Source organism: Zea mays, chromosome 10 (assembly GCF_902167145.1).
Source record: "Zea mays cultivar B73 chromosome 10, Zm-B73-REFERENCE-NAM-5.0, whole genome shotgun sequence".
Lineage (NCBI taxonomy): Eukaryota > Viridiplantae > Streptophyta > Magnoliopsida > Poales > Poaceae > Zea > Zea mays.
Window position 1 is genome coordinate 125,104,633 of NC_050105.1, and position 71,419 is coordinate 125,176,051.

General features: G+C 46.9%; 2 protein-coding genes and 2 pseudogenes across 21 annotated transcripts; 2 read left to right on the forward strand and 2 right to left on the reverse strand.

The window, feature by feature from the left end:
• Positions 1–22,530: 22,530 nt before the first annotated feature.
• On the forward strand, positions 22,531–26,094 carry LOC100274490 (uncharacterized). Of its 20 annotated transcripts, none has more exons than XR_560470.3 (5): positions 22,543–22,930; positions 24,251–24,337; positions 25,141–25,185; positions 25,283–25,466; positions 25,738–25,994. XR_560470.3 is itself a non-coding variant. In XM_008665037.4 (4 exons), the coding sequence occupies exons 1-4, from the start codon at positions 22,694–22,696 to the stop codon at positions 25,760–25,762; spliced, it is 528 nt and encodes a 175-aa protein (XP_008663259.1). In that variant the 5' UTR covers positions 22,531–22,693; the 3' UTR covers positions 25,763–26,094. The 20 variants fall into 20 exon arrangements, 12 of the variants coding, with proteins under 12 accessions (XP_008663259.1, XP_023156976.1, XP_020401335.1 ...); XR_004853277.1 differs by having other exon boundaries at positions 25,155–25,185; XM_008665037.4 differs by having other exon boundaries at positions 22,531–22,790; positions 25,141–25,459; positions 25,738–26,094.
• Positions 26,095–26,258: 164 nt separating this feature from the next.
• On the reverse strand, positions 26,259–28,472 carry LOC103641726 (ATP-dependent RNA helicase SUV3L, mitochondrial-like; annotated as a pseudogene).
• A 2,917-nt stretch (positions 28,473–31,389) lies between these two features.
• LOC109943118 (glyceraldehyde-3-phosphate dehydrogenase A, chloroplastic) lies at positions 31,390–32,997 on the forward strand. The gene is made up of 3 exons (XM_020545947.1): positions 31,390–31,679; positions 31,853–32,408; positions 32,495–32,997. Exons 1-3 carry the CDS (start codon positions 31,545–31,547, stop codon positions 32,995–32,997), a joined length of 1,194 nt encoding a protein of 397 aa, XP_020401536.1. The 5' UTR covers positions 31,390–31,544.
• An 897-nt stretch (positions 32,998–33,894) lies between these two features.
• Positions 33,895–51,873, reverse strand: LOC103642789 (ATP-dependent RNA helicase SUV3L, mitochondrial-like; annotated as a pseudogene).
• Between the last annotated feature and the right edge of the window lie 19,546 nt (positions 51,874–71,419).

Consider the following 71,419-nt stretch of genomic DNA (forward strand, 5'->3'; position numbering starts at 1 on the left):
GGCCTGTTTTTCCAAAAAAGCTTCTCCTGTCCGGAATAATCTACGATATTCCGGACAGTCGATTTAGTATAGTTGTAGATGAACCTTGGGCACCTGTAGAACATATAGTCTAGAGCAAACTAGTTAGTCCAATTATTTGTGTTGGGCAATTCAACCACCAAAATCAATTAGGAAATAGGTGTAAGCCTAATTCCCTTTCAATCTCCCCCTTTTTGGTGATTGATGCCAACACAAACCAAAGCAAGTATAGAAGTGCATAATTTGAACTAGTTTGCATAATGTCAGTGCAAAGGTTGCTTGGAATTGACCCAATATAAATACCCATAGAGTATGCATGGATTGTTTCTTTATTTTTAATATTTTGGACCACGTTTGCACCATATGTTTTGTTTTTGCAAATTCTTTTGTAAATCCTTTTCAAAGTCCTTTTGCAAATAGTCAAGGGTAAATGAATAAGATTTCAAGAAGCATTTTTAAGATTTGAAATTCTCCCCCTGTTTCAAATGCTTTTCCTTTGACTTAAACAAAACTCCCCTTAAATGAGATCCTCCTCTTAGTGTTCAAGAGGGTTTTGATATATCATTTTTGAAATACTACTTACACCCTCTTTTGAACACAATAAGATACCAATTTGAAATTTACCAATTGAAAATCTCCAATTTTAAAATTAGTGGTGGTGCGGTCCTTTTGCTTTGGGCTCATACTTTCTCCCCCTTTGGCATGAATCGCCAAAAACGGAATCATTAGAGCCCTCGAAGTACTTTCTTCCCCTTTGGTCATAAATAAATGAGTGAAGATTGTACCAAAGACGAAGTCCTTTTGCTTTGAATTCTCCCAAAAAGATGGAGAGATGTGCTTTGCGATGGCGAAGGATGAGTTACGGAGTGGAAGCCTTTGTCTTCGCCGAAGACTCCAATTCCCTTTCAATACATCTATGACTTGGTTTGAAATAGACTTAAAAAATGCATTAGTCATAGCATATGAAAGAGACATGATCAAAGGTATACAAACGAGCTATGTGTGCAATCTAGCAAAAGAAATTGCGCGAATCAAGAATATTGAGCTCATGCCTAAGTTTGTTAAAAGATTGTTCATCAAGAGGCTTGGTAAAGATATCTGCTAATTGATCTTTAGTGTTAATGTAAGAAATCTCGATATCTCCCTTTTGTTGGTGATCCCTAAGAAAATGATACCGAATGGCTATGTGTTTAGTGCGGCTATGCTCGACGGGATTATCCGTCATCTTGATTGCACTCTCATTATCACATAGCAAAGGGACTTTGGTTAATTTGTAACCGTAGTCCCGCAGGGTTTGCCTCATCCAAAGCAATTGCGCGCAACAATGGCCTGCGGCAATGTACTCGGCTTCGGCGGTGGAAAGAGCGACTGAATTTTGCTTCTTTGAAGCCCAAGACACCAGGGATCTTCCCAAGAACTGGCAAGTCCCCGATGTGCTCTTCCTATTGATTTTACACCCCGCCCAATCGGCATCCGAATAACCAATCAAATCAAAAGTGGATCCCCTAGGATACCAAAGCCCAAACTTAGGAGTATAGGCCAAATATCTCAAGATTCGTTTTACGGCCGTAAGGTGAGCTTCCTTAGGGTCGGCTTGGAATCTTGCACACATGCATACGGAAAGCATAATATCCGGTCGAGATGCACATAAATAGAGTAAAGAACCTATCATCGACCGGTATACCTTTTGATCCACGGACTTACCTCCCGTGTCGAGGTCGAGATGCCCATTAGTTCCCATGGGTGTCTTGATGGGCTTGGCATCCTTCATCCCAAACTTGTTTAGAATGTCTTGAGTATACTTCGTTTGGCTAATGAAGGTGCCCTCTTGGAGTTGCTTTACTTGAAATCCTAGAAAATACTTCAACTCCCCCATCATAGACATCTCGAATTTTTGTGTCATGATCCTACTAAATTCTTCACATGTAGACTCGTTAGTAGACCCAAATATAATATCATCAACATAAATTTGGCATACAAACAAGTCATTTTCAAGAGTTTTAGTAAATAAAGTAGGATCGGCCTTTCCGACTTTGAAGCCATTAGCGATAAGAAAATCTCTAAGGCATTCATACCATGCTCTTGGGGCTTGCTTGAGCCCATAAAGCGCCTTAGAGAGTTTATACACATGGTTAGGGTACTCACTATCTTCAAAGCCGGGAGGTTGCTCAACATAGACCTCTTCCTTGATCGGTCCATTGAGGAAGGCACTTTTCACGTCCATTTGATAAGGCTTGAAGCCATGGTAAGTAGCATAGGCCAATGATATACGAATTGACTCAAGCCTAGCTACGGGTGCATAGGTTTCACCGAAATCCAAACCTTCGACTTGGGAGTATCCCTTGGCCACAAGTCGAGCTTTGTTCCTTGTCACCACACCATGCTCATCTTGCTTGTTGCGGAAGACCCATTTGGTTCCTACAACATTTTGGTTAGGACGTGGAACTAAATGCCATACCTCATTTCTAGTGAAGTTGTTGAGCTCCTCTTGCATTGCCACCACCCAATCTGAATCTTGTAGTGCTTCCTCTACCCTGTGTGGCTCAATAGAGGAAACAAAAGAGTAATGTTCACAAAAATGTGCAACACGAGATCTAGTAGTTACCCCCTTATGAATGTCGCCAAGGATGGTGTCGACGGGGTGATCTCGTTGGATTGCTTGGTGGACTCTTGGGTGTGGCGGCCTTTGCTCTTCATCCTCCTTGTCTTGATCATTTGTATCTCCCCCTTGATCATTGCCGTTATCTTGAGGTGGCTCATTTGCTTGATCTTCTACTTCATCAACTTGAGCCTCATCTTCATCTTGAGTTGGAGGAGATGCTTGCGTGGAGGAGGACGGTTGATCTTGTGCATTTGGAGGCTCTTCGGATTCCTTAGGACACACATCCCCAATGGACATGTTCCTTAGCGCAATGCACGGAGCCTCTTCATCACCTATCTCATCAAGATCAACTTGCTCTACTTGAGAGCCGTTAGTCTCATCAAACACAACGTCACAAGAAACTTCAACTTGTCCAGAGGACTTGTTAAAGACTCTATATGCCCTTGTGTTTGAATCATATCCTAGTAAAAAGCCTTCTACAGTCTTAGGAGCAAATTTAGATTTTCTACCTCTTTTAACAAGAATAAAGCATTTGCTACCAAAGACTCTAAAATATGAAATATTGGGCTTTTTACCGGTTAGGAGTTCATATGATGTCTTCTTGAGGATTCGGTGAAGATATAACCGGTTGATGGCGTAGCAAGCGGTGTTGACCGCCTCGGCCCAAAACCGATCCGAAGTCTTGTATTCATCAAGCATGGTTCTTGCCATGTCCAATAGAGTTCTATTCTTCCTCTCCACTACACCATTTTGTTGTGGGGTGTAGGGAGAAGAGAACTCATGCTTGATGCCCTCCTCCTCAAGGAAGCCTTCAATTTGAGAGTTCTTGAACTCCGTCCCGTTGTCACTTCTAATTTTCTTGATCCTTAAGCCGAACTCGTTTTGAGCCCGTCTCAAGAATCCCTTTAAGGTTTCTTGGGTTCGAGATTTTTCCTGTAAAAAGAACACCCAAGTGAAGCGAGAATAATCATCCACTATTACAAGACAATACTTACTCCCGTCGATGCTTATGTAAGCAATCGGGCCGAATAGATCCATGTGGAGTAGCTCAAGCGGCCTGTCGGTCATCATGATGTTCTTGTGTGGATGATGGGCACCAACTTGCTTTCCTGCTTGGCATGCGCTACAAACCCAGTCTTTCTCAAAATGAACATTTGTTAGTCCTAAAATGTGTTCTCCCTTTAGAAGCTTGTGAAGATTCTTCATCCCAACATGTGCTAGTCGGCGATGCCAGAGCCAGCCCATGTTAGTCTTAGCAATTAAGCAAGTGTCGAGTTCAGCTCTATCAAAATCTACTAAGTATAGCTGACCCTCTAACACTCCCTTAAATGCTATTGAATCATCACTTCTTCTAAAGACAGTGACACCTACATCAGTGAAAAGACAGTTGTAGCCCATTTTGCATAATTGAGATACATAAAGCAAATTGTAATCTAATGAATCTACAAGAAAAACATTGGAAATAGAATGGTCAGGAGATATAGCTATTTTACCAAGACCTTTGACCAAACCTTGATTTCCATCCCCGAATGTGATAGCTCGTTGGGGATCTTGGTTTTTCTCATATGAGGAGAACATCTTCTTCTCCCCTGTCATGTGGTTTGTGCACCCGCTGTCGATTATCCAACTTGAGCCCCCGGATGCATAAACCTACAAAACAATTTTAGTTCTTGACTTTAGGTACCCAAACGGTTTTGGGTCCTTTGGCATTAGAAACAAGAACTTTGGGTACCCAAACACAAGTCTTTGACCCCTTGTGTTTGCCCCCAACAAACTTGGCAACTACTTTGCCGGATTTGTTAGTCAAAACATAAGATGCATCAAAAGTTTTGAATGAAATGTCATGATCATTTGATGCATTAGGAGTTCTTTTCTTAGGCAACTTAGCACGGGTTGGTTGCCTAGAGCTAGATGTCTCACCCTTATACATAAAAGCATGGTTAGGGCCAGAGTGAGACTTTCTAGAGTGAATTCTCCTAATCTTGCTCTCGGGATAACCGGCAGGGTATAAAATGTAACCCTCGTTATCCTGAGGCATGGGAGCCTTGCCCTTTACAAAATTTGACAATCTTTTAGGAGGGGCATTAAGTTTGACATTGTCTCCTTTTTGGAAGCCAATGCCATCCTTGATGCCAGGGCGTCTCCCATTATAGAGCATACTTCTAGCAAATTTAAATTTTTCATTTTCTAAGTTATGCTCGGCAATTTTTGCATCTAGTTTTGCTATATGATCATTTTGTTGTTTAATTAAGGCCATGTGATCATGAATAGCATTAATATCAACATCTCTACATCTAGTACAAATAGATACATGCTCAACAATAGATGTAGAGGGTTTGCAAGATTTTAATTCTACAACCTTAGCATGTAACATGTCATTCTTAGTTCTAAGGTCGGAAATAGTAGCATTGCAAACATCAAAATCTTTAGCCTTAGCAAGCAATTTTTCATTTTCATTTCTAAGGCTAGCAAGAGAAATGTTCAACTTTTCAATCCTAGCAAGCAAATCATCATTAACATCTCTAGAATTGGAAGTTGAAGCATTACAAACATGAGAATCAACCTTAGCTAGTAATTTAGAATTCTCATTTCTAAGGTTGTCTATAGTCTCATGGCAAGTGCTTAGCTCACTAGACAATTTTTCACATTTTTCTACTTCTAGAGCATAAACATTTTTAACCTTAACATGCTTTTTATTTTCCTTGATTAGGAAGTCCTCTTGGGAGTCCAAGAGATCATCCTTCTCATGGATGGCACTAATTAATTCATTTAATTTTTCTTTTTGTTCCATGTTAAGGTTGGCAAAAAGAGTACGCAAATTATCTTCCTCATCACTAGCATTATCATCACTAGAAGATTCATATTTAGTGGAGGATTTTGATTTAACCTTCTTCTTTTTGCCGTCCTTTGCCATGAGGCACTTGTGGCCGACGTTTGGGAAGAGGAGTCCCTTGGTGACGGCGATGTTGGCGGCGTCCTCGTCGTCGGAGGATTCGCTAGAGCTTTCGTCGGAGTCCCACTCCCGACAAACATGGGCATCGCCGCCCTTCTTCTTGTAGTACCTCTTCTTCTCCTTTCTTCTCCCCTTCTTGTCGTCGCCCCTGTCACTATCACTTGATAATGGACATTTAGCTATAAAGTGACCGGGCTTACCACACTTGTAGCAAACCTTCTTGGAGCGGGATTTGTAGTCTTTCCCCCTCCTTTGCTTGAGGATTTGGCGGAAGCTCTTGATGACGAGCGCCATTTCCTCATTGTCGAGCTTGGAGGCGTCGATTGGTTGTCTACTTGGTGTAGACTCCTCCTTCTTTTCCTCTGTCGCCTTGAATGCGACGGGTTGAGCTTCGGATGTGGAGGGATCATCAAGCTCGTTGATCTTCCTCGAGCCTTCGATCATGCACTCAAAACTCACAAAATTCCCGATTACTTCCTCGGGGGTCATTAGTGTATATCTTGGGTTGCCACGAATTAATTGTACTTGAGTAGGGTTAAGGAAAATAAGAGATCTTAGAATAACCTTAACCACCTCGTGGTCATCCCACTTTTTGCTCCCGAGGTTGCGCACTTGATTCACCAAGGTCTTGAGCCGGTTGTACATGTTTTGTGGCTCCTCCCCTTTGCGAAGCCGGAACCGACCGAGCTCCCCCTCGATCGTCTCCCGCTTGGTGATCTTTGTGAGCTCATATCCTTCGTGTGCGGTTTTGAGCACATCCCAAACCTCCTTGGCGCTCTTCAACCCTTGCACTTTGTTATACTCCTCTCTACTTAGAGAGGCGAGGAGTATAGTTGTTGCTTGAGAGTTGAAGTGCTCGATTTGGGCCACCTCATCCTCATCATAGTCTTTATCCCCTACGGATGGTACCTGTGCACCAAACTCAACAACATCCCATATACTTTTGTGGAGTGAGGTTAGATGAAATCGCATTAAATCACTCCACCTAGCGTAATCTTCACCATCAAATGTTGGGGGTTTGCCTAATGGGACGGAAAGTAAAGGTGTATGTCTAGAAATGCGAGGATAGTGTAGGGGGATCTTACTATACTTCTTGCGCTCTTGGCGCTTAGAAGTGAAGGATGCCGCGTCGGAGCCGGAGGTGGATGCCGATGAAGAATCAGTCTCGTAGTAGACCACTTTTCTTATCCTCTTTTTCTTGTCCCCACTCCGTTGCGGCTTGTGCGAGGAAGACTTCTCCTTCTTTTTGGAGGAGTCCTTCTTCTTCTCCTTCCCTTTGGAGGAGTCTTTCTTCTCCTTCCTCTTGGTGAGGGACTCTTCCGATGAAGTGCTCCCGTGGCTTGTAGTGGGCTTTTCGCCGGTCTCCATCTCCTTCTTGGCGTGATCTCCCGACATCACTTCGAGCGGTTAGGCTCTAATGAAGCACCGGGCTCTGATACCAATTGATAGTCGCCTAGAGGGGGGGGTGAATAGGGCGAAACTGAAATTTACAAATATACACACAACTACAAGCCGGGTTAGTGTTAGAAATAGAAACGAGTCTGCGAGAGAGGGTGCAAAACAAATCGCAGGCAAATGAAGAGTGTGACACGCGGATTTGTTTTACCGAGGTTCGGTTCTCGCAAACCTACTCCCCGTTGAGGAGGCCACAAAGGTCGGGTCTCTTTCAACCCTTCCCTCTCTCAAACGGTCATTCGGACCGAGTGAGCTTTCTCTTCTCAATCACTTGGAACACAAAGTTCCTACAAGGATCACCACAAGATTGGTGTCTCTTACCTCAATTACAAGTGAGTTTGATCGCAATGAAAGAATCAAGAAAGCACGATTGAAAAAGACCAAGCGACAAGAGCGACAAATAACACACGGATCACTTTCTCTCTCAAGTCACTAATCACTAATGATCTCTTTTCTCAATTGTGAAACTTGGAGAGATGGAGGCTTTGAATGTGTCTTGGAATGGATTGCTAGCTCTTGTATTGAATGTTGAAGGTTGGAATGCTTGGGTGAAGTGAATGGAGGTGGTTGGGGTTGTATTTATAGCCACCAACCACTTCCTAGCTGTTGCTCCATTCTGCTGAGCGCGGACGGTCCGCCCGCCTGGTCCGGACGGTCCGCCCCTGTAGATCAACGGCTGAAAACGCAATGGTCAGCAGTAACGGCTATATCAACGGCTATATTGCATTTAATGCGTCGTCAGATGTCAGATAAAGCCAGTCGCGGACGGTCCGGTCGTGCACCCCGGACGGTCCGCGAGGCCGCTATAATTCATTTTTCCAAACCCGTCACCTTCGGGTTTTTCGGTTTCTCACCTACCGGACGGTCCGCGCCTGAGGCTGGACGGTCCGCGCGAGGGCTCGGACGGTCCTTGCTTTTCCTCCGGACAGTCCGTAGTGTAGACTTGTATTTTTGCATTAATTCTGTCCGAGGGTCATCCTGGTGTTGCGGACGGTCCGCCGCAAGGGCCCGGACGGTCCGCGCTTGGCCTGTTTTTCCAAAAAAGCTTCTCCTGTCCGGAATAATCTACGGTATTCCGGATAGTCGATTTAGTATAGTTGTAGATGAACCTTGGGCACCTGTAGAACATATAGTCTAGAGCAAACTAGTTAGTCCAATTATTTGTGTTGGGCAATTCAACCACCAAAATCAATTAGGAAATAGGTGTAAGCCTAATTCCCTTTCACTTACTGATGCAAAATGTATTCTTGTACCAATCTGGTCACAAAAAACCTTGAATGTTTCAGCATCAAATTGAGTTCCTTTGTCGACTGTAATAGCCTTCGGCACACCGAAGCGACAAACAATATTTTGCTACAAGAACTTCTGGACTGTGGCCCAAGTTATGGTAGCTAGAGGCTTAGCTTCGATCCACTTTGAGAAATATTCCACCTCTACTACAACATATTTTAAGTTTTCTTGTGCTGGTGGAAGCGGTCCTAACAAATCTAGGCCCCATCTCTGCAATGGCCAAGTAGGTTGAATCAATTGTGTTAAAGACGAAGGTTGTTCCTGGTCTCTAGCACATTTCTGACAGTTTTCGCATTTCTGTACCAAGTCCGCTGCATCCGAAGTTTCCTTCGGCCAATAAAAACCTTGTCTAAAAACCTTTCCCCGTAAAGGCCTCGATCCAATGTGGGCTCCACACAGTCCTGCATGTATTTCCTTCATTAATTCATGTCCTTCATTTCTGGAAAGGCATTTGAGCAATGAGGAACAAACTCCGTGCTTGTATAACTCCCCTTCAATTATTACATAAGGTCTTGTTCTTGCTTCCATTCTCTTGTTATAAGCTTCGTCGTTTGAGAGACAGTTGCCTTGGAGGAAGGATATTATTTTGGTCCTCCAGTCTTCACTATGTACAGGTGAGATTGTGAGCACTGCTATTTCTATGAGCTCGATTGTGGGTGCTTTTATTGTTTCAAAGAATACTTCCGAAGGTAAAGGGAGCCCCTATGCCGCTGACTTAACTAATAAATCTGCATGCTCATTTTCTCCCCTTGGGATATTTTTTACAGAAAATCCCTCGAAAGAAGCTTCCAATTTTCGGACTGCATCCAAATACTTCTCAAGCTTCAGATCTCTTGCCTTGCTACTCTTATCCACATGGCCAGAAATAACTTGCGAATCAGTTTTGAGGATTGCCCTTCTTATTCCCATTGCCTTTAGTTTCCGAAGCCCCAAAAGAAGAGCTTCGTACTCGGTAATGTTATTTGTACAACTGAAGTCTAACTTTATTGCATAACATGTTCTAACTTTAGAGGGTGCAACTAGGACAGTAGCTGCTCCTGCACCGAAGTTCCCCTAAGATCCATCACAAAATATCGTCCAAGCTTCGGCATATTTTGTCGCTTCTTCACCCTGAGCTCCTGGTGTCCAATCAGCAATGAAGTCTGCTAACGCCTGAGATTGAATTGAGGATCTGTGCACATAATCAATGGTGAATTCATTAAGTTCTGCGACCCATTTTCTGATCCTTCTTGTAGCTTCCATGTTCCTCATTATGTCTTTCAGGGGTTGCAATGAAGGCACTATTATATGATATGCTTGAAAGTAGTGCCGAAGCTTCCTGGAGGCCATCAATAAAGCATACAGTACCTTCTCCAATTCGGTGTAATTTTTCTTTGATAGGCTGAGTACTTTGGAGACGAAGTATACCGGTGCTTGCTTTTTTATTTGGCCATCTTGCTTGTCCTGTACAAGTGCCGCACTAACCGCAGCATGGGAAGCAGCCACATATAGAAGTAGCGGAGTTCCTGATGAAGGTGGGGTTAGAGTTGTAAAATCTATCAAATATTGCTTTAACTCTTCAAAGGCTTTCTGTTGAGCCGGACCCCAATGGAAGAGTTCGGCTGACTTTAGTATTTCAAAGAATGGTAAATTCCTCTCTACTAATCTTGATATAAATCTATTCAACGATGACAGCCTTCCTACCAACCGTTGAGCCCCCTTCTTTGAATTTGGTGGCTCCATCCGAAGGATAGCTTCGATGCCTTTTGTTGATACCAGGCAACCAAGAAACTTGCCCTTCTTCACTCCGAAAACACATTTTTCTGGGTTCAACTTGAGACCAGCTTGTCTGAAATTGGCAAACGTCTCTTGCAAATCAGCAACATGATTTTCTTGTTTTGTGCTTTTCACTATGATGTCATCGACATAAGTCAGCACATTCGTGCCTATTTGAGAGTCAAGAACCTTGGCAGTCATTCTGCTGAAGCTTCCTCCAGCATTTTTGAGCCCCTCAGGCATCCGAAGGTAGCAATAGGTACCACTAGGAGTTATGAAGCTTGTCTGTGGCTCATCCTCTTTCTTCATCCAAATTTGGTGATAACCCGAGTAGCAGTCCAATAGGCTCATGAGTTCTGAAGAAGCTGCTGCACATACAAGGGAATCTATTCTCGGTAAAGGGAACTCATCCTTGGGACATGCCTTGTTGAGATCTGTGAAATCAATGCACATTCTTCATTTCCCATTAGCTTTTTTCACCATAACGGTGTTAGCCAGCCACTCTAGATATGTTACTTCTCTGATAACGTCGGCACTGAGAAGTCTCTTTACTTCATTTCGTGCACCTTCGGCTTTATCATCGGACATTTTCTGAAGCCTCTGCTTTCTTGGTCTGAAGGATGAGTCCACATTAAGTGAATGCTCAATAACATCTCTATTGACGCCACAAAGGTCATTGGCTGTCCAAGAAAAAACATCTTTGTTATTAAACAGGAATCTTAACAAAGTTTTTTCCTGTTCATCAGATAGCTAAGATCCCAACAATACATTTTGCTCTGCTATGTCTTCACAGAGAAGCATAGGCTTTGGTTGATCTGCTGAAGCAGCCTTCTCTCTTTTATGCTTATACTGCTGATAAGCTTCGGCTTCATCTATATTATGAATAGCCTTTGAATCTATCCAACTCCCTTCAGCCCTCCTGGCAGCTTCTTAACTCCCATGTACAGCGATGGGCCCTTGTTCCGAAGGTATCTTCATGCATAGATATGCTAGATGAAGTATTGCTTCGAAGGCATTGAGCGTTACTCGACCAATAATTGCATTGTATGGATACTCCATATCAACAATGTCAAAGACAACCTGTTCTGTTCTTGTGTTATGGACATAGCCGAAGGTAACTGACATTGTTATCTTGCCAAGTGCCACAATCTGTCTTCCTCCGAAACCACAAAGAGGGTGTGTTGCATCATGTATCTTATCCTCTGGCTCTTGCATTTGCCTGAAAGCATTTGCAAAGATGATGTCCGCTGCACTGCCTGTGTCAACCAAGACATTGTGGACCAGAAATCCCTTAATGACACAAGATATAACCATTGCATCGTTGTGAGGATAATACTTGAGTTGAAGGTCTTCCTGAGAGAAGGTAATTGGAATGTGAGACCACTTGGATTTGATGAAGGGTCCTTGCACCCCAACATGTTGTACCCTTATTTGTGCTTCCTTCTTCTGCTTCTTGTTGGCTAGTTCAGAACTTGAACCGCTTGTGATTGGGAGCACCAGCTTCGTGCCGAAGGTGCTACAGCTTGGTTGTTGTGCGAAGCCATCGTCACAACTATGGAAGTGAGTTCACCGGAGGTGGGCACCAATGTTGGTCCTTGCTCTCGAATATAATGATGCTAGCAACACAGTTGTCAATGGATAAGGACCTTCGTCCTTCAAAACATTATCTCCCTTCAGATATAATGATTTTCAGATGAAGGTCATGAAGGGCGTACCTTCATGATCTTGGTAAATGAATATAAATAAAGAAATATAAGACATATAAGAATGTAAATAATGACAACATAGAGATAGATTATTTAGATTCTCATTTCATTTCACAAACATGAATAAATGCTCATAATATTTGTATTTCGTTGATACCTTCGGCTCGACAGAAGGTGGTAATGTGAGAGACGCGGGAGTGATGACAATGCAGCGTGAATAGTACAGGGGTATTGTTCATCTATTTATAGGCACGGGACACAGCCCAGACGAAATTACATCCATGTCCCTAATAAATAATTATGATCATAATACAGAATATCAAGAACTATACAGTCTTTTCCTCTTTAAGTCGGTATCGTCCTTTGTCTTCAACATGATACCAAGCCGAAGCTCTTTCAATCGTAGCTTCGGCTTTGCCCGCATCATCTTCGACTTATATCTTCATGTCGCACCTGCCTTTGTACTGTCTTGCCGAAGGTGTTTTTGCCTGGAGAACCTTCGGCGGAGAAGAAGACCCCCAACACACATTAAATTTTCTAGCTTTGTATTTAAATCATCATTCAAAGTTTTGAGACTAGAAATAGAATCATGGCAGGTAGACAGCTCAAAAGACAATATTTCATTTTTCTTAATTTTTAGAGCAAGAGATTTTTGAACATTAATAAATTTATCATGTTCGTCAAATAGAATATCTTCTTGCTTTTCTAGCAACCTATCCTTTTCATTAAGAGCATCAATCAATTCATTTATTTTATCTACTTTAGTTCTTTCTAATCCTTTAAATAAATCATTGTAATCTACTTCATCGTCAGAAGATTCCTCATCACTAGAAGAAGTGTACTTAGGTGTATCTCGTATATGTACCTTCTTCTCCTTAGCCATGAGGCATGTGTGTCATTCGTTGGGGAAGAGGGAGGATTTGTTGAAGTCCGAGGCAGCTAATCCTTCATCATTGGAGTTGGATGAAGAACAGTCAGAGTCCCATTCTTTCCCAATGTGCGTCTCGCCCTTCGCCTTCCTGTAGTTCTTCTTCCTTTCCTTCTTCCCTTTCTTTTCTTGCGCCTGGTCATTGTCATTACCGAGACATTGTGCTATGAAATGACCAGACTTACTGCACTTGAAGCAGGAGCGCTTTCCCCTCGATTTGTTCTTGTTGGGATACTCCTTGTGTCCCTTCAAGGCGGTCTTGAAGCGCTTGATTATAAGTGCCATTTTGTCCTCGTTGAGCCCGGCAGCCTCCACTTGTGCTACCTTGCTGGGTAGCGCCTCCTTGCTGCTGGTTGCTTTGAGAGCAACGGGCTACGGCTCGTAGAGAGGAAGCGATCCATTTAAAGCATCGTCCACATACCTCGCTTCCTTCACCATCATGTGCCCGCTCACGAATTTTCTGAGAATTTCCTCGGGCGTCATCTTGGTGTACGTGGGGTTCTCACGAATAAGATTTACAAGATGAGGATCAATAACGGTAAATGACCTTAGCATGAGTCGGACGACGTCATGATATGTCCATCTTGTACTCCCATAGCTTCGAATCTTGTTGACAAGGGTCTTGAGCCTGTTGTAAGTTTGAGTTGGCTCCTCTCCCCTCATCGTGGCAAACATCCCTAGTTCACCTTCCACTAGTTCCATCTTGGTAATCATGGTGGCATCATTCCCCTCGTGAGAGATCTTGAGGGTGTCCCATATTTGCTTGGCATTTTCCAAGCCGCTCACTTTGTTGTATTCATCCCTGCATAGAGATGCTAGCAAGACAGTTGTAGCTTGGGAATTTTTATGTATTTTCTCATTAATAAATATAGGATTGACAGTGCTATTGAAATGCATTCCATTTTCAACAATTTCCCAAATACTAGGATGGAGGGAAAATAAGTGACTATGCATTTTATGACTCCAAAATGAATAGTCATCTCCATCAAAGTGTGGGGTTTTTCCAAGTGGAATAGATAGTAAATGGACATTCAAATTTTAAGGGATGAGAATAATTAAAATAATAGTTTTGATTAACCGTTTTCTTTTTCGACGAAGAGTCTTCGTCGTCGTCATCCCTTGGTGAAGAGGAGGAGGTGTCACTGTCATAGTAGATGATCTTCTTTATGCGCCTCTTCTTCTTTCCATCCCTCTTCTTGTGACTTGAGCTTGAGTCAGTGAGCTTGTCGTCTTTTGGCTCGTTGACGTAGAGGGTCTCCTTCTCCTTGTCGTTGATTACCATCCTCTTACCTTTGATATCCATCTCTTCGGGCGGTTAGTCCCTTAATAAAGAGTACGACTCTGATACCAATTGAGAGCACCTAAAGGGGGGTGAATAGGTGATCCTATGAAAATCAACTTTAAATGGCACAAACTTGGGTTATGAAATGTTAGTGAAATCAAAACCAAGGTGTTATGACTAGAGAGAGAGAGAGGTGACTTATTCACTTAATTGCTCTTCACAAAGTGAGTATTAAACTTAGAGCAATTATCAAGTGAGTAGAACCAGAGAGAATCTCACAACAATAACAACATGTGACACGATGATTTTTATCTCGTGGTTCGGCCAAGTAGAATACTTGCCTTCTTCCACGTTGTGGCGTCCCAATGGATGAGTGTTGCACTCAACCCCTTTCAAGCGATCCAATTATCCACTTGAATACCACAATTTTCTTCCTTATAGTAGATGTTCCCTTTGTGAGGAATCTCCACAAGTTGGAGTCTCTCACCCTTACAATATTGATCTCAATGAAAACCACAAGAGTAAGGGAGGGAAGGAAACACACGCAAAAGCTAGAGTCGCAGCAACGACACGCACACAAGTCAAGAGAAGAGCACACAAACACAGTGCAACAAATTCACAACTCAACAAGTGCTCAAATCTCAATCACAATAATCCAGATGCGTGTTTGCGGAGTTTAGGCATCTTAGGATGTTCAATGGAGGCTTGGTGTGCTGCTCCATGCGCCTAGGGGACCCTTTTATAGCCCCAAGGTAGCTAGGAGCCGTTGGAGCTCCATTTGGTAGGCAATTCTTGCCTTCTGTCCATGGGCGCACCGGACTGTCCGGTGCGCACTAGACAGTGAATAGTACGAGCGTAGGACGCGGCAAAGAATCGTCTGATTGGTTGGTTTCCTTTTCTGTAGGGCACCGGAAGGTCCGGTGCGCCATATGACCGTTGGCTCTTGGTCGATATGGAAGGTAGTCGTTGCACGGCTGGTACACCGGATGGTCCGGTGCCTTGCACAGACTGTCCGGTGAATTATAGCCGACGTAGCCAGGAAAACCCGAGAGCAGAGAGTTTGGCGGACCGTGCACCAGACTGTCCGGTGCACACCGGACTGTTCAGTGCTGCGCAGTCCAGCACCTTCTCTTCGTTCCTTTCTTTGTCTTCCTTTGATTCTTTTGGACTTCACTTAGCTAAGTCCCTGGCACTTAGCCAAGTATGTTTAGCAAATAAAACAATTGACTAAGTGTCTAGAACTTACCTTCACACTTGATCCATCTAGATATTCCTTTGCTCAACATTATGTTAGTTCACACATAGTGTGTTGTGCATCTAATCACCAAAACAATATAGAAATAGCCCAAGGGCACATTTCCCTTTCATCTCCCCCCGCCCACACTCGGACCGAGCCACCCCATGCGCCCACTCAACCACCCCGGCCGAGCCACCCTCACCACGCAAGAGTTGAGCCGAGCCACTGTGGGTCAAGCACACCTCCCCTGAAATGAATTAATGTTTGTTGAATGACTTAATGTAACCTAAAATGACTTAGATGTTACCTAGACTTTGGAATGACTTAATATTACCTAGATTACTTAAATGTTGTCTTGACGCTAGAATGACTTAGTATTTTCTGGAATGACTGAACCAATAACATAAGAAATGTTTGAGAAACCCAGAAAAATGGCTAAACAATAATAATTTAATTTTCCTAAAAAATGAGTTAATATTTACTAGAATGACTTAATTTTGATTAGAATGACTTAACGTTGTTTGAATTTCTAAATGACTTTGCTTGGACTCTGAAATGACTTAATGTTGTCTGTAAGCTAAAATGAGTTAATATTGCTAAGAATGACTGAACCACGTGTCTAAGATGCATAAAAAGAATGAAATACTGACTTAATGTACGTTGGAATGTCTAAAATAGAAGGTGAATGACTTAATACACGCGCATATGGATTCAATGTGTGCGCGTAGGGAGCCGCACGTGGGGGGAGCAGACACGTGGCTTGTGCCCCTGGATGCATAAACCTGCAAGATGATTTAAGCTTAGGTTTTAGGTACCTAACTCTTATTGGGTCATGCAAGGTTAGTCAGATAAGACTTTGGAACCCAGATGCAAGTTTTGTCTCTCTTGCACTTAGGTCCCAAATTTCTAGCAACTACTTTATCATTTTTGCACATAATAACAAATGAAGCATCATAAGTATGATAAAGCAAGGTTGGACCACTTGATGCATTTCTAGGCGCATGAAAACAACATGGTGAACATGGTACCTAGATTTATTCCTACCAAGAACATACGAAAAGCTAGATGATGCAATCATGACATGTGAATCAAAAGCAGTATCATGACGGGTAGAAAAAACAGCATGATTATGATGAGCAACATTAGAAATATTCTTAACATGAGTATAAAGATAGGCATGCTTCTTTTGTAATGTGAAGAATTAGAGCTACTAGCCATAGGAGCCTTCCCTTTCTCCTTGATGAGATTGGAGGCCCTTTGGCTTGTTAAGTTCTTGGTTCCCTTTTGGAAACCAAGTCCATCCCTAATGGAGGGGTGTCTACCAATGGTGTAGGCATCCATGGCAAATTTTAGCTTTTCATAATCATTATTGTAAGTTTTAAGTTGAGCATTAAGGTTTGCAACATCATTATTCAACTTAAGATAGTGGAAGCATGAGCATTGCAAGCAACAATATCAAAATCTTTACACCTATTACAAATAGACACATGCTCCACAGATGAACTAGTGATATTCACTTTTTCTAGCTTAGTATTTAAATCAGCATTTAAACTCTTAAGACTAGAAATAGAATCATTACAAGAAGATACTTCAGAAGAAATAATTTCATTTCTCTTAACTTCTAAAGCAAGATATTTTTCAGCATTAACAAGTTTATCACATTCTTTGTAAAAAACATCTTCTTGTTTTTATAACAACCTAAATTTCTCATTAAGGGCATCAATTAAATTATTGATTTTATCTACTTTAGATCTACCTAAACCCTTAAAGATATTACTATAATCTATATCATCATTATATTCCTCATCACTAGAAGAAGTATGCTTAGGGGTATCTCATGTACGTACCTTCTTCTCCTTAGCCATGAGGCAAGTGTGATGTTTGTTGGGAAAGATGGAGGACTTGTCGAAGGCAGCTAATCCTTCATCGTCGGAGTCGGATGAAGAACAGTCGGAGTCCCATTCCTTGCCAATGTGTGCCTCGCCCTTCGCTTTCCTATAGTTCTTCTTCTTCTTCCATTTCTTTTCTTGTCCCTGGTCATTTTCATTATCGGGGCATTGTGCAATAAAATGACCGAACTTAACACATTTGAAGAAGGAGCGCTTTCCCTTTGATTTGTCCTTCTTGCGTCCCTTCAAAGCGGTCTTGAAATGCTTGATTACAAGCGTCATTTCCTCCTCGTTGAGCCCGACAGCCTCCACTTGTGCCACCTTGTTAGGTAGTGTCTCCTTGCTGCTTGTTGCCTTGAGAGCAACAGGCCGCGGCTCGTAGAGTGGGAGAGGTCCGTTGGCGACGTCATCAACGTACCTTGCTTCTTTTACCATCATGCGTCCGCTTACAAATTTTCCGAGAATTTCCTCGGGCGTCATCTTGGTGTACCTAGAATTCTCACGAATAAGGTTTACAAGATGAGGATCAATAACAGTAAATGACCTTAGCATGGGTCGAACGACCTCATGATCCGTTTATCTTGTGCTCTCATAGCTTCTGATTTTGTTCACCAGGGTCTTTAGCCTGTTGTAAGTTTCGGTTGGCTCCTCTCCCCTTTCATGGTGAATCTCCCAAGCTCACCTTCCACCAATTCCATTTTGGTAATCATAGTGACATCGTTTCCCTCATGAGAAATCTTGAGGGTGTCCCAAATTTGTTTGGCATTATCCAAACCGCTAACTTTGTTATACTCATCCCTGCATAGAGATGCTAGCAAAACAGTAGTAGCTTGGCCATTTTTATGAATTTGTTCATTAATCAATACATGATTGCCACTACTATCAAATTGCATTCCATTTTTCATAATTTCCCAAATACTAGGATGGAGAGAAAATAAATGACTACACATTTATGGCTCCAAAAAGAATAGTCTTCTCCATCAAAGTGAGGGGGTTTACCGAGTGGAATAGATAATAAATGAGCATTTGAATTATAAGGGATGCGAGAATAATCAAAAGAGTAGTTCTGATTAACTGTTTTCTTTTTCGACGAAGAGTCTTCGTCATCGTCTTCCCTTGGTGATGAAGAGGAGGTGTCGCTGTTGTAGTAAATGATCTTCTTGATGCGCCTCTTCTTCTTTCCATCCTTTCTCTTGTTGTTTGAGCCTGAGTAAGTGAGCTTGTCACCTTTTGGCTCATCAACATAGAGGGTCTCCTTCTCTTTGTCGTTGATCACCATCACATTGCCTTTAGGATCCATATCTTCGGGTGGTTAGTCCCTGAATGAAGAGTACGACTCTGATACCAATTGAGAGCACCTAGAGGGGGGTGAATAGGTGATCCTGTAAAATCAAGTCTAAACAACATAAACTTGGTTTATAATATATGTTAGCGAGATCAAAACCAAGGTGCTATGAATAGAGAGGAGAGAACTCTTCACTTGATTGTTCCTTTAGAATATGTATTAAACTTAGGAACAATAGCACAAATGAATATATGAGAACTCTATGGAAGAAAACAATCACAAAAAAGGATGTGCAAGTGACATGGTGATTTTATCTCATGGTTCGGCCAATACCTACTCCACGTTGTGGTGACCTCCTTCGGTCAAGGATTGCACTCAATCCCTCTCAAGTGATCCAATGATCAAGCTTGAGTCCCACGGTTTTTTCCTTTTATCAAGTGTTCCCTTTGTGAGGAATCTCAACAAGTTGGAGCATATCATCCTTACAAGATTGATCACAAGAACCACAAGAGTAAGGGAGGGAATAGAAACACACACAAGAACTAGAGTCGTAGCAACAACACGCACACAAGTTAAGATCTGAGCACACAAAACAAGGCACTAGAGTCACAACTCAAAGAAGTGCTCAAATCTTAATCGCAATGAACCGAATGCGTGCTTGCGGAGTCTAGGCGTCTTAGAATGTTCAATGGAGGCTTGGTGTGGTGCTCCATGCACCTAGGGGCCCCTTTTATAGCCCCAAGGCAGTTAGGAGCCGTTTGAGCTCCAATTGGAAGGCCTTGGTTGCCTTCTGTCCGTTGGCGCACCGGACAATGAACAGTGCACGATTTCCTTCCTTTTCTGGCTAAGCCGACCGTTGCCAGCTACGGGCCACGTGACACACCGGACAATCCGGTGCCGCCTCCTGACCGTTGGCTAAGCCACGTGTCGTCCGATGATCGCGTGGCCGACCGTTGGCTGGCAGCGCGGCTGGCACACTGGACAGTCTGGTGAATTATAGCAGCGGCAATCTCGGATTTTCTCGAGAGCGGCCTGTTCGCCGCGGCGCCAGTTTGGGCACCTGACACTGTCCGGTGCACCACAGGCTGGTGCAGGTTTGGCTGGACTTAGCCAACCTTCTCCAATCCGATTTCTTTTGATTTTTCAAGGTTCCTATCACTTAGTAGAATAATGTTAGTACCAAAAATTATTTACTAAGGATAGAATCATACCTTGATTTTTCATTTGTAGCTCTTTGACACTTAGCTTATATTAAACAAAACAATATGTGTTGTGCATCTAATCACCAAAACATTTATAGAAATGGTCGAAGGGCATATTTCCCTTTCATATATATATATATATATTAATTTATTTATATGTAAATATGTTTATATGTATAAATATTTATACACAACCTACGCACGACATCAGGGATGTGGCCGAGCGGTCAGTTCAGAGAAAAGGACATCGACGCCAATGACGTTGCCGACCTCCTGCCACGTAGACGCCAGTTTATCCCGTCAGAGTGAGATCTTAGCTCCATCTATATTAGTGTCGATATGTGTAACCCCAGTGCTAATGATGATGGTACCGAAGTAAGGGTCCATTTGCTGAATTTAAATCGAAAAGAGCGTATTACTTTTGTAAAAAGGGACAAAATATAAAAAGACGGAGGAGGTGAACCAGGTGTTCTGCGACAATGCGGCCAACGAGCTCCAGGGCATCCCAAGGTCTACGATGTGCCACTCGTGTCCATCGACTTCAGGTGCTCCAACATCTCCTACACCATCGACACCTCTGTCACTATGGTCATGGGAGATGAGTCAGATGGCAATGGGGTCCCAATCCCCGATTCCCCATGGGGAATTTCTCTAATAGGGCTAGTTTTGCAACCCCATTTTCCCTTGGAAAAATGGAGTTGCAAAACTAGCATTTAGGGGGTGGGGATGGAGAAGTTTCTTCTCCACGGGGATGTAAATGGGCAAAATTAATCCCCCGGCGGGTAAACAGAGTCGTGGACAGGGAAGCATTCCTCATCCCGTTCCCCATGGGGACCCGTTAAACTTTCATGTATGTACTAATTATAATTTAAGAAGAGATAAAGATCCTTGTCAGGGATTTTATCCCAGCGGGAACGGGAAAAAGGTCCCCCATAAACATTTGTGGGAATCCTCATGGGAGAATTTTTTGTCACGGGGACAGAGATGGAGAGTTATTCCCAATGCGGAATTCCCGTTGCCATCCCTAGAGACGACATGTTTAAGGTCAACTCCTAGTGCGACAACCAGTGGAAGTGAAGCATTACACTGTAATTAGGTTCCTTAAAATTTCAGTTGTTTTCCTTTCACCCCTCACTTCACGCGCTCCCAGAAGCTCCAGGGAACGACGCGTGCGCATCTCGGACCCGAGCGTCTAATTCAATTGAGCTTGTTGTCGACCCCACTCTAGCTCTCTCTCTCGCCCCTATGCCCTCCCGCACCCACACCACGCTGCTGCCACTCATCATCCTACCTCCGCTGTCCTCCATCCCTGCTTCGCTTCGGACCTCCCCCACCTGCACGGGACGTGACCAACACTGCACAACTACCGTCCGAATTGTTGGGTGTATGTTAGTACACCAAGGATGAAGACGACAATGGAACCTGCTTCAAAAGGCATCCCAGGAGCGGAGGGTGCGCTACATGAACCAAGAGCAAAGAGGAAACTGAGCCCAATAGCAGGGCGACCGGCCTAGACTGGGTGCACTCGTTCCGTGGCTTGCTCCAACGTTTGTTGGTTCCCCAAGCTGCTTGGCATACAATCTCAATGAACTTTATTGAAGGGCTACCACGGTCTTAAAGTTTTGACTGCATATTAGTGGTGGTAGACGTATTTACTAAGTATGCTCACTTTATTCCATTGTCCCATCCTTTTTCAATTGTTACCATTGCTCAGTCCTTCTTTCAGCACGTTTACAAGTTGCATGGGCTTTTAGTTGCTATTGTGTCTGAGCGTGATAAGATTTTCACGAGTATTTTTGGAAGGAACTCTTCAAGCTAACTGGGGTCAGTCTCCACATGACTAGCGCTTACCATCCTCAAACAGACGGGCAAACAAAGCGCATTAATCAATGTCTCGATACTTATCTTAGATGCTTTGTTCAAACTTTTCCTTCCAAGTGGGTCAGTTGGATTGCTTCAGCAGAGTTCTGGTATAACACCAGCCAACATTCCTCTATTGGCAAATCACCATTTGAAGCATTGTATGGATATGTTCCCAGGCACTTTGGTGTTCAGGTCCCGAACTCTTCTTCTACTGACGCAACATCTCCACCAGACCAAACAACATTTGTTATTGCAGTAGCATCTCCACCGGGCCAAATAACGTTTGAAGCATCAAGCGGGTAAGCACAGCTCTGAGCGTACATTCCAAATGGGGAATTTGGTATTCGTCAAGCTCCAACCGTATGTCCAGACGTCTCTAGTCTCCCGTGCTAACCAGAAGTTATGTTTTTGCTACTTTGGGTCCTACCGTGTGTTGTCCCAGATTGGTGCCACTACATACAAGCTGTACTTACCGGATTCCTCAGCAGTTCACCCCGTCTTTCACATGTCATAATTAAAACAGTTCATTTGGCCATCCTCACAGGTCTCTGCTGTCATATCGAACTTATCTGATCCCTTTCAAGTTCATGTGGCTATTCTACAGTGTCGAGTGGTGTCTCCCGGCGTTCGCGTGGTGCAGCAAGGACTGGTGCAATGGTCATCCCTTCGCCAGTCGCTGGCTACATGGGAGTGGAAGGATTTGGAAGCTCTCCGGCAACGCTTTCCACTAGTGCCTACTTAAGGGTGCGTTTGGTTGCAATAACAAGACGGGATGAGACGATCCCTCAAATAAGATTATTGATTTAGAGTCAAGGATTGATACAAGACTATTCTAGTGTTGTCCCCAATTATCCCTCAAAATTGGTGGAACGAGATAGAATACTAGAGACATCTCTGTCCTGGTTGTCTCGCAACCAAACGCACTCTTAGAGACAAGCTTGCGCTCAAGACCGGATATTATCAATACACTAAAGACGCCGCCGTCAACGGAACCTAGAACAAAGAGAAAACTAATAACTAATAGCAGGGTGGTGTACTCGTCTTTTAATACTGAGACTCATAGAAAATAACTTGTAGGTTGGCTGTATCGGAACTTTGCGATTTCATCCAAAAAGAGCAGAACACTACGAGACTACCTCCTTCTCTCCAAGTCGTTGTCTTCTTCGGTTCTTCCTAGCGTCTCCCCGTTCTTCTCTCCGTAGTAGCTAACAGTATAGTGTGGCCTCGCATGGAGACTTTCCCTCCTCGCTGGCCCCGCATCTGGCCCGGATTAACCGCCTTGGGCTCCCTCCCCAGATTGCCCCACCCACCGTCAGCCTCGTCAGGTATGTCTCGTGTTCCCTAACCTTGACGCTTCTCCCTTCTCGGCGCCTGCTTCGTTGGTTGCCTTCAGCGGACGCCGCCGATTCGGCTCTCCTGTTCGGCGCCCTCCCCAGATTGCCCCACCCACCGTCAGCCTCGTCAGGTATGTCTAGTGTTCCCTAACCTTGACGCTTCTCCCTTCTCGGCGCCTGCTTCGTTGGTTGCCTTCAGCGGACGCCGCCGATTCGGCTCTCCTGTTCGGCGCCGTGTCTTGCGACAGACAATGCTACATTCTGGAGTACATGGATTAGATGGGTGTTGTGCACTGCTTTTATATGGATCTAATGATTGTGGCCTTGAACGTTCTCGCCAGGCATATCTCATGTTTTTACATGGATTAGATAAGTACATGAATCTTTATTTAGGCCTGTTTGGTTACTTTAGTCTAGGGACTAAAGTTTAGTACTCCATATCCAGCTTGATTTGAGGGACTAAAAGTATCCATAACGCATTAAATGACTCGTAAGAAACCAAAATGCCTCTCATCATTCTCTGGCATTAGAGCATCTGAAATAAATGAGAGCCAAAAGTGGAATTAATATGGTTTAGTCCCTTTTATCACCCCTTTAAGGGACTAGAGACTAAAGCAGTTTAATCCTTGTTTTAGTCCTACTATTTGGCAATTTATAGACTAAATGAGACTAAAATGGAGGGACTAATCTTTAGTCCTTGGAACCAAACAGGCCCTTAACCCGAAGGTAATTGAGATTGCGAAGAAGATGAAAGAGGAGAGGGTCAAGTTGTTTACTTCAGAATATTTTGCTTACAGATGATACGACTAGATCAAATCAGTTGCATTGTGAGTTGTGACATGTTGGCAGGATGTCAGTTTCCCTTTTAACCTGGCTCTTGTTTGCTTCCTGTGTAATTTGTGTATATCCCTGTGATGAACATTTTAGTAATCTGGGTGCTCATTCAATTGGCGCGCCCTCCTCATCACTCTTAGATGGGGAGGTTGAAGGAACCCATATCGATGATGTATACACCGTTGAGATGTTTGCTTCTCGTGTAATTTGTGTATATCCCCGTGATGAACATTTTAGTAATTTGAGTGCTCATTCAGTTGGTGCTCCCTCCTCATCACGCAAATAGGTACTGAAGCCCATATGACTATGCAGATCTAGGACAGAATGTTTGCAATAAATACTGACATGGATATCTAGCTTTGGCTTTGAAAGATGTAGGGATCTTTTGTTAAATTGATTTACCTAGGGTCCTGCTACAAGAGCTTACCTGTTACCTCGTTATATCTTTGTGAGATTACAGCAAAAGTATCCAATTTCTACATATTTTACTGCTACACAGATTTGTCTGTCTGTTTGGTCATGGATATGGTTCGGTTTTACTGCTGTAAAAAGGGATTAAAAAATCTGCAACCTGATTTCAATTTTTATTTTTTATTTGCATCACGATGAAATGGTAGGGTCCTCCCAGGACAAACCATGCTCCGGAGACAGAGGCGGCAGAGCTGGGGCAGGAGCAGAGCCATCACAGAAATTCTTGTCTCCAGGTATGTTGAAGTTTCAACAACTTGGTTTATAAATTAACATGATTTTAAAAAATCACAGTGACTCCTCTTGCAGATTTTGTAAAATGTTTTTTTCTCTACTGCACTGCCTATCATTTGCTGCAATTTGAGGATTATAACATTCTAGACACACTAAAATCTATCATCTATCATAAACAGTAGCTATTTCCCCCTCTGTTCTTTGTGTCTCTGATTGTGTGGTACCAGCTACTTTGGCATACATTTGTTTTTTGCTTTAATCTTCTGTTCAGCTTCTAATTCAGAAATCTTTACTTCAGATAACCAGAATACTTCAGCTTCCATAGTTCCACTTACACAGTTGTAACAATCTAGCCTGTAATGGCTTGTAACAGTACAGTGAGTTGGGAGTTGGGACACCTCTGATGTTTAGAGCTCCAATGGTCCTGTGGGAGGGATATATTTTTGTTTTCATATTGTTTAGCCATGGGGTGCCAGGGTCTACGTTCTACCTTGGTTTGGTTCTCTCCTTTTCTCCTATCTGTCAACACATAGTCGTCTATTACTTATAAAAAACCACATTTTCCCATTTTGATCCCTTTATGAACAATGCTGGAAATCAAATTCTATTCATTTTGGAAAATAATTACATATTTATTCGTCGTAGCTATATTCCATTGTTTTATTAGGTGCTCAAAAATTGTGTTGACCGGACACATGCTATTTTGGCCTATGTGCTATCCATTGCTATGTTTTATCGGTAGGGTTTTCCATGCTTAGATAACTTCCTAATTTCTCATTTTTTGTAAATAAATAAATACTTGGAGATTCTTGGTCAAAGGAATGTTGGACACCTGCTAGCCAATGTGCAGGTAACAGGAACCTGAACAAAATGGCCTTGCAGTCTTTTTTTTTTGACTGTGTATATCTTTTTCATGTGGAGTCCATTAAAAATCCATGCATAAGCAGCCGCGAGAGGTCTCAGACAGATAAGATGGTCGACGGCATGGACTTCGAGGAGCTCTGCAGCGACTTCGAATGCATAAGCAGCCCCTACGTGGAGTCCATAATGAGGCAGGTCGCGCGGGACATCTTTGAGCTTCGCGAGGATAACCGCGCATTCAGCTGCTACGCCGTCCCCGTGAAGTATGAGGTGTTCCTCTGCTATGTGAAATCTTTTACATTTTGTACATTAATTGGCTCTTTCAGGCTTTTGGTTTGAGTCCTCTTAGATCGATATTTCACTTTGGATTTTGCACTTGAAAACTTGCAGGCGGTTACACTATGTTGCCACGGTTATCAGTTTCTATGCGTTTTTATCATTTATGTTATATGACATTTTCATGACACGTATGTAGAGCATTTGATAGGGCGTTTTTTTCTAGTATCTTGTAACTCACCCTCGTCTTTATTTTTTTCCCCAGGCTCCTTCCTGATGATAATTTATAATGATAAATCGAGGAAACTCCAATAAGTTTCCTTCCTTTTTTTCCTTTCGTTTTTCTCCCTTCTCTGATTTTTCAGTGTGGAGGGACTGGACTTCCGACAAAGGAAATCACAACATTGTATATGATTGACTTGTAATATGTTAGTAAATATGTCTGTACGTTATGACAAGAGATATAACTTGTTTTAGGGCTAGTTTGGTAACTTCATTTTTTTCAAGGAATTTTTTCATTTTTCCGAGGGAAATTAGTTCATTTTTTACAGGAAAAATGTAAATCCCTTGAGAAAAATGAGTTGCCAAACTAGCTCTTATCTAGATAATTTGTAGCTCAAAATTTTACATCCAACAAACAAGGTGTATATATATGTATATTTACATGTATATATGTATGTGTGTATATATATATATATATATATATATATATATATATATATATATATATATATATATATATATATATATATATATATATATATATATATGAGTTGTAAATTCTCATATGCCACAAATCTAATGTACTAATGGGAAAAAAATCTAATTTTGATACCTAACCATGTCTAGAAAGATTTTGCACTGTCATTTGATGTCTGTATTCATCCTTCTATTCTGGCGGTTGTCCTATAAATTGATATCTTAATTGAGGCTTCCAGCATCCTTTCGCAAGTGACTGGCCAAGTAAATCAGCAATATTTGTTGACATGGTTTGAGCCTCCTGCACATGAGGGAAGTTGTCTTCCCCAAAATGTTGTGCCAACCATAGGTACATTGATAGGACCTGGTGTTTCGTCTCTAGGTCTAGGAACTGAGTGTCATTTGTTGCATAACCACTTGGCATTTCTAATCCCATGGTAACATAATGACTTTCAGAATAGTTATTGGCAAATCTCAAGAGATGGTCCATGGCTTCTGAATTCCTTGTATTCACGGGAGCCAAGCAAAAACCGTAGCGACTCTTGAGTGAAAGACCATGCACTCCCTCGAGCATATCAGCAACCTTCTTCATATTGTCATGCTGGCATATGAAGTATGTGTCATCGATGCGACAAGTATCGCATAATTTATTTAACAGATTATTGAAGGTAAGCTCGGGGAATTGACTCGCAAACATCTCGAGTTGCTCAAAAGTGGGAAAGAGTCCGACTTTCTCCGCCTCTTCGAGTGGCTCTTCCAGACACCGAGTCAAATAGCACAGATCATATTTGAAGGTTGTTGCAAGTCCATGTGGATAAGCACTGCCCCTCCGACCAGCACGACCAGCAATCTGTTTTACCAGTGAAGCAGGTACCGACGCCGTCTTTTCTCCATCGTATTTAATCAAGGTATAGAACACAACCCTTCTAATGTTAAGGTTGAGCCCCATTCCGACTGCATCGGTAGCTACAAGGACATCATATTCATTATGCTCCTGGTTGAACAGCTCTGCTTGCTGTCGGCGTGTCTCTGGCGGAAGAGCTCCATAAATAACACAACACTTGTGGTGGGTATACGTCTCAATTGCCAGCTTGATCTCAAATATCTTCTTGCGAGAGAAAGCAACCACCCAGTCACCAGAACGTATATTCTGGAAGTACCCACGAAGTGTATTTTCCTCGACTACAAGAGGCTTGAACCGCTCGTACTGGTGCACCAATAAATCATCCCCAGTGTCTGCACAAATCTTCCGGATAACGCTGAGCACGCTATCGTCGCCGCAGAGGTGTATCTCCTCCGCCCTGAGCCCAAGCAGAGCGCGCGTCCATGCAGAGCCCCTGACAGGGTCGGCCATCATCTGTACCTCGTCAACCACGGCGACCTCGTAGATCTCTTCGGTCGATACCATCTCAATGGTGCAGGCGAGATGGCTGGCGAAGGCCACCTCCTTAACCTCCTGGCCAGTGCGCAAGCTACAGCTGACACCCGTGGCGTTGACCTTGTCGAATATTTCCATGGCGAGGAGGCGCAACGGGCTGCAATACACCCCGGACTTGGCCGCCGAGAAGCTGGCGAGCGCGTTGTGTGTCTTGCCGCTGTTTGTTGGCCCGCAGTGGTACACGACGCGGCGGCGCATGGCGCGCGCGGAAGGATACCAGGTTTGAGGTGCCGTGAGGTCGGCCGCGGCCATCATCAGATCGCGCGCCGTGAGGTCGTCTGCGGCCATCAACGATCTGGGCTTCCTCAGCTCGTCCGCCAAGTTGGAGGCGCAGAACTCTGCGAAGGCCGTAAGGAGGAGGTCGTGCGCGTCGTCCGCAGGGATCGGAGCGAGAGGAGATGCGCCGAGTAGTAAGCGGAGGCGAGCTTCTCTTCGCTAACGTTGTAGATTTTGTGGTTTGCGTGCGGTGAAGAGAGGCAACGGCGCCTATTTATATCCGCAAGTTGCAATACGGTTGGAACTTTGGGCGAAAGCCGCGGATGAGTCCTACCACGGACTCTTCGGTAGGCGGGGTCCGAAGGCCGAAGCGGATGGATAGCTCGCGCCGAGGGAGAAGGACCTCATCTGAACTTTGAGTTCCTTGCGTCATATATAGGAACGTCCGATGCCAATGCCACCCCTTGCATCCGACGGTAGCAAATATTCCCAAGCAATAACCAGATCAAGGGTTCTCGGCGGCTCACGGAGAGGCCCAATATTTGTCATAGGTATAACTGTAATTTCAACAATTCGTCTCAGATGGTGCATGGATGTCTCTCAGCCACGTTACCAGCTTCACACTGCAAAGTTATCTAAATAAGGCCTTGGAAGATATTTATGAATAACCACTACTGTTTAAGATGCTTTTATCCAGTCAGTTGTCCCTAGTTTATATGGTTAGCGTAACAGACTAACGATGCAGTTCTCGGCGGCTCACGGAGAGACCCAGTATTTGTCATAGGCCCATTACACAGTGATCTAATATAACTGTAATTTCAACCGTTCGTCTGAAATGGGACTGCTGTTACAGGAACATCTGCCCGTGTTGGCTTTGCTATATATATATCCCATCATCAACCGTACTTAAAATCTCCCCCTCAGTTAGGAAGAGAGTATGGTGCATGTATGTCTCTCAGCCACGTTACCAGCTTCACGCTGCAGAGTTATCTAAACAAGGCCTTGGGAGATATTTATGAATAATCACTACTGTTTAGGCCTTGTTCGGTTAATCCCGTTACCTATGGATTAGATGAAATTGGAAAAAATAAGAAAAAGTTTGAGTTGCTTGGGATTTAAACCCATCCAATCTCACTCAATCCACATATATTGAGAGCTAACCGAACAAGGCCTTAATATGCTTTTTATCCAATCAGTTGTCCCTAGTTTATATGGTTAGCGTAACAAACTAACCATGCAGTTATTTCTATAGCAAGGCGTTCTTCCAGCTGATACTTTGAATGGTATATTAAGTTTTTTCCTCCAGACCACTATATTAAGTAGGTCTTGCTCCAACAGGCAGGGGTTATGCTGGTAATATTGTTCTTGGTGATATCATCGTTCAAGTGGATGGCAAACCCGTGAGTTCCATTTTACCAATCTATTGCATGTTCAAGGAGATGGGAGGAGCAGTGCTGCAATGGGGGTGGTCTAGTTGTTTATTTATGGGCGTGTGCTACTATTTTATCTTGAGGTACGTGTATGTATGAATGAGCTTTAGTAATTCACTTATTTTGCAGCATAGTATTAGATTCATGGAATCGACTTGTTGGCACCGATCTGGACGCAAAACACTGGAATAAACCGCCTGGCGGTGCTCTCTGTGGAGGCGTGGACGGTCCGCGCGGCTCCTCCTCTACGTACGCCCGAACGGTCGTGATGGTGGGGGTCATCTTATTCACAGCAGACCTATATCTCACCTCCCAGGAGGGACCCTGTCAGGAAGAGAGATCCTAGGGTGAGTCTTAGCATCGACAGACCACCCAAGACGCCTCTAGTCGATGTAGAGCCGAAGAGAGGTGAAGATTTGAGGTAGAGGGAGGCTAAACTAGGGCTAATCTAGAGCTACTCCTAATGCATAAGGTAAAAACGATAAGTAGATTTGATTGGATCGATTGTGGGGGTTCAATCGGTCGTAGTCCTTCATCTATATAAAGGGGGAGATCTGGACCCATTACAAGTCGGTTCCCGAGTTAATCCCGCAGGTTTAAGTAACAAATCTCGCAAGAAATCTGGAACCCTAACTGATTATACGCATGCGCGGACAGTCCACGCCACTACGGCAGACAGTCTAGACCATGAACCATCCGCCCTCAGGGTCAGACCGTCCGCCAGGTAATTTTCTATGCTCAACATATGCCCTGCCTTTTGGTGGAGGTTGACGAACCAAAAGCATATGCACTAAGCCTGATGCAAGTCACCGGCTTTTCAATCAAATAGCGTGATCATTCAGTAGAGCTCTAATGCATAAATGCCGTTTTGGATTGAATGGTATATTAAGTTTTTTCCTCGGTTTTTTCTCCGGACCACTTCCACTATATAATTTGCTGCCTATGTTTATTGAAGGATTTTCTTCACAAAATTCATAGCACGAATATGCAAAGGGACGGACGGTCCGCGACCTGGCGCATGAGCGGCTCCTCCTCTACGTACGTCCAGACGGTCCGCAACTGGGGCACGGACGATTGTGATGGCGCAGAGGGTCGTCTTCTTCCCAGCAGACCTAGATCTCGCCTGACCCTGTAGGGAGGAGAGATCATAGGGTGTGTCTAGGCGTCGGCAGACCACCCAAGACGCCTTTAGTCGACGTAGAGCTAAAGAGAGGTGAAGATTTGAGGTAGAGGGAGGCTAAACTAGAGCTACTCCTAATGCATAAGGTAAAAACAATAAGTAGATTTAATTGGATCGATTGTGGGGGCTTCAATCGGCCGTAGCCCTTCATCTATATAAAGGGGAAGGTCTGGACCCATTACAAGTCGGTTCCCGAGTTAATCCCGCAGGTTTAGCTAACAAATCCCACAAGAAATTCGGAACCCTAACTAATTCTGCGCACGCGCGGACAGTCCACGCCACTACGACAGACAATCTGGACTATGATCCATCCGACCTCAGGGCAAAACCGTCCGTGATGTCATTTTCTATGCTCAACATATGCCCTTGCTTTTGGGTGGAGGTTGACGAACCAAAAACATATGCACTAAGCCTGATGCAAGTCACCGACTTTTCATCCAATATGGTGATCATTCAATAGAGCTCTAATGCATAAATGTCATTTTGGATTGCATCTTTCTCAGCCATGTTCATCTGACCAAAAGATCAAAAGGTATAGAATGGAGGTGTCCCCAGCTTGAATAGGCAAATGGACTATGCATGTACCATGGGTTCATCGTCGTACCATTCCACATTTGAATAGAACAATATACCGACGATGAGTAGGCGGGTGAAAAGTATCATATCATCATACAATGAATAGGCGATGCTTGTTGCATTGTCATTCGGGACATTTTATTCGGCCATCTTATTTTAGCGCGTGACTAGGGTTTTTTTGTTGGCATATTTGGAGGGCAATTGATCGAAAATAAGCAGGTGGAAAGTATCCCAGCTAAACATCGGCCGTGCTATCCAAAGTCTGATCCCTCCCCGAACCCCCACCTCACGATCTTCGTTCGCGGCCCCAATTCGCCGACTCGACTCGTATATACGCGCGCCCGCTTGTTGGCTACCATCGTCACCTTGTCTCGATCCTCTGCTCCGTGTCCACGGCGACGTCCATGCTCTCCGCCACCACGGTGCCACTCCAGCAGGTATGCCGGCCGCGTCTCTCACCCTCCATCCATGCTGATACGTCGTAGGATGCTTTGCTCGCACTCTAGCTGCTCTACCGGACAACCGATGCTTCTATGATGTGTGTCCAGGTCCAGGGGGGCGGTCTGTCCGAGTTCTCCGGTCTCCTTAGGAGCTCCGCGTCGCTGCCGATGCGCTGGAATGCCACCTCCGACGAATTCATGTCCGCCGTCTCCTTCAGGAACCACGCGGTACGTGCCTGCCTGCCCCCGGGCCGGCCGATCGATCCGTGCGCGGTCGTGCCGCATCGTAGCGTAGGAATGTGCTAGTAGCAACACGATCGAATGGCTTGGGGATTCACATGTCTGCGCCGCTGCTGCCCCTGGCTGCCTGACTCGCCTGCTTGTGCTTGTGCATCGATCAGATCGGCACCAGCGGCGGCAGGTTGAGGCGGGCGCCGACAGAGGCAAAGCTCAAGGTGGCCATCAACGGGTTCGGTCGCATCGGGCGTAACTTCCTGCGGTGCTGGCACGGGCGCGACAACGACTCGCCCCTCGACGTCATCGCCATCAACGACACCGGGGACATCAAGCAGGCGTCGCACCTGCTCAAGTACGACTCCATGCTCGGCATCTTCGATGCCGATGTCGAGCCCGTCGGCGACAACGCCATCTCCGTGGACGGCAAGGTCATCAAGGTTGTGTCCGACCGCAACCCCAGCAACCTGCCGTGGGGCGAGCTCAGCGTCGACCTCTTCATCGAGGGCACCGGCGTCTTCGTCGACCACGAGGGCGCAGGGAAGCACATCCAGGCGGGCGCTAAGAAGGTGCTCATCACGGCGCCCGACAAGGGCAACATCCCCACCTACGTCGTCGGCGTTAATGCCGACCAGTACAACCCGGACGAGCCCATCATCAACAACGCCTCCTGCACGACCAACTGCCGTGTGCCATTCGTCAAGGTCCTCGACCAAAAGTTCGGTGAGTGCCTTCTTCGCTCAAACTCAAACTCAAACCATACGTAACGGCGCATGCATACTCATCCGTCACCGTCACCGCCATCGCAGGCATCATCAAGGGCACCATGACCACCACCCACTTCTACACCTGCGACCAGAGGCTGCTGGACGCGAGCCACCGCGACCTGCGCCGCGCCCGCGCCGCCGCGCTCAACATCGTTCCCACGTCCACCAGCGCCGCCAAGGCTGTCGCGTTGGTGCTCCCCAACCTCAAGGGCAAGCTCAACGGGATCGCGTTGTGGGTGCCCACCCCAAACGTCTCCGTCCTCGACCTCGTCGTGCAGGTCTCAAGGAAGACGCTCGCCGAGGAGGTGAACCAGGCGTTCCGCGACGCCGCGGCTAACGAGCTGCAGGGCATCCTCGAGGTCTGTGATGTGCCGCTCGTGTCCGTCGACTTCAGGTGCTCCGACTTCTCCTCCACCATCGACGCCTCCCTCACTATGGTCATGGGAGATGACATGGTCAAGGTCATCTCCTGGTACGACAAAGAGTGGGGGTACTCGCAAAGGGTCGTCGACCTCGATGACATTTGCGCCAACCAGTGGAAGTGAAGCATGCATTGCATTGTAATATCCTATAAGTCACTCTCGACTTCAAAATTTTCCCCGGGCTATTCCCGGATGATAATTTATAAGGGCTACTTTGGGAACCTCAAATCCCCTTCGGGATTGAAAAGGAGATTGAGGTGGAAATAAACATAGCCTTTTTCTTCTTTTTTTTTCCTTACGTTTTTTCTCCCTTCTCTGATTTTCATTGTGGAGGGACCAGAGTGTAATATATCTATACTATACTTAAAACACTAGTTTCAACGGTAAACCCGCGTCAAAATTTTACACAAATCTCCCTCACTTTTTCTTCTATCAACCCACCATCCTCTCCTCTATTTGTCTCTTCCACTTTTATCTCAACCGCACCAAAAAAACATAGCCCGATTCTCGCTTGGTCCACCTACGTCGACTGGTACGCCCGCTCGCGCCGTCGCTGTCTTCGCGCCGATGAGAACCGCTCGTCACCGTGTGCCGCAAGACACGCCTCAGCCTCGTGGAGCATTGGGTCAACTACGACGCAACGTCAACGACATCTAGGCCCATGCCATCTGGTTTTGGGGGATGGATTACCCCATGCAGGCGCTAGGGAGAATCTGAGGGAGATGTTCAACATGGTGGGGAAGAAGTTCAACGAGGCCGTGCGGAAGAACGAGGGCATCGTTGGTGACGTTTGGCAGCATCGTGAGTGCTTCGATTTCCCCACGTCTCTCTCTCCCTCCTTACTTCAACCGCAGGCAAAACCTTAGCCGATTAGATCCCGTGTTGCTCCTCCGCCGCCTGCCGCCTCACTATGGAAAACCACTCTGAAACCGAGCTCCACCTCTGCGTTCCTCCACCGCAGAAGCTCCACTTCATTCGCACCGGTGGAGATCTTCTTCATGTTTGTTGGGGACGTAGCAGCTAGAGATGGGCAAGGGCGACGACTGATGCGGCGGCCGCCGTGTCCTCTTCATTGTTCACCGCGACGACCTCGTCAATGTCATCGTGGAAGAGGCTCACCGCCTAGAGCCCCATCAAAGTTGTGTTGATGTCCACTGCATGGATCCCACCAATTAACGCGCTCATTGAAGCACCACCCGCCACTGCCCCCCTTCCTCGTGTCCTTTTTCTGCTGATCTAAACTAAATTTTTACAGGCCTCTGATGTCTTGAACATATCTGAAGGCCTGGCATTATTGACAAGAATTGCTGGGGGCACTATCTGTTGTGATTCTAGACATCCATTGCCACACCACTCGATGTTGGAGAAAAGCCTGAGAGAGGTTTTGGATCTGTCATGCCAAAGTTCATGTGACACGTTGGATCAGGTTCGTGCCGAAACTTGAAGGTATCTTTTCTTGATTTTTACTGACCCCTTTCCATTTACTTGTTACTTTCAGTTTGTACTTTAACATTTTTATTTTATTTTATTCTCTTGTTGTAGAATTGTTTTTCTTACTCTATTTCTTTAATTTGGTCATGATGTGCATGTTCTTTTTGGATCTGTACACTCAGTGTTCCAGAAGGTTGGCCTTACCAGGAAGTTCAGACCTTGTGGCATTGGCGCTGCTCCGCCTTCTCTGCCTTCCTTGCATCCTTCTTCTGCTAATCTGAACTAAATTGCTACAGGCCTCAGATGTGTCGAACATACCTAAAGGCTTGTCATTATTAACAAGAATTGTTGAGGGCACTAACTGCTGTGATTCTATACCTCCCAGACCACTCGGTGTTGGAGAAAAGCCTAAGAGAGGTTTTGGATCTGCCATGCTAAAGTTCATGCGACACGTTGGATCGGGTTCATGCCGAAACTTGAAGGTATATTTTCTTGATTTTTACTGATCCCTTTTCATTTACTTGTTACTTTCAGTTTGTACTTTAACATTTCTTTAATTTGGTCGTGTTGTGCATGTTCTTTTTGGATTCATATATTCAGTGTTCTAGAAGACCTTCCATACCAGAAAATTCAGACCTTGTTTAAGGAACCTAATGTTTGTACATGAATTCCAGATTTCATGTGGACTTCACCAGACTCAGAGGTTTTCATTGATAGACCATAATATATAATGCATGGCTCCCACTGTTTCACAAGCTAAGCATGCTTTTGCTTTCTGTGTTCAAGGCCTTATGGATTTCTTGTCAACAGAAAATAGTTTCTGTCCCGATAGAGTAACAAAGGCATGTGTGATTTATTTTATTTCAGTCCCAAATTATTTTTAACTATCCTAACACCACATGGTTGATTTCATGGAGTAATCCATGCCTTCTTTCATTAGGCAGTAGAAAAGGTAAAGGTTGCAAGGGAAGTATTCCCCATGTGAGTTTGTAATCATCCATACACATCTAAAATGTTATCCTTTTTTGTTTGTGCCAGATTGAAGTGTTTAACAACAGTTGCTAGCTTACCAGGATCTCGCACAGAGAAGGTGCATATCTAAAAATCTATCGTTTGATACTGATGGTCACAAAAGGCAGCAACGTCTCGGATGTATTTATAAGAATGGTGGTCAGTGTATAAGCTAGAAAACATCTGATCTTTTTCTTTGGAACTATCTGAATTAGGTAGCAGTGATCTGTCAGATCATGGCATCAACTCCTAATGTTAGACCGCTGAAGCTCCATACAAGTGCCATCAAAATGCCCCAGTCACCCTAACTAAAAACCAGAAACTTAAAAGTTTGGACCCTTGGGATTAGGCAAAAACATGATTAGGCCAATATTTGGCTTTATTCATACATTCGCATAACATAGCTATGTGTGTTTTTATTTCTGACAATATCTGTAATCTAAATGAGTTAAAAGATCCAAATAAAGGTCTCCCAAGATCACAACAAAGGTAATATGAAAGTTTCTGTGCTGATATTTAGATGATCATGATCTCCATCACAATTTTTCAGTTGAAAATGTATGCAATTTATTTTTGGCTTATATATGGCGATATCAGAAATCTCAGTTTGGAGTTTACTTTTTGACCTGCTGTACCAGGATCTCCTGCTACTTTTCAATTGCAGATTGATTTACTTTAACCCAATTTATTTTTTTAGATAAAGACAAAATTCAAATTTGCGGGGCTATTTCTCTACTCCTTTAAGAAGCGAGCAAGGATAGCCTACGGGGACATGTTTGATTCAGCTTTTTCTGATCGATTTTTCTAAGAATCTGACTGTGGAGAGAATCTAGTTGTGGGAAGAATCTGAGTATCATGAGGATTACATACGAAGGGAGATGAATTGGTCTAAAGGGTTCAGGATCTAAAAAACGATGGATTCCTACTATTGCGACGACTTAGCTGATTCTCTGTTCTTGTTGATTTTGGATGGTTTTTAACATTCTTATAGAAGCGGACTAAAAAAACTAGGGCGTTTGGCGGTCCGCAACAACTTTTGATAGTCAGAAGCTGAAAAAGCCTAAACAAACAGGGTCGTAGTGCTCCGATCGCCGACGACGACTATCGTGCATGAGGCCAGCAGGAGCAGAAAGACTAGGGTAAGTTAATATGGACTCGATGGGCATGGGAATAGAAGCGAGCTAAGGTGTTTGCTTCACCTTTATTTTTTTCATTTTTTTATTTGTCTTCTTTCTTATGGGCGTGGACAAGAGATGGCAATATGTAACAGAAATGGTTTTTATGTGATACAAATCTCTATTTTCGATATCTCTATATCTATTTTGTTTCTCATGTCTCCATTTGTTATAATGGTTTAGGAAAATGCCGTTCATGATCTACTCTGTTTCTTTGGAAATTAGCTGTTGTAGAATATTATTGCAAGATATTATCTATTTTGTTTCTCATGTCTCCATTTTTCTTATAATGGTTTGGGAAAATGTCATTCATGATCGGTTGTTTCTTTGGAAATTAGATGTTGTAGAATATTATTGCCAGATATTGCTACAGTGTCGTACGCTTAGGTCACTACAAAATAGAGGTGGTTTATAATAAATGTTTTTTGTTTTACATAAGCCCTACTCCTTTATCTAGAAGCCCAGAGATTGAAGCAAAGCTGAAATATATCGATTTGCAACACGTTTAAATATTTATCTCATTCAAATAAAATCTAACTCTGTAATATATAGAAACCGTAGCGACGCACAGGCATATAACTAGTTAGCAAATATGTTTGTACGTTACAACGAGGAATATAACTTGTTGCATAATAGTTTATACAGATAATTTGCAGCTCAAAAAATTAAGTTTAGTGTTCCGACTCGTATATACGAGTATGGGATGCTTTGGTATTTATCCAGTGATCGTCTGTGTGTGTATTTATTTTGTTTTAATCTCAGAATGTGCTGAAGACTGCATCATACATACATAGGGGTGTTAATAAACTCTAAATTTTAGACTACAAACTTTAAAGATCGAATCAGATTAGGATCATACCATATTCCTAGTCTTTTTTTTATATTCCTAGTCTTTTTTTAACTAACATTATTTATAGTAAAAGCTCTAACTTTTTATGAAGTAACATTTAGACCGTGATCCATTACACTAGTACACAACTACACACAACGTTATTACTAACGGTTTCTGATCTCTAAAAAGATTTGAAGTGGTCGTAAACAAAGCACAAGAATGGACACATTGTCACAATGAAATCGTTGTGTGGACATCTCCAATTTGCGTGAGCAAATAATAGGGGCATGATTTGGCATTGGGATGTGCATAGTAACAGCCTAAATAGTAGATCAATCATGCACGTGGCAGAAAACAAAATAGTACGACTAACCTTTAAAATAAAGATAGGTGTAGCAAAACAGTCATGACATTAACACGAAAAGTTACTGCTATTAAAAAGTCAATATCATTATGATGGGAAAGAAGGCACTGCTCTTTTACCTATGGCAAAAAAAACTAAATACAATTGCACATCAAGGAAGTTGATTCACGCTTATACAATTGTACATCAAGGAACTTGTCGGCGTTTCGACCCCGGGGGTCCCTGGACCGACGAGTAAATTGTCGCTGCGTGCCCCAGCCCAGATGGGTTGGCGCGAGACGGAACACAAAGGGGAAAACCGCGGCTTCGTGTTATCCTGCGCCAGAGTGGGTGCGCTTGTAGTAGGGGTTACAATTGTTTGCGAGGGAGAGAGAGGGAGAGTCCCGCGTGACCACCCTCCGTATGAGGGCCCTGGCCCTTCCTTTTATAGATGCAAGGAGAGGGTCCAGGTGTACAATGGGGTGTAGCAATATGCTAATGTGTCCGGCAGAGAGGAGCCAGAGCCCTATGTACACGGTGTTGTGGCCGTCGGAGGAGCGTTTGAGCCCTATAGAAGCACAGCTGTCGGGGTTGTCGGGACCTTGCTGACGTCTCCTTGCTTCCGTAAGGGGCTGAGAGCCGCCGTCGTCATGGACGCACGCGGGGAGCCATCATTACTTGTTACCGGGGCGAGCCTGGATGGGACGCCGGTCTTGTTCCCCCATAGCCTGAGCTAGCTAGGGGTAGGATAATGATGTACCCCCTGCGGCGTGGTCGGTCCGAGCCCGAGGTCGGGCGAGGCGGAGACTCCTCCTGAGGCCGAGGCCGGGGTCGGGCGAGGACGCGATTCCTCCCGAGGTCGAGGTTGAGGCCGGGCCCTGGGGTCGGGCGAGGCGGAGACCACCTTTCGAGGTCGAGGTCGAGGCCGAGCCCTGGGGTCGGGCGAGGCGGAGACCACATTCCGAGGCCGAGGCGGGGGCCGAGCCCTGGGGTCTGGCGAGGCGGAGACTTCTCCTGAGGCCGAGGCCCAAGGTCGAGCGAGGCGGAGCTTCCTGTGGCGCCTGAGGCTGGACTGAGCTGCTGTCAGCCTCACCCTGGCGGGTGGCACAACAGTCGGAGAGGGGCGAGCGGCGCTGTTTTCCTGTCAGGTCAGTCAGTGGGAGGGCGAAGTGACTGTGGTCACTTCGACCTTGCCGACTGAGGCACGCGTGTCAGGATAAGGCGCCAGGCGATCCTTGCATTGAATGCGCCTGCGATACGGTCGGTTGGTGAGGTGATTTGGCCATGGTTGCTTCACAACGAAGCCTTGTCCGAGCTGGGCTTCGGGCGAGTCGAGGGTGCGCCCGTTGCTAAGGAGGCCCTCGGGCGAGGCGTGAATTCGCTTGGGACTACAGTCCCCGCCCGAGGCTGGGCTCGGACGAGGCGAGACCGTGTCCCTTGAGCAGACGAAGCCTTGACCTGAATTGTGCCCATTAGTCTCTGTAGTTTGCGCTGATGGTGATTACTACCTGAGTTTAGGACTGTTGGGGGTAACCCTAATTATGGTACCCGACAGTAGCCCCCGAGCCTCAAAGGGAGTGTTGGTACTCGCTTGGAGGCTTTGTCGCACTTTTTGCAAGGGGACCGGCCCTTCTCGGTTATATTTTGTTCCGGTGGGTGCGCGCGAGCGCACCCGCTGGGTGTAGCCCCCGAGGCCTTGGAGGAGTGGTTTGACTCCTCTGAGGTCTTAATGCCTTTCGTGATGCCTTGGCCGGTCTGGTTGCTCCCTCATGCGATCTGATCGTAGTCCGGGTGCATGGTCAGGTTCCGAGTTTTCAGGCTGGTTTGTTGACGCTGTCAACGGTTTGGCCGGAGCCGGGTTTGCGAGAGCAGCCCCCGAGCCTCTGCACAGAGCGAGAGGACGATCAAGGACTGACTCGGCTTTTATCATACGCCCCTTCGTCGCCTTTCCGCAAGGAGGAGGGGGGGAAAGCGCCATGTTGCCCTCGGAGGGCGCCGAACATGGTGTCTCCAGTGAGTTGCTAACGGGTGATCCGAGTGGACGCCCGTGTCCCGTTCGATAAGGGTCGGATAGTAGCCCAGAGGCACGCTCCAAAAGTACCTGCAGATGATTTGCCGGACCCGGTCCCGTTCGATAGGGTCCGAGGGCTCGATGCCTCCCTCTGGTGGGATTCCATTACAAAATCGCTCCTGCTGGTCTCGGAAATGTCCTAGGGTACCTCGGGAGCGTAGCCCGAGCCTCGGCCATGTATCGGACGTACCCAGAGTCATCCCTCGCTCTGCGTGCTCTAGGGCGGCTGTCGAACCCTTCGAGGGGTCAGCCTTCGAACCCCTGATCAGTAGTGGGCGCGGAGCCTGAGTGCTCTGAGGTGGCTGTCGAACCCTTCTGAGAGGCCAACCTTCGAACCTCTGATCAGTAATGAGCCTGAAGCCCGAGTGCTCTAGGGCGGCTGTCGAACCCTTCCGAGGGGCCAGCCTTCAAACCCCTGATCAGTAGGAGGGCTCGGGGCCCGCTTCCTTCACGGAGAAGGATCCCTTTCGGAGTATCCCCTTTCCCGGTCCCTGTAGCAAGAGAGAGAAAGGGGAAGAAGAAAAGGGATACGAATTTAAATGATGTGGCACACCTTTTTTTATGCGGTCATCATGGCGGAGGTGAAATGTCGCCCACTTCACCTGCCAAAGATGTCGCTTGCCCTGTCGCGAAGTTAATGCGACAGGATGGGTGGTTCGCGGGGCAACCGTTGTGCGAGCCGTTCGAGGGACGGAACACGGGCGCGTCGTCTTCACGCCGTGGGAGAGGGCTCCCCTGCTGCTTCAGGAGGGGACGTGAGCCTGCAGACGATTTGACTCCTGCTTCCGCTCGCCTACTACCGCCATTACTGCCGACCCACTTTTGGCTATGTCGACCGTCGCGTCTCCTCCCGCGGCTGACTGACCCGTGACAGATGTGCTCGGTTGGCACTGTTGGGCCATGCGCAGGGTTGCCTCGAGTCGCGGCACCGGTTCCGCAGTCGAGGAGGCACGACATTGGCGCAAGTGGTGGTGCAGTTTTTCGCACGTAGTAACCGGCGCGCCGGTTACATGACGTGGGCCTGGGCCTCCTTGCTGGATGCGTCAAAATCGAAGGGGTGCGTCTCCGTGGTGCGGTTGCATGCCACCTGCATGGCGGTCCGCCCTTTCAACCGCCGGTTTCGGCGAGGGTGGAGGAGTGCTTGTAACCGCGGGGCGGTTACACGCTCCGCGCGTGGCGGTTTGGCTTCTTCTATCCCGGGCCAGCTTGCATGACGTGTGGGACCTAGCCCCCGTGTCATAGGGGGAGGACCCTGGGGCACGTTAGTGAAGACTTAGTCCACGACGCCTGAGGACGCGAGTGGGGAGAGCCGCCTTTAAAAAGGGATCGACCCCCCGGGTGGTAGCCATGTCTTCGCACTTCCCTCATGCATCGCATCCTTCCACCTTCCGAGCCCCCGGATGGGGAGCGCCCGCGTTTCCTTCGTCTTGTTGTTGGAGGAGCGCAACCTTACGGAGGTGGGCACCCTTCATCCATCGCTCGGCTTCAAGGATTTTCATCAGGCAGCCCGGCTGCATTCCCCCACCGATGGTCACCCAGGATGGTGACCACCAGTTCGGTGGTGGGGAGAAGCAAGCCGGGCTGCGGCCTCTGCCCCGCCCTCAGCTTCAAGGATCTTCATCATCCTTGCTGTGGCGGGGGGCGAGCTGAGCCGGAGCTCTACCTCCAGTATGGGCCGACGAGCCACCTCTTCCTTCAGCATTCAGGGGAGAGGGCGCTCACCGGCTTAGCGGAGGGGCGGACTTTGACAGCGCGGGGCCGGTCGGCCGCAGGCGTCGTCAGCTCCAGCATGCATGGCTCGCTGGCTCAGCTGGCTCTGGCGCAGCTTCCGGTGCCACCTCCTACCGCTGGGGCGGAGTGTGGCTATCTGCCCGCCGTACGGGCGGTTGTTGCGTCGTGCGCACCGGGGGACCGTCCAAGACGTCGCACGCCGCTAGGGCGGCGTTCGTGTTCTTGGATTGTCTCGTGCTCGCTCCGGCACGACGCCTCCGTGCGGAGGTCGGTGCTCGCCCGTCCGGGAGGACTTGAGTGGGGATCTGCCGGTGGGCAGGTGGCTGCCGTCGTTGGTGGTGAGGTGGTGGCAGTCGGAGAAGGTTTCTCCGCCGACGAGACCGTCGACGCCACCCGTGGACTGACCTCCGGCTCTTTGGCTTTGATAGCTTGTCCTCGCCCCTCGAGTGGGGACGCGGGCGAGGGCCTTGTCGCAGCAGCGTCTGCCCTGAGGTCATCGATGCTGCTGTTTAGCCGCCCGGAGCGGAGGTCATTGTCGCTGCTGATGGAGCGGTCGACGGCGAGCCACCTGGAATTTGTCGTCCCGCAAGCCCTCCGACGTGGAGGTTGTTCATACCCGCGGGAGTGGAACCGGAGTTCCGTTTGTAATGGCACCTTGAGTGCCGGTGTTTGTTCATTGTGGCTGTCGAAGCCTGAACATCTAGGTATTTGAGTGTAATACCGTGTTTCTTCCTCATTTCGAGCACTAGGACTCGCCTGTCGGCTAGCTGAACCGCTTAACCGAGTGTGAGTTGCCCTGTGCGGAAGGTGACGAGTGAGGTATCCGTATCCCAGAGGCGTAGGAGTCCCTCGACTCGGTCGGCCTTGCCACCCAAGGCTTCTCTTGCTCAGTTAAAGAACCCTCGGCTGCTCTGCGATGAGCCGGAGCCGGAGGCAGCGGTGTCAGCGTGGACAGAGGTGGAGTCGGCTCGAGAAGAAGCTTCGTTGACCTGGGAGCACGTGGCCTCCTTGGCCGAGGAGGTGCAGCAGCGCCGGCTGGAGCTTGGCCAAGTCGTCCGCCGGCGAGACCAACCCCGGAGTCGGGCTGCCGAGACCATGAGCTGGGCTGATGTCCTCGGGGGACAGCTGGCTGAGGCTACGGAGCGGTCGGTGGAGGTGTTTGCCCGGGCCGAGACCCTTACGGAGACCTTGGCTATGATGGCCCGAGCTTGGTGCTGGCCTCCTCCTTCGAGGTGGAGATCCTTCCGCCCGCGTCACCGTCCGAGGCCGGGCCAGATTCCGCCGAAGGTGGAGACGATGCCGAGGGTCCTGCTGCTCCCTCTGTTGATGTCTGAACCTACAGGGAGAGTTTGTCTGTAGTGTGCGTATGTTTTTCGCGGCCGCCGAGGCCCAAACATATCATTGTCGTGTTGTAAAGCTGCGTTTCCTTTCCTCTTGTTTTGAGTATCAAGACTTGTTCGTCGGTAACAGAATCGTTTATCCGAGCGAGAGTTACTTTTCACGGAAGGTGACGAGTGAGGTATCCATATCCCAGAGGCGTAGGAGTCCCTCGGCTCGGTCGGCCTCGTCGCTTATGTGCACTCTTACTCGTTCGTAGGATTCTGTTATCGATATAGTCGAGAAGGCACAAAAAATCGTTTTGGCAGAAAAGTTTTCGAGCGTTAAGACTTGTCCGGTTAGCAGAATCGCTTATCCGAGCATGAGTTACTTATCGCGGAAGGTGATGAGTGAGGTATCCGTATCCCGGAGGCGTAGGAGTCCCTCGGCTCAGTCGGCCTTGCCGCTTACGTGTACTCCGTCGTTTTCAGGATCCCGCTATCGAAGCAGTCGAAAAGCGCGAAAGATGTTCTGGCAGAAGACTTTTTCCGAGGAAAATTTTTTACGCAGAGGGGGTTCCCCCCTTCTAGCCCCCGAGGGAGGGTCGGGCTTTGCCGAGGCAAGGCTGACCCTTCCTTGACGGTTAGATCTTATTTGTGTATGTATAGAAAACGAGGTATATGAACGACTTGAAAACATCTTAAGGGTAAAAGCAACGTAGCTGTCGGATGTTCCAAGCGTTGTTGTAGACCTCGCCTTGATTGTTGGCCAGCTTGTATGTTCCGGGCTTCAAAATCTTGGCGATGATGAATGGCCCCTCCCAGGGAGGAGTAAGCTTGTGGCGCCCTCGGGCGTCTTGCCGCAGCTGAAGTACCAAGTCCCCCACTTGGAGGTCTCAGGGCCGAACCCCTAGGGCGTGGTAACGTCAAAGAGACTGCTGATATCGTGCCGAGTGTAGCAAGGCCACGTCCCGAGCTTCTTCCAGCTTGTCCAGCGAGTCCTCTCGGCTGGTCTGGTTGCTTTGGTCGTCGTACGCCCTTGTCCTCGGGGAACCGTATTCTAAGTCTGTGGGCAAGACAGCCTCAGCCCCATAGACTAGAAAGAACGGTGAGAAACCCGTGGCTCGGCTTGGCGTCGTCCTCAGACTCCAGACCACCGAGGGTAGTTCCTTCATCCACCGCCTGCCGAACTTGTTGAGGTCGTTGTAGATCCTCGGCTTAAGTCCCTGCAGAATCATGTCGTTGGCACGCTCCACCTGCCCATTTGTCATGGGGTGAGCCACGGCGGTCCAGTCCACCTGGATGTGGTGGTCCTCGCAGAAGTCCAGGAACTTCTTGCTAGTGAACTGGGTGCCATTGTCGGTGATGATGGAGTTCGGGACCCCGAAGCGATGGATGATGTTGGTGAAGAACGCCACCGCCTGCTCGGACCTGATGCTGGTTAGGGGTCGGACCTCGATCCACTTGGAGAAATTGTCGATGGCGACCAGCAGGTGCGAGAAGCCCCCGGGTGCCTTCTGCAAGGGACCGACGAGGTCCAGACCCCACATAGAAAACGCCCAAGTGATGGGTATTGTCTGCAGGGCCTGAGCGGGCAGGTGCGTCTGTCTTGCGTAGAATTGACACCCCTGGCAGGAGCGTACAATCCTAGGCGTCGGCCACCGCGGTCGGCCAGTAGAAACCTTGTCGGAAGGCGTTCCCAACGAGGGCTCGAGGTGCTACGTGGTGACCGCAAGCCCCCGAGTGTATCTCTTGCAATAGCTCATGTCCTTCAGCGATGGATATGCATCGTTGGAGAATGCCTGAGGGGCTGCGGTGGTAGAGCTCCCTTTCATCACCCAGTAAGACGAACGACTTGGCGCGCCGCGCCAGTCGCCGAGCTTCGGCTTTGTCGAGGGGGAGCTCTCCTCGGTGGAGATATTGCAGGTACGGGGTCTGCCAGTTTCGATTAGGCATGACCCCATCTCGCTCTCCCTCGACACGCAGTGCCTCACCCTCGGCGATCGAGGGTGCCTCGGGCTGGGCCAAGGCCTCCTCGGGCTGGGCCGAGGCCTCCTCGGGCTGGGCCGAGGCTTCCCCGGGCTCGGGCGTGTCGTTGATCTTGACGGAGGGTTGATGTATGTCTCTGGAGAAGACATCCGGGGGAACTGTTGTCCGCCCCGAGGCTATCTTAGCCAGCTCGTCCGCAGTCTCGTTGTACTGTCGGGCAACGTGGTTGAGCTCCAGTTCATAGAACTTGTCTTCCAGGCACCGAACCTCGTCGCAGTAGGCCTCCATCTTCCGGTCGCGGTAGTTGGAGTTCTTCATGACTTGGTTGATGACAAGCTGCGAGTCGCCACGAGCGTCGAGGCGCTGAACCCCTAGCTCGATGGCGATGCGCAACCTGTTAACCAGAGCCTCGTACTCGGCCACGTTGTTTGACGCCGGGAAATGGAGGCGCAACACGTAGCGGAGGTGCTTCCCGAGGGGTGAGATGAAGAGCAGGCCCGCACCTGCTCCTGTTTTCATCAGCGACCCATCGAAGTACATGGTCCAGAGTTCCGGTTGGATCGAAGCTGTTGGTAGCTGGGTGTCGACCCATTCAGCCACGAAGTCTGCCAAGACTTGGTACTTGATGGCCTTCTGAGGAGCGAACGAGATTGTCTCGCCCATGATCTCAATTGCCCACTTTGCTATCCTACCCGAGGACTCTCGGCACGGGATGATCTCCCCCAGGGGGAAGGATGACACCACAGTCACCGGATGAGACTCGAAGTAGTGTCACAACTTTCGCCGCGTCAGAATTACTGCATACAGTAGCTTCTGAATTTGCGGGTAGCAGATCTTGGTCTCGGATAGCACTTCCCTGATGAAGTAGACCGGCCTCTAGACGAGCAGTGCATGCCCTTCTTCTCGTCTCTCGACTATGATCGCGGCGCTGACCACCTGAGTGGTTGCGGCTACGTAGATCAAGAGGGCTTCTCCTGCAGCGGGGGCACCAAGATGGGCGCACTTGTAAGGAGTGCCTTTAAGTTTCCGAGGGCTTCCTCGGCCTCGGGGGTCCAAGAGAAGCGCTCGGTCTTCCTTAAGAGGCGATACAAGGGTAGGCCTCTTTCGCCGAGGCGCGAGATGAAGCGGCTTAGAGCCGCAAGGCATCCCATGACCCTTTGTACTCCTTTCAAGTCTTTGATAGGCTCCATGTTGGTGATGGCCGCGATTTTCTCTGGGTTGGCCTCGATGCCCCGCTCGGAGACGATGAACCCTAGGAGCATGCCTCAGGGGACTCCGAAGACACATTTCTCGGGGTTAAGTTTCACGCCCTTCGCCCTCAGACACTTGAATGTCGTTTCAAGGTCAGAGAGGAGGTCGGAGGCTTTTCTCGTCTTGACCACGATGTCATCGACGTAGGCCTCGACCGTTCGGCCGATGTGCTCTCCGAACACGTGGTTCATGCACCTTTGGTATGTCGCGCCTGCATTCCTCAAACCAAATGGCATAGTAATATAGCAGTACATGCCAAAAGGTGTGATGAAAGAAGTCGCGAGCTGGTCGGACTCTTTCATCTTGATTTGGTGATACCCTGAGTAGGCATCGAGGAATGACAGGGTTTCACACCCAGCAGTGGAATCCACGATTTGATCGATGCGAGGCAGAGAGTAGGGAACCTTCGGACATGCTTTGTTTAGACCAGTGCAGTCTACACACATCCTCCATTTCCCACCTTTCTTTTTCACAAGCACAGGGTTGGCTAACCATTCGGGATGGAATACCTCTTTGATGAACCCCGCAACCATCAGCTTGTGGATCTCCTCGCCTATGGCTCTGCGCTTTTCTTCATCGAAACATCGCAAAGGCTGCTTCATGGGTCGGGCTCCAGCTCGGATATCCAGCGAGTGCTCGGTGACATCCCTCGGTATGCCAGGCATGTCCGAGGGACTCCACGCAAAAACCTCGGCGTTCGCGCGGAGAAAGTCGACGAGCATTGCTTCCTATTTGGGGTCGAGCTCGGAGCCGATCCGGACTTGCTTGGAGGCGTCGTTGCTGGGGTCGAGAGGGACGGACTTAACCGCCTTTGTTGGCTCGAAGTTGCTGGCGTGGCGCTTCGCATCTGGCACCTCCTTGGAGAGGCACTCCAGGTCGGTGATGAGGGCCTCGAACTCGGCGAGGGCCTCAGCGTATTCCACACACTCCACGTCGCATTCGTACGCGTGTCAGTATGTGGATCCGACGGTGATGACCCCGTTGGGGCCCGACATCTTGAGCTTGAGGTAGGTGTAGTTGGGGACGACCATGAACTTGGCGTAGCACGGTCTCTCCATCACCGCGTGGTAGGTTCCTCAGAACCCGACCACCTCGAACGTGAGGGTTTCCTTTCGGAAGTTGGAGGGAGTCCTGAAGCAGACGGGCAAATTGAGTTGTCCAAGGGGCTGTACGCGCTTCCCGGGGATGATCCCGTGAAAGGGCGCCGCACCGGCCCGGATCGTGGACAGATCCATCTGCAAGAGCCCGAGGGTCTCGACGTAGATGATGTTGAGGCTGCTGCCTCCGTCTATGAGGACCTTGGTGAGCCTGACGTTGCCGATGACAGGGTCGACAACGAGCGGGTACTTTCCTGGGCTCGGCACGCGGTCGAGGTGGTCGCCTTGGTCGAAGGTGATGGGCTTGTCGGACCAGTCTAGGTAGACTGGCGCCGCCACCTTCACTGAGCAGACCTCCCGGCGCTCCTGCTTGCGGTGCCGAGCCGAGGCTTTCGCCACTTGCCCACCGTAGATCATGAAACAGTCGTGGACCTCGGGGAACTCCTCGGCCTTGTTGCCCTTCTTCTTGTCGTTGTCATGGCCTCTGCCACCTTCCGCCGGGGGCCCGACCTTATGGAAGTAGCGCCGAAGCATGACACATTCCTCAAGGGTGTGCTTGATGGGACCCTGATGATAGGGGCACGATTCCTTGAGCATCTTGTCGAACAGGTTGGCCCCTCCGGGAGGCTTCCGAAGGTTCCTGTGCTCGGCGGCAGCGACAAGATCTGCATCGGTGGCGTCGCGTTTCGCTTGCGACTTCTTCTTGGCCTTCTTCTTCGTGCCACGCTGGGCGGACGCCTCAGGGATGTCTTCCTGCTGGCATTCCTGAGGCTGCTTGTCCTTCCAGAAGATGGCCTTGACCGCCTCCTGACCAGAGGCGAACTTGGTGGCGATATCCATCAACTCGCCCGCCCTGGTGGGAGTCTTGCGACCCAGCTTGCTCACCAGGTCGCGGCAAGTGGTGCCGGCGAGGAACGCGCCGATGACATCTGAGTCGGTGATGTTGGGCAGCTCGGTGCGCTGCTTTGAAAATCGCCAGATGTAGTCTCATAGGGATTCCCCTGGCTGCTTGCGGTAGCTTCGGAGATCCCAGGAGTTCCCAGGGCACACATATGTGCCCTGGAAGTTTCCAGCGAAGGCTTTGACCAGATCGTCCCAGTTGGAGATCTGCGCAGGAGGCAGATGCTCTAGCTAGGCTCGGGCGGCGTCAGAGAGGAACAGGGGGAGGTTGCGGATGATGAGGTTGTCATAATCCGTTCCACCTAGCTGGCAGGCCAGTCGGTAGTCCGCAAGCCATAGTTCCGGCCTTGTTTCCCCCGAGTACTTGGTGATGGTAGTCGGGGCTCGGAACCGGGTCGGGAACGGCGCCCGTCGTATGGCCCGGCTGAAAGCTTGCGGACCAGGTGGTTCGGGCGAGGGGCTCTGATCCTCCCCACTGTCGTAGCGTCCCCCACGCCTGGGGTGGTAGCCTTGGCACACCTTTTCGTCGAGGCGGGCTCGACGGTCGTGGCGGTGGTGCTCGTTGCCGAGGCGACCTGGGGCCTCAGGCGTCGCGTCCCGCGTGCGCCCGGTGTGGACCGAGGCTTCCCGCGTGAATCGGGAAGTCGCGGCGCGATGCTCCGGGGGGGGGGGGGTACCCTTGCCTTCGGGAGGCAGAGCTCTCGGCCCGTCGGACCACGGCATCCTCCAGGAGATTCTTGAGTTCTCCCTGGATACGCCGCCCCTCGGTAGTAGATGGCTCCGGCATCGCTCGGAGTAGTATTGCCGCTGCAGCCAGGTTTTGGCCGACTCCACTGGAAGCCGGGGGCAGCCTTGCTCTGGCATCGTCAGTGACGTCCTGGGCCTGATGACGCGCTTCTCCGGCTAGTGCTCGGCCTGCCCACTCCTGCCCGATGTTTTGCCGGAGCTGCACAAGTTGTCCTGCTTCCTCGTCGAGCTTGGCCTGCATCTCGCGGATTTGCTCGAGTTGTGTGTCCTGACCCCCCGCAGGGACTGGGACCACAGCTAGCTACCGCAGGATGTCAACGCGAGGCGCAGGCCTAGGGGGATCGTCGTCCTCCGGCATACCAAGGTGGTTGCCTTCGTCGAGACCCCCTAGATCGACGTGGAAACATTCGCGACTTGGGCCACAACCCTCGTCGTCAAGGCTGTGGCCATCATCGGAGCAATCGGAGAGGTAGTAGTCACATGCGGTCATGAAGTCTCGCATGGCACTGGGATTACCGAGCTCGGAAAAATCCCATCCAGAGTAGGGCTCGTCATCTTCCTCGGAACCCGGGGGACCGTAGGTCGAGACGGTCGTCAGTCGGTCCCAGGTTGACCACATATGGTACCCCGGAAGGTTAGGATATGCCTTTATGAAAGCGTCCACCGAAGCGGGGTCGCTTGGTGGATCGAAGCTGAATCTAAAAGGCACAGGGTGGAAAACGGACAGTACCTATTGATCGACGGACGGTGACGAAGTCGCGTAGGGGACGAACTACACCGTTATCTCAGGTACGAGGCTAACGCCCAGCAAGTCCTCCGCGAGGGTGCTGGCGTCATTTGTCCGCTTGGGGTTGGTGTGTTGCGGGGAAACGACGCTCGTCGTCATCTCAGGCGCGAGGTCAACGCCCGACGTGTCCCCCGCTGGGGCGCCGGCATCGTCGACTCGCTCGACAGCCAACGAGGTGCCGCCTCCTGCTTGGCCACGGTTACCCCGCCTCCTCCTCCTGCAGCGAGGAAGGCGATGGGACAAACTCGGATGTTGCTCTTCCGCCATGGGGGAAAGACGTCGGCGAGTCCGCCGCCGCCGGGCGGGTTGACGGTCGCCGTTGTCGCTGTCGCGCTGCGGGGGAAGGAGTACCATGTCGTAGCTGCCGTCGAGGGACATGAACTCGAGACTCCCGAAATGGAGCAGCGTCCCAGGCTGAAGAGGTTGCTGGAGACTACCCATCTGGAACTTGACGGGAAGTTATTCGTCAACACGCAGCAGTCCCCTACCTGGCGCGCCAAATGTCGGCGTTTCGACCCCGGGGGTCCCTGGACCGACGAGTAAATTGTCGCTGCGTGCCCCAGCCCATATGGGTTGGCGCGAGACGGAACACAAAGGGGGAAAACCACGGCTTCGTGTTATCCTGCGCCAGAGTGGGTGCGCTTGCAGTAGGGGTTACAAGCGTTCGCGAGGGAGAGAGAGGGAGAGTCCCGCGCGACCACCCTCCGTATAAGGGCCCTGGCCCTTCCTTTTATAGATGCAAGGAGAGGGTCCAGGTGTACAATGGGGGTGTAGCAATATGCTAACGTGTCCGGCAGAGAGGAGCTAGAGCCCTATGTACATGGTGTCGTGGCCGTCGGAGGAGCGTTTGAGCCCTGTAGAAGCACAACTGTCGGGGTTGTCGGGACCTTGCTGACGTCTCCTTGCTTCCGTAAGGGGCTGAGAGCCGCCGTCGTCATGGACGCTCGCGGGGAGCCATCTATACTTGTTACCGGGGTGAGCCTGGATGGGACGCCGGTCTTGTTCCCCCGTAGCCTGAGCTAGCTAGGGGTAGGTTAATGATGTACCCCCTGTGGCGTGGTCGGTCCGAGCCCGAGGTCGGGCGAGGCAGAGACTCCTCCTGAGGTCGAGGCCGGGGTCGGGCGAGGACGCGATTCCTCCCGAGGTCGAGGTTGAGGCCGGGCTCTGGGGTCGGGCGAGACGGAGACCACCTTCCGAGGTCGAGGTCGAGGCCGAGCCCTGGGGTCGGGCGAGGCGGAGTCCACCTTCCGAGGCCGAGGCGGGGGCCGAGCCCTGGGGTCGGGCGAGGCGGAGACTTCTCGTGAGGCTGAGGCCCAAGGTCGGGCGAGGCGGAGCTTGCTGTGGCAATCTGTTTTACCTGTGAAGTAGGAACCGACGCCATCTTTTCCCCATCGTATTTCATTAAGGTATAGAACACAACCCTCCTAATGTTAAGGTTGAGCCCCATCCCTACTGCATCGGTAGCTATGAGGACATCATATTCATTATGCTCCTCATTGAACAACTCTGCTTGATGTTGTCGTGTCTCTGGCGGCAGAGCTCCATAAATAACACAACACTTGTGGTTGGTAGACATCTCGATTTTCCACTTCAACTCGAATATCTTCTTGCGAGAGAAAACAACCACCCAGTCACTAGAGTGGATATTCTGGAAATACCCACAAACTGTATTTTCCTCAACAACAAGAGGCTTGAACCGCTCGTACTAATGCAGCACCAAATCATCCCCAGTGTCTGCACAGATCTTCCGGACAATGCTGAGCACACGCTAGGGTCGCCGCAGAGGTGTATCTCGTCCGCCCTGAGCCCAAGCAGAGCGCGCGTCCATGCAAAGCCCCTGACAGGGTCGGCCATCATCTGCACCTCGTCAACAACGGCGACCTCGTAGAGATCTCTTCGGTCGACACCATCTCAATGGTGCAGGCGAGATGGCTGGCGAAGGCCACCTCCTTAACCTCCTGGCCAGTGCGCAGGCTACAACTGACACCCGTGGCGTTTACCTTGTCGAATATCTCTATGGCGAGGAGGCGTAGGGGACTGCAGTACACCCCGGACTTGGCCGCCGAGAAGCTGGCGAGCGCGTTGTGAGTCTTGCCGCTGTTTGTTGGCCCGCAGTGGTACACGACGCGGCGGCGCATGGCACGCGTGGACGGATACCAGGTGTGAGGCGCCGTGAGGTCGGTCGTGGCCATCAGATCATGCGGCGTGAGGTCATCCGCGACCATCAATGATCTGGGCTGCCTCAGCTCGTCCGCCAAGTTGGAGGCGCAGCAGAACTCTACGAAGGCCAGAAGGAGGAGGTCGTGCGCGTCGTCCGCAGGGATCGGAGCGAGAGGAGATGCGCCGGGTAAAGCGGAGGCGACCTTCTCTTCGCTAACGTTGTATGGTGAAAGGAGTAAGATTAGATCGTCTATGGTGGAAGAGAGGCAACAGCTCCTATTTATATCGCAAGCTGCAATTGCGGCAGCCGCCGAACGCTGGATGAGACCGCAGATATCTCGGTAGAGTCGTCGCGTGCGAAGCGCTCGCGTCACAGTTGCTAATAACAACCACCCGTATCGTATTTAGGGGCGAACGTACTCTAACTGTTGGTCAGCAATGCTTAGCAATTGGAAACCCTTTTGGTTTTGACAATACTATAATTGTTGGTGTTATCAGTGGTTTAAATCTAGATATTTTCAGTCAGGCTGGGGTGACATTCGGAGGTGGAATTCAAACAGATGCAGCTATTAAACCTGGTAACAAGTTTGTAGATATGGTTCAGCTTAGGTTTCACATTTCAGAGCTCACTTTCGAAGATACTATACTATTAGCACCTAGACATCCTAAGCATTTTCAAGTTTTATGCTTATGTTGATCTTTGCACTTAGACATCCTAAGCATTTTCAAGTTTTCTACGTAAGTTTTCGGTACACTCCTATGATTATGAGTGATAAGCATATTTTGGCTAAGGGAAGGACATAAACATTAGGTTTTGACCCAATATGTTGTTAATTGTTAAAAGTTGATGTCTTCTCATAGGATAATTGTTGGCCAAAATTTGTAATTTGTTTTTTTCTTTAATCAAAATATGATTATCATTCTTGGATGGAGGGAGTAATATATGTGGTTTATACTCGATACCACTTTCAACATTGTAGAATTGTTGTTCATCATTGTTATGGATACTCTTAATCTTTTGATGAAGGCTGCTATTGATGGTTTGTTGCAACCTTTCTCCTCAAGACAAATTCTAATGATGTAGTGATTTTTGGATGACCATATGGGTGAACTGCTGGACACAGTCTTATTCGCTTTAGAATGGATCGATACATGGTTCTATATTCCACATACTAGCTGCTATTTAGACTATAAGTTTATTTTATTTTGTTTGTGTTGTCCTGGTAGTGCATAAATTAGATTGCCTCATATCTAATGACTTAAGTTTTTGTAATTTCAACAGTATGAGATGTGACTGTTCCTTTGCTGTTATAGGAACAAGAACATCTGTCGATGTTAGCCTTGCTATCCAATCAACAACTGTACTTAAAATCGCTCCTCAATTAATTCGGTTTGGAAAAGTATGTTGCATGGATGTATCTCAGTCGCGTTACCAGCTTCAAACTGCAAAGTTATCTAAACAAGGCTTTTGGAGATATTTATGAATAACCATTACTGTTTAAGATGCTTTTATTCGAACATTTTTTGTTCTGGTCGTCCCTAGTACATAGTTAGCATGGCAGACTAACAATAGATCAAATGCTCCGAATAAGCATGCAAGGTGTTATTCCTTTTTTAATGCAAAACACGACAGGTTGTAGAAGGAGGATAAGGTTTAGCTGATTCTTTGAATGGTATATTAACTTTTTTCAGTGAACATGGAAGTTGTTTTGGTCTCAATATCTCCTATCTAAAGCTATCCTTCCTTCCCCTCGAGACCACTTTCGCTATATATTTTGTTGTCTTTGAAGGATTTTTTTTCACTAAATTTATAGCACGAATATGCAAAGTAGGCCTTGCTCCAACCTGTAGGGGTTTTATTAGTAACACTACACCAAAAACATAAATCTCCTATGACCAAATAACTTCCTGCGGTTATAGATAAAAACTGTAAGAAGTAACTAACTTTCGACGGCCCTTGAAGCCTCTCGAACGTAAATCCTAACTTCCGATGGCTCGGATTAAACCTCTCGGAAGTTATACACTTCCGATGGCCCAATCCATAACTCCCGACGGCTTGGTCAAAAGCTCGGTCAAACACGGGTAACTTCCGACGACCACCTGCCAAACATCTCGGAAGCTAGTCTTTATGAGTAACGCCGCCGTTTTTTCTTTGCTTGTGCCTGCCTCGCCTTGTCCTCGCCCGCAAATCTGCTATAGCTGTCAGGAAAACACGTCGCGCCGTCCTAGGCCACCTTCGCCCCATTGTTCGCAAGCCACACCGGTCGGCCCAGCCTTAGCTCGAACGCGGCGCAGCCCTGCCTCTGGTTGCCACGGTTCCTCCGCACCGGTGCCCCGTCCACACGACGTCGTCCTCACCCGCCTTCACACCAGCACCCCATCCACGCAGCGTAGTTCTCGGCCGCCTCCGCAACGGCGCCACGTCCATGCAGTGTTGTCTTCGGCGATCGAGCTCCGACATCAGCGTCGTCATCCTCGCCGGCCTCGGCAGCGCCAAACTGCGCCACCAACTACCGCTCCCAGATAGGGTCGTGTCTCCCTTGGCTCACCGCGACGCCCACCACACCGACCTGTTGCCCCAGCGCCGTTGTGCCACCATTTCTCGTTTCAGGTAACTACTTTGTGTTTGTATTGTCTTTTTTAATAACTCCACTAACTTACGAGAGTTAAATGTTTTTAAACTGTGAAAAGTTATGTTAATCAGGTTAATCAACTTAATCGAATAACTAGTGCATATAGTTTAACTATGTTAGCCTCTTTTTTTGTTATGGGCTAATATTCAGCTTAAGTCAGATTACTCTAGTTAGGTTGAAGCCGAATATCGCCTTGAATTAGCATTGTCATGTTTATTAGTAATATTTTTTGCAAAAAATGTCGTAGCGTTGCGAAACCTGTGTCGCCCGTTCCGGTTTGACACGAGTCACATGCGACGCATATGCCTCGCGTTGGTCCGGAATTGTCCCTTTTTGGACAACATGTTAGTGGGCGATAGAGCTATGGATTTATGACGATGATGGGTCTGAAGGAGATTTCGGTGACATAAACCTGTTGTTCTCCATTGCACCAGTTTTGGGCGTGCAATTGGTGAACAACGGGGTTATGCTGCCAAAATTTTGTTCAGGCTTGTTGCTCGTCATAAATCCTTACTCTATCGGCCACTTTTGGCTGGGTTTAGGACATATCGTCATAAATCCTTACACTGTCCGGTGCACACCGTAAAGTCCGGTGCGGCCCAGATTGGCCCAAGTTTGGTCAAACTTAGCCAAACATATTTTCTCCAAATTGGTTCGACTTGAGAAGTTTCCTAGCACTTAGATTAACATAGTTTGCAACTAAAAAAATTTACTAAGTGCTAGAATCATGCCTTTGTTCCTTTAATGCAATAGGATTTGCAATATGCTCAAAATGCACTTTTCTTATATTTCTCAATTTGCCTTACAAACACATGTGCTCATGCTCATATGTGGAGTTGTTAGTCCATAGTAATGTGTTGAGCATCTAATCACCAAAACTAGAAATGGCCCAAGGGCACATTTCCCTTTCAGTCTTTTGGTGATTTATGCCAACACATCGAAAGCAACTTAAAAGGCACTAACATACCCAATTATCAGCCAAGTTTCGCAAATTGAAGTCAAATCAATCATCAATAGAATAAGTATATGTTTTAGCATATTTGGATCATTTTTCCACCACTTGGTTTATTTTTGCAAGACAAATTCATTTTCCTACTTCTATGTCAAAACACTCTAGTTTTGCAAATCAAAACATTCTTCAAGGCTAGTTTTGATCAAAGGCGAAGAGCCCCCCTTTTCCCATAAAGATTTCTCCCCCACAAGAGAGTAGTTTTTGCAATAAGAGGGTTTTGATCAAAAGACAAGTACTAAACATAATATTTTTTAAAAAAAATCACAAGTACGAGTTGATCTAGTTGCTTTGGCCTTAATTTGTCCACCTTTGGCATTAAGCAAGAAAACAGAGAAACTAGTGGCCTTAAAACCTCATTGCCACTAAAAATTGTGAATTAGGATCAATAAGGCAATGAACACCAAGGGCAACTTGAACATGATACCGTTATGAAGTGGAAGCCTTTACCTTTGTTCAAATCGACCAATTCCCTTTCAGTTCACCTTTGGGACTACACCAAAATCACTTAAGCAAACACATTAGTCTCAAGGGGTCAAGTTGTAGCATATCCTCCCCTTAAAAAAGTGCATCATTTGCACAAAGAACTTGTGAGGTCCGGGGATGATGTTTTACAACTTGAACACCAAAATACATAATTAAGCTTAAAATGATATGATCAAAAACATAAATTACATATATGCTATAGATCAATCCAAGTTTCGCGAGTCTAAGACAAAACCTTTTCTCATCTAAAGGTGTTGGGGGCCTTCGGCTTCCAAAGGTCCTCAAAAACGTGATTTGACAATGTTTTCCAAGTATGCGAACAGGTGTCTTCGGAATCAGGTTGCGGGTATACAAAAGCATGGTCAAGACGAAGCTTCACTGAAATGGAAGACGATCAGGACGAAGGATGAAACGATCACGAAGCTATGTGCAGAGGAGCTTCGGCATGACAGCAGAAAGGGGAAACCGACTTAAAGATGAAAAGCCAAATCAGCCCTCGAAGAATTACTATAGAGTTATTGATAAAAGTAAAGGGCATTAATGTAATTTTACACGGGCTGCGTCCCGTGCCTATAAATAGATGAACAATACTCTTGTATTGTTCATGCTGAATTGACATTGGTATCACGCTTGTACCCTTACTTTCCTTCAAGCCGAAGGTACATTTGTAATTTGTTATCGTTTATATAAGTAAAATAAATAGAAATAAATTAGTAATAATGTTTAAAGTAATTATGTTATTTTCCACACTTTATGCATAAATCTTTTCTTATCTTTTATCATGATTATGAAGGTATGACCTTCATAACCTTCGTCCGAAATTCATTATATCCAAGGGGAAATAATGTTTCGAAGGACGAAGGGCTTTGATATTTAACATTGTATGTTGCCTTGTTCTTAATTCATAGCATTTGAGAACGGGTCTCCAACAAAAGGCTTGGTGAAGATATCAGCTAGCTGGTGATCGGTGCTAATATGGCAAATATCAATATCTCCCTTTTACTGTTGATCTCTCAAAAAGTGATGTCAGATGTCTATGTGCTTAGTGCAGCTGTGTTCAATGGCATTATCCGCCAAGTGGATTGCACTCTCATTATCACATATGAGTGGGACTTTGCTGAGATTGTAGCCAAAGTCTCGGAGGGTTTGCCTCATCAAAAGTAATTGCACGCTTACACTGACATGCGACAACATACTCGACCTTGGCGGTGGATAGGGCAATGGAGGTTTGTTTATTTGAACTCCAAGACACCAGGGATCTTCCCAGAAACTGACAAGTCCCTGATGTGCTTTTCTTATCAACCTTGCACCCGATATAGTTGGAGTTTGAATATCCAATCAAGTCAAAGGTAAGACCCCTTGGGATACCAGAGCCCGATGCATGGCATATGAACCAAATATCGAAGAATACGCTTCATAGCCACAAGGTGACATTCCTTGGGATCAGATTGAAATCTAGCACATATGCAAACAGAAAGCATAACATCCGGTCTACTTGCACAAAGATAAAGCAAGGATCCTATCATAAACTAGTGTACCTTTTGATCTATGGATTTACCTCCTACGTTGAGGTCCAAATGTCTGTAAGTTCCTATTGGCGTCTTAGCAGGCTTTGCGTCCTTCATCCCAAACTTCTTTAGTATGTCTTGTGTGTACTTTGTTTGAGAGAGGAATGTCCCTTCCTTGAGTTGCTTTACTTGAAATTCGAGGAAGTAAGTCAACTCTCCCATCATGGACATCTCGAATTTCTGTGTTATCACCCTGCTAAACTTCTCACATGACTTTTGATTAGTAGAACCAAATATTATGTCATCAACATATATTTGGCATATAAACAAATCACCATTCCAAGTCTTAGTGAAAAGAGTTGGATCAGCTTTCCCGACCTTGAAAGCATTAGAAATAAGGAAACCTCTAAGGCATTCATACCATGCTCTTGGGGCTTACTTAAGTCCATAGAGCGCCTTAGAGAGCTTATACACATGGCCGAGGTACCTGTCATCCTCGAAGCAAGGGGTTGTTCTACGTACACCTCCTCCTTGATTGGCCCATTAAGGAAGGCACTTTTCATGTCCATTTGGTAGAGCTTAAAAGAATGGTGAGCAACATAGGCTAATAGTATTCGAATAGGCTCAAGCCTAGCTACAGGAGCAAAAGTCTCCACAAAATCCAAACCTGCTACTTAGGCATTGTCCAAGCCACTAACCTTGTTGTATTCATCCCTGCATAGAGATGCTAAGCTTGGGCATTTTATGGATTTGCTCATTGATGAATATGACATTGTCATTACTATCAAAATGCATCCATTTTCTACCTCTTCCCAAATACTAGGATGAACAGAAAATAAATGACTATGCATTTTATGACTCCAAAATGAATAATCTTCCCCATCAAAGTGAGGGGCTTGCCAAGTGGAATATATAGTAAATGAGCATTGGAATTATATGGGATGCAAGAATAATCAAAAGAATAATTTTGATCGGCCATCTTTTTCTTTGTAGAGGAATCATCGTCGTCATCGTCCTTTGGTGAAGAAGAGGAAGTGTCACTGTCATAGTATATGATCTTCTTGATACACCTCTTCTTCCCTTCCTTCCTCTTGTTGTTCGAGCCTGAGTCGGTAGGCTTATCACCTTTCAGCTCGTCAATGTTGAGAGTCTCCTTCTCCTTGTCGTTAATCACAATCCCCTTGCCCTTAGGTTCCATCTCTTCGGGCGGCTAGTCCCTTGATGAAGAGAACATCTCCGATACCATTTGTAACACCCATCCACTCCTGGATCAGTGGTACTTTCTCCTGGCAGCTCTCTAGGACCATAAACCATCCCCACAAACCAACACGAGTATTTTGTGCACACTTTGTCCTTACTCATGTGCACCCAAGAATACTTCTCGGTAGGTCACCCATCCCAAATTGCTCCAAGCCAAGCATACTTAACTTGGAGGTTCTTTCGAGATTGGCTTCCAAAAAAGAAGATGCACCTTGTTGGTATGAGTACTCTATTAATTCTATTAAGCATTGGGCTAGGATATCACCATCCACTAGGGACAGGATATCACAATCCACCCCCTTAGAAGACCGATGTCCTCATCGGTCATCCCAAAGCCAAGAACCTTCCCTCTTGGCCATGTCTGTATGTCTAGTGTTGTCATATGCCATGCCATCTGACCACTCTAGGCCCACATGCGCCATACACCATATACCCAAACCCCTAGCCCACACACGCATATGAAACCGTGAGGGTTGGCTCTGATACCTATTGAGAGCACCTAGAGTGGGGTGAATAAGTGATCCTACAAAAATCAACCCTAAACAAGACACACTTGGTTTATGACGAGTGTTAGTGAAAACAAAACCAAGTTGTTATGCATAGAGGTGGAGAGGAGAAGAGAACTCTTCACTTGATTGTTCCTTGGATATGTGTATCGAACTTAGGAACAACAATACAATTGAAAATATGAGAACTCTTGGAAGACAACAATCGCAATAAAAGAAATGCACAAGAGACACGACGATTTTATTCCGTGGTTCGGTCAATGCCTATTCCATGTTGTGGTGACCTCCTTCGGTCAAGGGTTGCACTCAACCCCTCTCAAGTGATCCAAAGATGAAACTTGAGTACCATGTTGTTCTTCCTTATATCAATTCCCTTTGTGAGGATTCTCCACAAGTTGGAGTCTCTCACGCCTTACGCGAATGATCTCAATAAAAGACAGGAGTAAGGAGGGAGTAGAAACACACACAAGAGTACAAGAGAAGCAACACCACACGCACACAAGCAAAGGAGAGAACACAAGAATCAAAACAATAGAGTTTCTCTCAAGAAAATGCTCAATTCGATCTAGAACGAGTCAAAAGTGTGGTTGCATTGAATCGGAGTTTCGATGTGCTTTTATTATGCTTAGTTAACAACTCCATGGGCCTAGGGGGTCCTTTTATAGCCCCAAGAGCCAAAGGAGTCGTTTCTTCTCTGCTTGGAAGGCCATGGTTGCCTTCTGTCCATAGGTGCACCAGATTGTCCGGTGCACACCAGACAGTGAACAGTGCGCGATTTCTTTCCATCCCCGCCACACTGACCGTTGAATTAGCCGTTGCATCCTTCGGCTGCCCGGCACACCGGACAGTCCGGTGGCGCACTGGACAGTCCGATGCTGTCACATGTCCACTATTGATTACGCGCTGACCGTTGACGCTGGTGAGAGCCGTTGGCCGATTAGCTCACCGGACAATCCGGTGCACACCAGACAGTCCGGTGAATTATAGCCAGTGCGCCTGACCAATTTACCGAGAGTGACATGTTCGGCCAGCTGATGGCCTAAGCACCAAACACTGTCCGGTGCACACCCGATAGTCCGGTGCGCCCAGGCTGGTGCCTGGCGCAGGTTTGGCTAATCCAAGCCAAACTTCTTTGCTCCACTTTGTCTCGACTTGGACAGTTTCCTAGCACTTAGATGAGCTTAGTTAGTAACTAAAACAAATGACGAAGTGTTAGATTCATACCTTTGATTCTCCATCTCATTAGGATTTGCAATGTGCTCCTGTACTTCTCAATTTGCCTTTCTTTATACCTGTGCTCATACTCATAGTAGGCATGCTAGATCAAAGTGATGTGTTGGGCACTTAATCACCAAAACACTTAGAAACATACCAAGGGCATATTTCCCTTTCACATAGCGCTTAGGGGGTCCTTTTATAGCTCCAAGGGACCTAGGAGCCGTTGGAGCTCCATTTGAAAGGCCCTGGTTGCCTTCTGTTTGCGGGTGCACCAGACTGTTCGGTGCAAACTGGACACTTCACAGTCATTGATTAGTTTCCTTCCCTAGCAAATTCGACTGTTGCCGACCATTGTATGTCACTGGTCACTTGGCACACCGGACTGTCCGGTGCAGCCTAGTGACCGTTGGTTGAGCTGACGTGGCCGCCGCTGATTGCACGGCTGATCGTTGTCATAGACGCGCAGCTATCACACTGGACAGCCAGTGAATTATAGCTTGCGAAGTCCTCGCCAAACTTGAGAGCGGCTATTTTGGCCGACTGGCCAGTTTGGGTACCGGACACTGTCTGGTGCGGCCCAGATTGGCCCAAGTTTGCTCAAACTTAGCCAAACATATTTTCTCCAAATTGGTTCGACTTGAGAAGTTTCCTAGCACTTAGATGAACATAGTTAGCAACTAAAACAATTTACTAAGTGCTAGAATCATACCTTTGTTCCTTCAATGCAATAGGATTTGCATTATACTCCAAAATGCACTTTTCTTATATTTCTCAATTTGCCTTACAAACACCTGTGCTCATGCTCATATGTGGAGTTGTTAGTCCATAGTAATGTGTCGAGCATCTAATCACCAAAACAACTAGAAATGGTCCAAGGACACATTTCCCTTTCAAGTTAAGCAATTTTCTATAGTGTAATATTGTTCTTGGCGGTATCATCGTTGTAGTGGATGGCAAATCTGTGAGTTCCATTCTACCAATTTAGCCTTTATGTAGGTATCGAAGAGATCAGTATAGTCTTAGGGAGCTTCGCTTTTGTTTCTTTTGTCATCATTTCGGGAAGCAATTATGTCGGGTACCTAGGAACGGGGTACCCATAGTAAGACCCATAACCTCTCTCTGACACATTTACCAAGCAAGTCTGCAAGGCAGGGCGAACGACCAAGTCCCCGTCGAGCAAGTCTGCGAGGCAGGGCAAACGACCTAGTCCCTAATGAGCAAACTTGCAAGGCAGGACGAACGACCAAGTCCTCGTCGAGGAAGGCTGTAAGGCTGTAACACCCCGTCCACTCTCAGACCAGCGGTACATACTCCCGGCAGCTCTCTAGGATTATATATTGTGCCCGTAGACCAACACGAGTCTTTTGTGCGCACTTTGTCCTCACTCATGCACAATCGAGAAAACTTCCTAGTTGGTCACCCATCCCAAATTGCTCCAAGCCATGCATACTTAACTTGGAGGTTCTTTCGAGATAGGTTACCGAAAAAGAAGATGCACCTTATTGGTATGGATACTCTATTAATTCAATTAAGCCTTGGGCCAGGATATCACCATCCCAGGGGCCAGGATATCACAAAGGTGGAGCGAACAACCAAGCCCCCCCCCCCCGAGCAAGTCTGTAAGGTGGGGCGAACGACCAAGTCCCCAACTAGCAAACCTGCGAGGCGGGACGAGCGACCAAGTCTCCGCCGAGCGAGCCTGCGAGGTGGGGCGAACGATCAAGTCCCCGCCGAGCGGACCCACAAGGAAGGAACCCAGGCAACGCTGTTGGCCCGCGATGGCCGCGATAAGACACAACATCATCAAACCACGTTTGGGTCATGTATGTAGTATCAAGGGGGACCTCAGCATTAGAGCCTCCACATTAACAGCTCATGTAACAACACGCCATACCTGGTGCAAGACGATGCATGCTGGAAGGTGATGCAAGGGCCATTATGATGGAAGATAAAGTCGTACTAAACACGACCCTCAACCTCATCATGAGCATGCTCTAGGGACCCATCAGATACGGTTACATGACATCGAATAAGCTATAGGGACTCGTACATCGGACGGACAAGATGGAACGCCATACCAAGGGGTACAATAGCGCACAATTCATCAGAAGGAGCCATGTCATGTGCCAGGGGGGCTGGCGCTCACTACCGCATGAGACGTCAGCTTGTCTATTGTCCGAAATGGATTTAAATCTTATTGACACAACTCGATAATATCCATATCTGATCCGAAATTGAAGAGAAAAATATGAAAACAAATATGGTACAATATATATTCGACTGTATTTGATCCAATTACACCCCTACTCCAACTCGTATATATATGACTATGGGACGTGAGGCACCACAAACTGTGTTGCGCCCGCGCTGCCATAGTCAACATCATGCCCACGTCTACCGGCGTCGCCAAGGCCATCGCATTGGTGCACCCAACCTCAAGGGCAAGCTCAATGCGATCGCGCTCAGGGTGCCCACCTTGAACGTCTCTGTCGTCGACCTCATTGTGCAGGTCTCCAAGAAGACGCTCGTCGAGGAGGTGAACCATCTTTTTTTGCATTTTGGCCCTTTTTGCAAAAGTTTATCACAAATACACCATTTTTTGTTTGAATTTAAGAAATTGACCCTTACCTCAGCTCCATCATCATTGGTACCGAGGTTACACATCTCGGCGCCAATATAGATGGCACCGAGATCTCGCTCTGATGTGATGAACTGGCACCTACGTGGTAGGAGGTCAGTACCATGATCATTGGTGCCAACCTCCTTTTCTCTAAAGTGACCGATCGACCTTGTCCCTGGTGCCATGCGTGGGCGGGTGGGTGTATATATATATGCATAATATATATATATATATTATGCATATATATATATAAAAGTGTGTATATATACATGTATAGTTATATATATATATATATTTGCATATTTAATCTTGAATTGTTCGAGCAACCGAACATTTTCTAATATTAGTCGTGTTTACACACGAAATAATAGAAATACAACTCGAGGAAAAATATTTTTCTATTAATTCTCACTGTTGATTTTAGAATTCTCAAGAGTGGTTATAATGTTTGAACAGTACATTTCTGTAACATTTATATGATTTATCAAATGACGAGGTTTATGTATGATGATACAATGTTTATATATGATGATACAAGTACTTGTTGTAGTTAGCACTCGCGCGACTAGCAAGCCTTGGAACCATGTTGTAGAAGCGCGTGCACCTAATGAGTTTTAGCTAACATCTACGTGAAGAGGTAAAAGAAAACACAAATTGCTATTACATAAAACAATCAGTCACAACATAAGTACTTTTGTATAATTCCATGACATAGCCTAGGTGAATAATTGTATAATTTTTTATAGACCTTGCAAGGTGTTGCATATATCCATATCATCAACCTTTGAGTAGGTCTATATAACTCAATTTCACCGAGTCTAAGTATACATATATTGTATATTACAATGCCTGTGATTCCAATAGCTAGGGGAAGCCATGGCCCAGTGCTGCATCTGGTTCAGCCGCACCAGGTTCCGAGCGTCTATAAAAGGAGCCCCAGGTCGCTAGGGTTCAGTTTTGATGCCCCACCTCGATGCACAAGAGGAGACAGTTCCGGAGAGGCGCGCGGCGGTGGCGGTTCCCGAGAGGCGCGGCGGCAGCTCCCTGAGGGGCACGCGGTGGCGGTGGCTCCCCTAGGCGCGCGCAAGGCGGCTGCTCACCGAGGCTCGCGCAAGCGGCGATACCCGAGATGCGCGAATGGTGGCTTCACCCCGAGGCACACGACGGTGGCTCTCCCAGGCGTGCGGTGGCGGCGGCTCCGCACACATTAGGGGGTGCCGCTGCCCGTGCACACCACTGGCTGCCGTCGCCGCTCGTGCCTCCAAAGGACGATCTCCTCCGATCCTGTGGCTTTAGGGCATCCTCCGACGATGACCTCATCTGATCCATGTGTTATGCATTCTATGATATTTTATGTTGACCACTATAATTTTTATGCATTCCATTTGAGGATTTTATAATGATGAATATGTCGTCTCTCACATGTCTTTGGTATTTCTAAGGGAATAACATTTACACTACATCTGTCAATATTTTATGCGCAAACTTGATGATTTTTATGATCATAAATACAACACATCTGAGTTATCAACATCTCCGACTTTGGCTCGGTTTTTACAGTCAAAACTGAGGATATTTACACTAAAGTTAAAGGATTTTACACAAATCTGGTTGTGCGCCACCAATATCCCATATGCATAATTTCCGTGTGCACAGTGAAAAAGGAAACCCCTTAATTTATGGTATATGTAACTGCCATAAAAAATCAAATCCCAAAATCAACTCGTCTAATCAAATATCATAATCAACCCCCTAATCAAATCCCTTAATTTATGGTGACTGCATGGACGTGGTGGCACCGGAAGCCTGATTGGTTGGTTTCCTTTTCTGTGGGGCACCGGATGGTCCGGTGCGCCATATGATCGTTGGCTCTTGGTCGACGTGGCAGGTAGTCGTTGCATGGCTGGTACACCAGACTGTCCGGCTCCTCGCGCGGACTGTTCGGTGAATTATAGTCGATTTGTAAATCCCAAAATTTGCATAAGAAAAAAAATATTATTAATAATAAAATAAATATATGAAGAAATAAAATAGTAAATTCAGATATCTCAAATTATACTTGAGGGTTGGCAATTGAGGACTGAATTTTGAAAACGAAGAATTATTTTAGAAAATAGGTAATACAAAAGTTTTCTATCAACTAAATGATTATTCATTTCATTAAATAATACACTATGAGCATTTATTTAAAGAAATAAGTCAACTATTCTCTCCCATATGGAACTGACATAAATAACATTAAGGGGAAAATGAGAGGGTTACCTCGTATTAGAATTTTAGTGTATGATTCAGAAGCTGAAATTCAAAACTTGAATTTGAGTTTAGTTTGAAATCCTAAAGATAAAAGAAAGAAATACTAGCCAATACAAAATAAAATCTATAAATTCATCTCATATTAGCATGTTCAAATGGTTCATTTAATTTGAGAACAAGATTGCCACAAAGTTGAATTCAAAATTTGGAATTCATATTTGAAGTTGATTTGAGAGTTTGGAATTTGAAATAGAAAGGAAAAATAAAATAAAAATAAAAACACATGATGCACCGTTTTGGGCCAGCTTTTCCTTCCCCGGCCCACTGCCACACGCGCGTCTGGACCTCTCCCCTGTCAGCGGCCCACTTCCCTTCCTTAGCCAGCCGAACCATGGTGCCCATCCCGCGCATGCGACCGATGTGTAGGGCCCACGGGTTAGGCGTTCCTAGGCATCCCGCTCGTCAGCCCGTTTTGGCCAAACGCGCAAGCGCGTACTCGCCACGCGGTCGCTATCGTGTGGGCTCGCTTACCAGGGTCTTCTTCTTCCTTGTTCTTGCGTCGGAAACAAACTCCCGCGCGTAGGGCACGCAACAACCCACACGTCGTGCGCATCAGAGTCGAGTCAATCGCGCGCACAACGGCTGCCGAGTTCCACGCGGATGGCGCCTGGTTTCCGGACCATAAAATTGTCGTGCCGCTGCCTTACCCCCATCTTCGGGTTTGGGCTCCGCCCTCTGGTGAGTATAAAGGCCAGCGGCTAGGGCGTCCTGTATCCATCGATTGGGAGCTAGATTGAGCTCTGTCGATATCCCGCGTCACAAACGCCATTGCCTGCGTGCTTGCATCGTTTGTCGGCGGCCGCAGAGATGGGCAAGGTGAAAGGAAAGCAGCGTGAGGACAAGTTCTACCACCTAGCCAAGGCGCTTGTGTATTGGAGTCGTGCGGCATTCAGGCTGCTCTAGCTCGACGCGCGGTTTCGCTTCGTCCTGGCGGCGCACTCGGTGCTCGACCTCTGCGCCGCGCCAGGAGGGTGGGTTCGGTTGGCTGTCAACCATGCCCCCGACGGTGCCTTCGTCATCTGCGTCGACCTAGTTCCCATTCGCCCCATTCGCGGGGTTGACTCAGTGGCTGGAGACTGACCAATTGCTCTACGGAGCACGATTGCCGCCGCGATATCGCTGTACACCACAGCCGGATCTCCTTGCCATCTTCAATCCATGGTATGTGCCCCTAATCGATGCGCTATCGTTCAGGCATCGTGTAGAAGTCTTTGGATTGGGGAATGGCGCACTGGCGTGCCCTGGGACCGCCTCGCCGGCGTGGCTCCGGCGTTGGTATGGGGGCGCCACCGTCCTGGGGTCTGTCAGAGGAAGAGAGAACGTGGGCTGGATATCTAGAAATCAAGGGCTAAGACTAGACGATCGCATACCCTTTCGCAGCATTCGGTCTGATCCGTTGATCTAGATCGGACGACCACGAGACGATTCCAAAACATTAAATCTGGACTATTGATATTAGATCCTACGGCTACGGTAGTTTACCGTGTCATGGGGCGCATATTCTAATGTGCCCGTGCGCTCCACATCCGACGGCCCAGATCCGTAGATACCCCTTCGCGGGCGCAGATTACACATTGGCCCCTCTGTTTTTAGAGAAACAACCCGCAGTCCAGCGCGTATAGCTCTGAGTCTTAGAAAGAATTGCACCGAGACCCCTGGTTTTTTATGTATTCATGCGCCCAGTCCAGTAAATAGGAAATCCATGAAAAGGAATTAGAAATCTATTTTTAATGGCTAGAGTTTGTTTAATTCATATAAAATTCATATGAACTTCCAATTGACCCATTCCAATTTATATAATTCTATAATATTATTGTTTATCACATAGTACCTCTGTTTTGACATGAATGTCACATTAAAATTTATATCCTATTTAATCTTGTACAAAATACATAAAACCTTTAGAAATTCATAACTTAAAATCCATAACTCCAAATTGATTCTTTCCAGTGGCATTAATTTTGTTTAAGTATTGTTTATCACCTAGTACCTTTATCTAACCATGAAACTTGATTTAACATTATTCACATGAATTACTTTATTCTATGTACTTATAACTTCAGAAATTCATAACTTGATAATCGTGACTTCGATCTTAGTAGTTCTTGATTCCACGATCTCGTAGCATCGCGTAGATTATATAGTTTGTACTTATGTTTGATGTGATGTTAATTTTATCTATACCATGTTTGTTTGTATTGCTACGACTAGTAGTGAGGTCACGAGGATCTGAAGAATCACCTGGTAACTGAAATCTCAAGTGCCAGGCAAGTTGTGCCCTTGATCCACTTTTGTTACCCAACAATATTCTTTATTATCACTATTCAATGCATAGTTTTAATTTTGATGGGACCCAATAGGTCACCCTAGTATGTTTATCTTGTTTGCCACTGAATCATTTGGGTAGTTATGCTATTGCTTTATATCGTTTTGGGTTAATATTTTATTATATCCATGTTCTAATTATTCTGTTATGTTATTTATGTTCATGTCAAGATCATTAATTTTAATTGGAACATGGAGCTTCACTTGAGAAACACGTGCCATCACAAGGGTGGAATGGGACGCCCTTGGCTGACTAATTAGGAAAGCTAGTGGAAGACTACCTTACCCGAAAGGGGCAAGGGCAGTAGGGGAGTTGCATGCAAGGATGTTCTCGGGTTGATTTTGCTGCGATGGCGGTCAGACGGGGGATTCTTGCAAGTGCTCTTCCCATAAACTGTAGCAGGTTTTCGGAAGCTAGTGGAACTTTGTAAAGGCCTCGTAGTGGATCCCTAGCCATTCACCTCGGTAGTGTCTTAGGGCCTTGCAAACCCTGGCGACATGGGATACACGACTTGTGGGTACAGGGTACAACCTCTGCAGAGTGTAAAACTAATATACTAGACGAGCTCACGGTCATGAGCAGCTCAGGACTCTCGCATGATTAATTTATGAAACTTAAATTCAATTTGTCATTTGCATCTGCATGGGATTATTTATTAATTTGGTTCTATTATTTTTATTAAGGTTGGTATTCACTTACATTTAGTAACTGCTAATAAAATTTTGACCAACTTATTAAAAGCAATGCTCATCTTTAACCCCTATTGTTGATCAGCTTTACACATCACATGAACTCCCCCCTTTGGTGAGTTCATGCCACATTATTCCCCACAACTTGTTGAGCGATGAACATGTGTGAGCTCACCCTTGCCGTCTCACACCCCCCACAGGAGAAGAATAGGTGGTTCAAGAGGAGCCACACAACGAGGAGTTCGATTCGATCTAGGTGGTGTCTCCCAGTTGACTTTCTGGCGCCAAGGATGGATTTTAGATCCTTTTATATTTACCTTTTATTTTGTAAGACTTCCTCTATGTAATAAATACTCTGATTATACTGTGACATTTATCTCTATACACTATGTTATTATATATGTTGTCTTCTTTGGCGCATGTATGAGATGCACCCGGCTTTGTCCCTTAAAGCCCGGGTGTGACATGATTTATCCAAGAAAACCCGAGAGCATTGAGTTTGGTGGACCATGCATCGGACTGTCCGGTGGGTGGCACCGAACAGTCCGGTGCTGCGCAGTCCAACACCTTCTCTTCGTTCCTTTCTTTGTCTTCCTTTTATTTTTTTGGACTTCACTTAGCTGAGTCACTGGCACTTAGACAAGTATGCTTAGCAAATAAAACAATTGACTAAGCATCTAGAACTTACCTTCACACTTGATCCATCTTGATATTCCTTTGCTCAACATTATGTTAGTTCACACATAGTGTGTTGTGCATCTAATCACCAAAACAATATAGAAATAGCCCAAGGGCACATTTCCCTTTCAATCTCCCCCTTTTTGGTGATTTATTCCAACACATTAAAAAGCAACTCGTTTCGAACTAACATATCTAGAAGAGCTCAAAAATGCAAATTGAAGAACAATAAGATTTTCAAGGAATTTGGCATGTTTGGATCACTTTTGTCACCACTTGGTTTATTTTCACAAAACAAATTCTTTTTCCTATCTCTTAAGTCCAACCCGCTTGATTTGGCAAATCAAGAGATATTTCAAGAGTAAAATTGATCAAATGCTAAAAACTCCCCCCTTTTCCCATAATTAAAATTCTCCCCCATAAGAGAACAATTTTTGCAATAAGAGGGTTTTGATCAAACACAAAGATTCTAACTTTACAATTTTTGAAATTCACAAATGGTTGGCTGATCCATTTGCTTTGGCCTTAATTTCTCCCCCTTTGACATTAAGCACCAAAATAGGAGAACTTTTGGCCCTTTAACCCCATTGCCTCACCAAAATGTCAAATAAGAGCAAAAGGCAATGAGAACACAAGTACGAACATGGGACAAGATAAATTGATACCAGAATGCAGTGGAAGCCCTCTCTTTGTCCAAGTTCACTTTTCCCTTCCAATATAACTTTGAGACTATATCAAGAGTACTCAACAAACAAGTTAGTCTCAAGGGAGTCAAGTTGTAGCACATCCTCCCCCTAAACATGTGCATCATTTGCATAGGGACTTGTGAGGTCCGGGGATGACTTGTACAACTTGAGCACTAAAAATAAGTAATTAAAGACATTAATGCTTAAAGTAACATGATCAAAGTCATAGAACGTATGTATGCTATAGATCAATCCAAGTTACGCGAATCAAAGACATTTAGCTCACTACGCAACCTGCAAAACCTTTTCTCATCTAAAGGCTTGGTGAAGATATCGGCTAGCTGGTTCTCGGAGCTAATATGGTAAATATCGATATCTCCCCTTTGCTGGTGGTCTCTCAAAAAGTGATGCTGGATGTCTATGTGCTTACTGCGGCTGTGTTCAACAGGATTATCTGCCAAGCGGATTGCACTCTCATTATCACATAGGAGTGGGACTTTGCTCAGATTGTAGCCAAAGTCCCGGAGGGTTTGCCTCATCCAAAGTAGTTGCACGCAACACTGTCCTACGACAACATACTCGGCCTCAGCGGTGGATAGGGCAACAGAAGCTTGTTTCTTAGAGCTCCAAGACACCAGGGACCTTCTCAGAAACTGACAAGTCCCTAATGTGCTCTTCCTATCAACCTTGCACCCGACATAGTGAGAATCTGAGTATCCGATTAAGTCAAAGGTAGACCCCTTTGGATACCAGATCCCGAAGCAAGGCGTAGAGACCAAATATCTAAGAATTCGCTTAACGGCCAAAAGGTGACACTCCTTGGGGTCGGATTAAAATCTAGCACACATGCATACAATTAGCATAATATCGGGTCTACTAGCGCAAACATAAAGTAAAGATCCTATCATAGACCGGTATGCCTTTTGATCAACGGACTTACCTCCTTTATTGAGGTCCAGATGTTCGTCCGTTCCCATCAGTGTCTTCGTGAGTTTTGCCTCCTTCATCCCAAACCTCTTGAGCAAATCTTGAGTGTACTTCGTTTGGGAGATGAAGATTCCTTCCTTGAGTTGCTTCACTTGAAATCCAAGGAAGTAGTTTAACTCGCGCATCATTGACATCTCAAATTTTTGCATTATCACCCTGCTAAACTCCTCATAAGACTTTTGATTAGTGGAACCGAATATAATGTAATCAACATATATTTGGCATACAAAAAGGTCACCATTACAAGTCTTAGTAAAGAGAGTAGGATCAGCTTTCCCAACCTTGAAAGCGCTAGAAATAAGGAAATCTCTAAGGCATTCATACCATGCTCTTGGGGCTTGCTTAAGTCCATAGAGCGCCTTAGAGAGGTTATAGACGTGGTTGGGATACCTATCATCCTCAAAGCCAGGGGGTTGTTCCACATACACTTCCTCCTTGATTGGTCAATTTAGGAAGGCGCTCTTCACGTCCATTTGGAACAGCTTAAAAGAATGGTAAGCAGCATAGGCTAATAATATTCGAATTGATTCTAGCCTAGCTACAGGAGCAAAAGCCTCCTCAAAATCCAAACCTGCGACTTGGGCATAACCTTTTGCCACAAGTCAAGACTTGTTTCTTGTCACCACACCGTGTTCATCTTGCTTGTTGCGTAACACCCACTTGGTTCCCGCAACATTTTTCTTCGGACGTGGCACCAAGCTCCAGACTTCATTTCTCTTGAAGTTGTTGAGCTCTTCCTGCATGGCCAACACCCAGTCCGGATCCTACAAGGCTTCTTCTATCCT

What these genes read in the sequence shown, in the direction of transcription:
- LOC109943118 (XM_020545947.1), top strand. Translation starts at nt 31,545, where the DNA reads ATGATGTGTGTCCAGGTCCAGGGGGGCGGTCTGTCCGAGTTCTCCGGT. An exon ending in TCTCCTTCAGGAACCACGCG is followed by an intron (nt 31,680 to 31,852) that starts GTACGTGCCTGC and finishes TGCATCGATCAG; the next exon opens with ATCGGCACCAGCGGCGGCAG. An exon ending in GGTCCTCGACCAAAAGTTCG is followed by an intron (nt 32,409 to 32,494) that starts GTGAGTGCCTTC and finishes CCGCCATCGCAG; the next exon opens with GCATCATCAAGGGCACCATG.
- LOC100274490 (XM_020545746.2), top strand. Translation starts at nt 22,694, where the DNA reads ATGGAGACTTTCCCTCCTCGCTGGCCCCGCATCTGGCCCGGATTAACC. An exon ending in CCCACCGTCAGCCTCGTCAG is followed by an intron (nt 22,791 to 24,250) that starts GTATGTCTCGTG and finishes ATGAAATGGTAG; the next exon opens with GGTCCTCCCAGGACAAACCA. An exon ending in ACAGAAATTCTTGTCTCCAG is followed by an intron (nt 24,338 to 25,140) that starts GTATGTTGAAGT and finishes AAATACTTGGAG; the next exon opens with ATTCTTGGTCAAAGGAATGT.